Here is a 60,948-nt window from a genome sequence, read left to right as displayed (position 1 = left end):
CATTTAGGGAGATGAAAGAAAGCAGGATTTGGTGAGAACAAAGAGAAACTTTGTATGGATGGAAGTTTACAGAATCAATTTGAATAGCATCAGTGATCTCAATGATGTAAGAACTGAGGTCATCTGCTGATGTGCAAAATAAGAGTAAATAGGTTCACGGTTTCAATTCATGCATGTAATTAAACCAAATAGGAGTGACAATTCTCATTAATTTTGAGAACATGACTTAACCAGATTAACTCATGTTCTCATTAATTTTGAGAACATGAGTTAACCAGATTTAACTCATTAATCATGAGAACATGATTTAACCAGAATGAGCCAAAAATTTAATAATAGGGATTGGACTATAACAGTAACAGTAAACCTCAGCTTACAGATTTCTTCTTTCTTGGAAAGTTTGTTTCCCAGTTGATTTCCAGTTTGCACACTCTCCTCTAAGCTTTGGGGGAGCTGTACCATGACTGTTCAGTCAGGAAATGCTGAATTAAAATTGAATCTCTGGTCCCAACAGATTGTGTGACTCTGAAAGTCATTTAATTTCTTCATGGCTCTACTCCCTTATCAAATGAGGGAATTAAGTTAGATGATTAGCTCCCAGCTTTATGACTCTATTCATTTAGTGAATAAGCAGACTGGTGATTCAGTAGACTGGAAATTTTCAGACAGCAACAATAAAGAATTTACTAAGGGTAGACTAAGGAATTACTAAAGAGCAATGAAGCCGTGTTGAGGGTAGAGAACAGTTAACTCAGGATAGCCAGTGAAAGTGAGAAAGAGTAAACAGATTAGGGTGGAGATCCAGGAGGGCTACCTAGAGTTGGGGATTGACATGAGGCATATTACATAAGGTTACTGAAATCTAGGTGGTCAATTGGTTAAAATTTATCTTAAGTAAAAATAACTAAAAATAATTTAAAAGCCAGATCAGAGTCCAGGCTGGGGCAGGAGATAGATGAAACTCATACCTTTAACTGCCTATTTTTACATTAGGACCATAATGTTATTTATCTGAGTTCACCGGACAATGCACTGAAGAGCAAGGACCTTACCCGTAAGTCCCTTCAGTAAAGTTCCTGAAGGAGTCCTGGCCCTGGTCCCTTACATCATTTACAGGTCATGTTTAATTTCTTTGAACTGTCACATGATACTTCATCATAGGAGGCAATGTTCTGTTAATCAAGACATCTGTTTTTCCTTTTCATTTAATTTTTAAACTATTTTTATTCTCTTTCACTCAAATGAAATATTCTTATTTTTTAAAAAGCTAAATATTTAGATACATAATGAAGATAGTTACAGTCCCTAAAATTCTTCCTGTTAAGTTTGGTGATGATTCATTCCTCCAAGTTACTTTTCTTTGCTTACTAACATATTACTTACAAAAATTAAATCATAAACACTGTTTTTCAAACTGCTTTCCCTCCCCCACCAACAAACCAGCATAGATCTGCTTTATTCATTTTGACAACCACAGAGGATTCCATTGTATCATGATATATCATATTTATACAGCTTCTATTGATAGACATTTGCCTTGCTTCCAATTTTTTTTCTATTTTTTATTGTAAATAATGCTGTAGTGAAAATTCTTGTACATATCTTGCGTATTTGGATAAATGGTTTGTAAGTAACACATCTTTTCTTATATTTTTCCTTTTCCCTTCTTCCTTCTGTGAAAATAATATATTCCTAAAACTCTACTTGCTTTCAATAAAAAAGTAAACAAGTGTGAATTTTAAAAGTGAAACTGTTGAGTCAGAGTCTTTTAGCAGATATTCCTAAATTATCCTCCGAAAACATTGAACTAATTTATAATCCCATCATTGTATGAGGGTAGCTGTTTCCTCACTCTCTTGCTATCACTGTCTTTTTTTGTTTTGCTTTGCTTTTTTTAAATCTAAAATTTAAAAAGTAGAGTTAGCAAATAAAAGTATAGTATGTTTAGTTAAATTCGAATTTCAGATAAAAAATGATACTCTATCTCAAGCTAGGCATGGTGGCTCATGCCTGTAATTGCAGCATTTTGGGAGGCCAAGGTGGGCCGATTGCTTGAGCCCAGGAGTTCAAGACTAGCCTGGGCAATAATATGGCGAAATTCTACAAAATATACAAAAATTAGCTGGGCATGGTGGTGAAGGCCTATAGTTTGAGGAGCTTGAGTTGGGAGGATCACCTGAGCCAGAAAGGTCAAGGCTGCAGTGTTCCAGCTTGGGCAACAGAGTGAGACTCTACCACAAACAAACAAACAAACAAACAAACACACTATCTCCATCTTCCAGATGGCCTGTTTCTGGTCTCTCTGTTGGTATCATCAGTGATGTCTTCTCTGTTATCAATTTATCTGTACCATTTATCTCATCCTACATGGATAAGAAATATTTGCTATTTAAATATGCATATTCTTAAGATTTAGTGAGACGAAGCATAAAATTGGTTATTTTTATGTCCTCTTCAGTGAACTGCCTATTCAAGTCTTTTGCTCCTTTTGCCAGTGGTTCATTTGTTTTCCTTTATGATTCATAATAATTCTTTTAATCTTAAAGCTTTAGACACATACATGTCCCACTTTTCCTTTAGGCTATTTTTATTTTTTGTCTCCATTTAGAAGGGTTGCATTTTATGTAATACAATTTGTGCAGTTGTGCCATTATGCCATTTCTCAAATCACCTGGATGCCTTGTGCAAATGCAAATTCCTGGGCTCCATTCTAGACCTAATCAAACGTCTTTACTATTGTACTCTGAACTATTAAGAAGCTCCCTAAGGCGTTTTCTTTCTCCTTTCCTAACTGTCCCCTTTGTTTTTTCCTCCCTCCCATCCATTCTTCCAAACTTCTATTACATTCAATGATCAGTACTGAAGAATTTGCTAGAATTATTAAAATAAAACATACAAGTAAACATGCTAACCATGCAATTGGAAGCTACTGTCATCTTGTGAGACAGTGTGCTGATCCAGTAAGATCAAGATAAGATTGACTTATTCTTCATCAGTTGACTTCAGGGAGAAAAAATGATTTTCTCGACATTATTAAAAACCTTTTTATGAAAAATCTCAAGCACACACGAGAGTTCAGAAAACAATAAATTCCCATGTACCTATTATCAAGCTTTAATAATTAGCAACAGCCAATCTTGTTTCATCTGTATTTCTACTCCCCCTACCATCCCCTTTCCCCAGATTTAGCAACTCTCAAGAGATTCCTAAACTCATTCAAATTTGAGATCCAAAACTTTATGATTTCTGGGTTTTGCATTGTACTTTCCAACTCCAAGAAAATAATATTTACTTTTTTTTTTCTTTTCTTTATCAACTGTTGGCAGGGGCTGGGTTGAGGGGAAGCAATTTACTCTTTTTTTTTTCCTAGCTGGTACTTGTATGATCTCATTTTCTTTCTTTTTTTAAAAGAGACAAGGTCTTGCTCTGTCACCAGGCTGCAATGCAGTGGCCCACACACAGCTCACTGTAGTCTCAAACTCTTGGGCTCAAGCAATCCTCCTGCCTCAGCCTCCTGAGCAGCTAGGACTACAGGTGGATGCCACCACCCCTGGCCAATTTTTCTGTTGTTTGTGTTTTTTGTTTGTTTGGTTTTTTTTGTAGAGACCAGGTCTCACTATGTGACCTAGGCTAGTTTCAAACTCCTGCCCTCAAGAGATCCTCAGCCCCACAAAGTGTTGGGACTACAGGTGTGAGCCACCATGCCCAGTCATTTTCTTTGGTTTTGATCTCAAGAGTTTGAAATCTATTATTAAAAAACAAAACAAAACAAAACTGAAGACATTAGGGGTAATGCTAAGTAACAGGTACCTGAAATGTTTTCTAAAGAGATTTCAAATATCTATGCTTTAGTATTCCATCCAACAAAATTAATACTAGAATTTTCTTACACGTTATTAATGGCTAGCAAGATTTTTATCTACAGTGTTTTGCATTTATGCTACCTGATGTTCATATTTGATATAGTATTAAGTTACTACAATTAGTTAAAGGAAGGAGGTTTGAGAAGTATTTAGGCATGAGCAACAGACAATTAAAAATGCTAACACTTTGAACATGAGAATTAAGTATTAATGAGACAGAAAAGCCCATAGCAGATTACTCATCTGAGTCACTGCTGGTTGACTCAACACCAAGCTATAGTTCCTTAATCTCCTATCTGTAAAATATGAATAACAGCACCAACCACCTACATTGGTTAGAAAAAATGAAACTAATACTTTGATCTTCTTTCAAGAAGTGAGCTGCCTAATTAGCTGAGTTTCTTTAATTCTTCTTATTGTCTAGATGAAGAAATTATCCCTTGGGAAATATTCTCTTTCCACTTATAAAAGAATGGGAAAATCTATCATATGGAGATACCACATTTAAAAAATGCATTCATTAGTTGATGGACATTTTGAATTGTTTCCTTTTTGGCAGTCATGCATGATGCTATGAACATTGATGTACAAGTTTTTGTGTGAACATGTTTTCATTTCTCTTGGGTATATATCTAGGAGTGGAATTGTTGTGTCATTGGATAACTATGCTTAACTTTTTGAAGAATTGCCAAGCTGTTTTCCAAAGTGGCTGAACCATTTTACATTCCTACCAGCAATATATGAGGGTTCCAATTTTTCTATAGCCTCATCAACTTTTTTGGGTATTTTGTTTAAAATTATAGCCACAATGGTGGATGTGAAGTGAAATGCGATACACTTCACATTTTCCTAATGATGAATGATGCTGAGCATCTCCTCATATGCTTATTGACCATTTTGATACCTTCCTTGGAGAAATCTCTGTTCAAATCCTTTGCCCATTAAAAAAATTTTTATTGAGTTACAGGAGTTCTTTGCAATGTCACAGTGAAATCCTACCAAGATTAAAGCCAACAAAGAAATAAGAGCCAATAGAGAGTAAGAATTGAGCCATGACCACATATTTTGAACCCTTGTATGCATGCATGAAGTCAGACCTACCTACATGGACTTTAGTTTTATGAACCAATACATTTGAACCAATACATTCGTGGGGAACTGACTAGAATAATGATTGCCTGTGCCAACTCCTCAAGTAGAATGGGGCTTTTCCCTCATGTTATTTTCCTGATCTATCCCCAGGCCCTACGCTATACTTGGGAAATCTTATCATGATAAGCCTGGCAGGTAGGCATGGGGATAAAAGGTGCGGAGAAAATGAATGATGCCTGGCACAATTGAAAGTACCACCATCAAGCCCCAGAGGGCTCTGGCCGAAATTTCAGACCACAGAAGCCTTTGTACATCCTCCATAATAATTGCAAAAGTCACAACTTTAAAAAATAAAGCCACAAAGTAAAAAGTAACCAATCCATCAGGGCAGACAGATAAAAAAGTATTTTTGTTCCTAGGTTGCCAAGATGGTTCAGCCAACATACCTTTAAAGATTAGGTATTAATGAATGTTAAAAGTAGATGAGTCTAAAAGTAGAGGACTTGCTGTGTGGATTTGAACAGAAGAGGCTAAAGAGGAGAGGGTAGGAGTAGTGCATGAAGCTAATGCACAGCTGCAGCTGCTTCCCATATGTCTCTATGAAAGATTTAATTTTTTTTTTTTTTGAGATGAAGTCTCATTCTGCCGCCCAGGCTGGAGTGCAGTGGCGTGATCTCAGCTCATTGCAACCTCTGCCTCCTGGGTTCAAGCAATTCTCCTGCCTCAGCTTCCCAAGTAGCTGGGATTACAGGCATGTGCCACCATGCCTGGCTAATTTTTGTATTTTTAGTAGAGATGGGGTTTTACCATGTTGGCCAGGCCAGTCTTGAACTCCTGACTTCAGGTGATCCACCTGCCTTGGACTCCCAAAGTGCTGGTATTACAGGCGTAAGCCGCCGTGCCCGGCCCCTAAGAATTAATATATTTGTATGTGAAGAATAATGACACTATGATATAGGCAAAACAAAACTTAAGATATAATCTTTACCATCAAAGAGCTTCTATATGCGACAATGAGTGCCAATAAGAGATGTGACGTCACAATACTATAAAGATACTTTAACTGTATTGAGGGAGTTCCAGAAAGTCTTCAAAGAGGAAGAAACACATCAGGAGGGAGAAATAGGACCTGTAAACTACATTTATTGAATACTTACTGGACACATCATATACAAAAAAGGATGGGGGCAGGTAAGAACTTGAAGAAATTAAATATACACATTAAGTTTCTTCACTAATTCTAGCCACTAAAGAAGTACAAAATTTGTACAAGTAATACTTTATAATGAAATTTTGATGCCTGTCAAAAGGGTAATAAGCTATACATATACTACAATAAACATTTTTAAAAACTGTGCTTAATATCATAGAATTTTCTTAAAATGGGTTGGTAAAATACCTATATAGCATCCATTCTTACACACATATTTTCCATTAAAGATTGCTTAAATAGTACAAATTCCTATTGCTAAGAAATTCATGGTCAACAGCTGTATATGAAGTTCCTCTAAGAAACATCACAGCATTTGCAGTAAGTCCATTTCTCCAGTGAAGCCCACCTTATTTTCAGTTTAGCTTACTACCCAAGTTCTCATGAGAACTGTTTATATGTCTTTTGCTTGGTCATCTTCTTCAAGTTTTCTGATTTCATTTTTTAAACAATTTATAGTTTCACGACTTGCTTTTAATCTCTCCTTAAGCTCTGCAATCTCAAAGCTTGTTTTTTTCTTAGCAGCTTCTAATTTTTCTCTGGTTTTCACTTCAAGCTCTGCAACTAAAGAAAACAAATACTTTTACTAAAGTATTTTTCTCACATGTTTAAGATATATGACAGGGTAATAAATATGGCATTTCCTGACGACAATGTTTCCATGATGAAATGTGGATAACTTAAGAATTACAACATTAAACATGGGTGCAGGTTGGGGGAGGGGAAGAATGTCTGAATTCCCAAGAGAGGATCTAAGATGTTTCCTACAACTAAAAATAAAGTTCTGGTCACCAACTCACAGTTAAAATTTTAAGACATAATGTCCTTTTTTCCATACACATATTAAGATTGAAATAAGGGGGCACACAAACCCAAGATACATCAGCTAATGAGAGGTGACTGGGCGCAGTGGCTTATGTCTGTAATCCCAGCACTTTGGGAGGCTAAGGCAGGTGGATCACTTGAGGTTAGGAGTTCGAGACCAACCTGGCCAACATAGCAAAACCTCGTCTCTATCAAAAATACAAAATTAGCAGGGCGTGGTGGTGCACACCTGTAATCCCAGCTACTCTGGTGGCTGAGGCATGAGAATCACTTGAACTTGGGAGGCAGAGGTTGCAGTGAGCTGAGATGATGCTAGTGCACTCCAGCCTGGTCGACAGAGTGAGACTCTGTCTTAATGGGTGGGGGTGGGGGGGAAGCGTTAACTACAAGTATTCTTAAATTTTTATACAGGTGAAACTTTTTTTTTTTTTTGAGATGGAGTCTCGCTCTTGTCGCCCAGGCTGGAGAGCAGTGGCATGATCTCAGCTCGCTGCAACCTATGCCTCCCAGGTTCAAGCAATTCTCCTGCCTCAACCTCCTGAGTAGTTGGGACTACAGGTGCATGCTGCCATGCCCAGCTAATTTTTTGTATTTTAGTAGAGACGGGGTTTCACCATGTTGCCCAGGCTGACTGCGAACTCCTGAGCTCAGGCAATCCACCCTCCTTAGCCTCCCAAAGTGCGGGGATTACAGGCATAAGCCACCAGGCCCGGCCCAGGTGAAACTTAAAGACAAAATCACACTATCAATACAAGCCAATATCTTTTTTTCAAATAGGTAGCAATAACTGCTAAAATTTGAATCCCAGCTCTGCCACTTACTAGCTGTGACACTGTAAGCTATTTCACCTATGTTCCTCACTTATGAAACAGAAATGATAATGGCAAATACTTCATAATATTATTTGTTGAGAAAACTTTTGAGACAGGATCTTACTCTGTCACCCAGGCTGGAGTGCAGTGGTGTGATCTTGGCTCACTGCAAACTCTGACTCCCGGGTTCAAGTGATTATCCCACCTCAGCTTCCCAAGCAGCTGGGATTACAGGTGTGAGCCACCACACCCAGCCTGTTGAGAAGACTTAATGAATTAATTTATGTAAAGTACCCAGAATACTGCCTGGTACAGAAAAAGCCCTATCAACTATTGTTATGAGAAAAGAGAAACATTAAGTGATATCTGAAACTATCTATCTATAACAAAGTACTAAAGAAATGTTACTGCAAAACAGGACACATCTATTTAAATATGCCACTTGGATATGTAGCATGATGTTTTACAAAGAAAAATATCTGCTTGTGTCTAACATTTCCATCTTGTGGACATTTTTGGTAACTGCTGCTCACTATTAAAGTACACTTATACTTACTTTCACTAATAAAAGATGGTCACTAATTGGAAGCCAGATGGTTTGGTGGGAAAAAACCCAACTATGGAAACAGAAAAGATCTGATTTCAAATAAACCCTTGCTTCCTTATTAGCCGAATGCTGACATTTCTAAGGCTCCATCAATCTCTTTGTACGATACAGCTAAAACTAGGTATTTCTCAGAGGATTTAAGAAGATTACATGAAGTAATTATATGTAAAGCATCTAGCACATAAAAAACATGCAATACACGGTGAAACCCTGTCTCTACTAAAAATACAAAAAATTAGCTGGGCATGGTGGCGAGCGCCTGTAGTCCCAGCTACGCGTGAGGCTGAGGCAGGAGAATGGCGTGAACGCAGGAGGCGGAGCTTGCAGTGAGCCGAGATCGCGCCCTGCACTCCATCCAGCCTGGGCGACAGCGCGAGACTCTGCCTCAAAAAAAAAATAAAAATAAAAAAAATAAAAAAATTCAATGAATATTAGTGAGTTCTTTCCTTATTTTGCTCATTGCTGGTGACTTGCTTTTTGTGATTGTCAAAACAATTCATATTTTACTTTGTAATTCTTTTCATTCTTTTACAAGTTATTTTTATACATAGGTAGTACACACAAGATTACAAATTAAAAGATTAAAGAGTAGACAGTAAAAAAATATGCCCTTCTACTACACTTGTTCCCCAGCCTGCCATGACCAATCAGTGCTTCTTCCCAGAGATAATCACTGTTGTGTTCTCTGATATCTTCCCAGAAATAGTCTGCTGATATACAAAGCATATACCCAAGTGCAGTTTCTTCTTCTTCCCAACACAAGTGGTATCATTCTATACACATTGTTTTGCACCTTGCTGTTTCACTTAACATTATATCTGGAAGCTCACCCTATAACACAGAGCTGTCTCATTCTTTTTAATGACTACAGAGGACCTAATTGAATGGATAAATAAAATTCATTTAGTCTGCCCCCTATTGATGTACACTCAGAGTATCTCCATTTTTTCTTTTACAAACAATGCAATAATGTGTATGCTGTAAATAATCATTTTAGTATATTTGTAGGATAAATTCCTGGAAATGGTACTGTTACAGAATATATATGTACTTGTAATTCTGGAAGAACGTCAAGCAACTCAAAAGGATCTACCAATTTATAATCCCATTAGCATTGTGTCTGTTTCCCTACTGCATCAACTTTTTGGTCTTACCTAACCTGAAAGGTTAAAAACAGTATTTCTGTAATTCGCATTCATCTTATTACTACTGGGGCTGACTCATCTTTTTTATAATGTTTGAGACATTTCTCCCTTTCTACAAATGATCTGTTTTCCTTTTGCTCATTTTCCTATTGGGTTATTGGCCTTTCTTATTGATTTGTAAGAGCTATATACAGCTTTATACAGTAGTCCCCCCTCATCCATGGTTTCATTTTCCATGCTTACAGTTAGCCACTGTCAATAGCGGTCTGAAAATAGGTGAGTAAAAAGTAGAATAAGATTTTTTTGGGGGGTGGGGTGGGGAAAGAGCACACATTTACATAACTTTTATTAGAGTTCACTGTTATAATGTTCTATTTTATTAATTATTGTTGTTAATCTTTTATTGTGCCTAATTTATAAATTAAACTTTATCATAGGTATATATGTATAGGAAAAAACAGTATATAGGGCTTGGTACTATCTGTAGTTTTAGGCATCCACTGGGGTTCTTGGAATGTGTCCTCTCCAGATAAAGGGGGACTACTGTATGTTAAGAAACTAGTCATTTGTGACATGAGTACATTTTTCTATGGCTTGTCAGTCTTTAGACTTTGTTCCCAGTGCTTTTTACTATGCAGAAATTTTTATTCCCCTATACCCTCTCTCCCCACATCAATTTAAAAAACACACTGAATGATATGCGCTTTGTTAGATGCTGGGGTACAGAGGCAGGAAACAGGTTAAGAAAAAAATGCACTAATGTTATGAGGTAATCATAGGGAACGACAAGAGTAGACTGGATTCAAATCAAGTAGAAAGGGTGAGTTTTATGAAGGAGGGCTTCTTGGTAGTAGTAACATCTAAACTGAATTTTAAACAATGAGAAAGGAGTTAGGTAAATGAAGTGGGCATACAGGCCCAGGAAGCAGCATAAAGACAAGGAGTCCTGTATAGCTGTAAGCGGTAGTTTTAAAACTAGCCAGGGAGACCTGATTAACTCAATTGTCAGAAGGACAGCATTCACTGTAGATATGACATAGATTTGTTGTTTGATTCATGATACTTTTATTTTTGACAACTTGTAAGACTGCGAAGGGCACTAGATGTTTGGAAGAAGACATGAGTTAATTAGCAATGAGATCCTGGGGGAAAACATTTTAAAACTTATTTTAGCTTGTTCCAGTGTTCTGCTTCCTATGTGTTAAATGCTTATACAAAAAAAGAAAAGTTTCTGTTTTTAATTTCCCAATGAAGCTCAATTTCGAGAAAACAAATCCAAAGAATTACTACTTTTATAAAGTCAGTTCAGCGTACTGGTTAGGAGACAGACTATCAGGCTTTTTACAACTTATTAGTTAAGTGGACAGATTTTGGGTTTAAAATGCAGGCTCTACTGGGTAATTCTGGGCAAGTTATCAAATCTTTCTAGAGTTTTTACCTACAAAATGGTGCTAATCATAGTATCTTCCTCCTAGGGTTATTTTAGAGTATTAAATAAGTTAAGAAATGGAAAGTGCTTGTCAGGTACATAGTAAGCTTTCAGTAAGTGTTCACTATCATTTTTACTATTTCTTGAAGAAGCAACTAAAAACCTAGATCATTAGTGCTTAAACTTCCAATATACTCCATAATAAATATTCTCTCTATAAAAATACTATTAAATTTTTGGAGCCTAAGTTCTGAGGACTGCCAGGGATCAAGTTCTGATTCTACTACTAACTAGCTGTGTGACCCTGGGCAAGTTTCTTAACCTCCTTATACCTCGGTTTCCTTTTCTAAATATTACCTAATAAAGCTGTTATAGAATTAAGTGAGTTTATACATGTACAGACTCAGAAGAGTACAAATAGTAAGCACTGAATAAGTCTGGCATTTTATTATTACTAAATATTGACTATCATATGCCCTCAAATTATTAAAACTATACATATTTTTTAGACCTTTGATTAATATTCCCAGATAGCTTCCCTAAAGAGCTAAATTTATACTCACGAAACAATTCATGAGAGTGCAAAGTTTACTCTACTCTTAATCGGTACAACTATTTAAAATTCCTGGCTGGCATGGTGATTCATGCCTGTAATACCAGTACTTTAGGAGTCTGAGGTGGAGAAACCTGCCCCTACAAAAAAAAAAAAAAAATTAGCCAGACATGGTGGCACATACCTGTCGTCCTAGCTACTGTTAGGGGGCCAAGGCAGGAGGATCATGTGAGCCCACAAGTTTGAGGCTACAGTGAGCTATGATCATGACACTGCAACCCAGCCTGAGTGACAGAGTGAGAACCTGTCTCTAGGGGAAAAAAATTGCTTTTGCTAATTTAATAGGACAAATATAGTCATTCACTACTGTTTGGTTTGCATTTTTAAAATTATTAGCGGGGCCAGATATTTTATCATTTTATTTACTGGTGATCTCTTATTCTATCTGTCTGTCCATATCTTCTGCCTGTTTATCTACTGAGGTTTAACAGGTTTTTCTATTTATCAATTTTAGCATTTAAAAAATTAATTCTTTGCCATATTTTCTGCAAACTTTTCTTCTTTGCCTTTTGGAAATGCAGAAATTAAATATACTTAATAAAGTCTATCCTTATTTTAATGTGATTTTTCCTAACACTTTAAATTTGGAAAGTCCTTCCTAGCCAGGATAGCCAGTAATCTAATTTTTCAAAAAACAGGCTGACTGATTTTCAAAAAAACATTTAAATATCTTTAACTAAACTGGAATTTGTTTTGGTAAGTACTATGAAGTGATGATCAAAATTAAGTTTTCTTCCCAAAAGCTTACCAATTATGCCAACACCATTTATGGAATTAGACTTTTCTTCCTTATTGATTTGGTACTGTTAAGAAAATGAACTAAAGATCACACAGAAAACTTAATTTATTGATAAAAACTTCCCAAGGTTATACAGCTCCATACATAAGATTTAACACATTGAAACAGATTTATAGCCTTTTCACAAAACATATTATTTATACCTACTTGTTATACATAAATAAATGATGATAGTTTTGTCAAAAACAGAAAAATGTGAGCACTTGAATTTTAAAAGAGAATTTTCTGCCATGAATGGGCACATTTCATGGTATGAGAGAAAGAAGAGAGTGATCAATAATGAAGCACAGTAGTGCTTTTCACCTTTTCAAAGTGATCATATACTTAACTGTTTTATGTTCATAACATTTTTGCAGATAAAGAAACTAAAGCATACAAATTTTCAATGACTACCTAAGTCACAAAATTATAATTAGTACCCAGATCTTTTAAGTCCTAATCAAGTGTTTTATGAAAATATAAACAAAACACTTCTATAACCACTAATTGTTAAACAGCAATTCCCTCCCCACTTCATTACCATCCCTCTACCTCTTCTTTTATTGCATCACTCCCTTTCAGCCTACAAATATACTAGTTTATTTCCCCCTGAAAACAATACCCTCTTGACCCCGTATCTTGCTTCTGTTACTGCTTCAAAGACTACTGCTCCTCTTTACAGCCAGGCTTCAAGACAGAGTTGTCCACAGTGTCTGTCTCCAATTTATCTTATCTGATGTTCTCTTATCCACTTCAAGTCATCTTCTGACCTTACTGTTCTCCTTACACTGCTCCTGTTAAAGTCATCAAGGAGCTCCATCTTACTCTATCCAATTACTGGGCCCTCATCTTACTTGACCTATCAGCAGTATGAGACACTCTCTAGTTCGTGATACACTTTTTTCACTTGGCTGTGAGGACACTACATGCACCTAGTTTTTCTCCCTCCATATTTGCTGTTTGTTCTTCATTCCCTTTGCTGGTTATCTCCTCAATCTTTAAATTTTGGAGTGCCCAGGTCTCTCAGTCTTTGGACCTCTTTTCTATCTTCACTTACTCCTTTGATGATACCGTTTGGTCTCATAATTTATAATTGTATTAACTTTCAAATTTATGTCTCCAGGCTAGACTTCTCCTCTCTTTGAATGCCAGGGTGCAACATCCTTCTCAACATCTCAACTTACATGTCTTACAGACATCCCACACCCATCATGTCCAAACTTGCACTTTTTTTTTTTTGAGACAGAATCTTGTTGTATTGTTCAGTCTGGCGTGCAGTCACATGACAACAGCTCATTAAAGCCTTGCCCTCCTGGGCTCAAGTAATCCCCCAACCTCAGCCTCCTGAGTAGCTGGTACTACAGGAATGTGCCACCACACCCAGAAAATTAAAAAAAATTTTTTTGTAGAGATGGGGTCTCACTACATTGCTCAGGCTAGTCTTGAAGTCCTGGGCTCAGGCAATCCTCCCATGCTAGCCCCCCTAATGTGCTGTGATTATAGGCATGAGCCATCACACCTGGCCAGCCAAAGCTGTACTCTGAATTGCAAAAACCTGTTCCTCCAAGACCTCCCACCTGTGTAAAAAGCAATGACTTTTTTGGAGTTCCTCAGGCCCAAAACCATGTAAGTCATCCTTTGCTTTTCTTTCTCCAATACCTCATTATTCAAAACATCAGCAAATCCTCCTGTACCTATTTTCAAATCAGGTCCAAAATCTAATGTCTTCTCCCATTGCTATCACTCTGGTCCAAGCCACCATTCTACCAAATCTGAATTACTGGGACAGCCTCCACACACAGGAAAGAGTAAAGGGGACTTTGTCTTAAGCTTTGGTGCCAACTCCCCAATTCCATGCCTTGGCCCTTGGATGGCATCTCTGGACCTACCTAGGCCAAGAGGAGCCCACTGCCCTGAAGGGAAAGTCCCAGGCCTGGCAGTATTCAACACAAGCTGACTGAAGAGCCCTTGGGCCTTAAGTAAATATTTGTGGTACCCTGACAGAACTCCTTGTGGGCCTGTGGTAGTGGTGGACACGGGGAAAGAATCATCTGCCTGGAAAAAGGGGAGGGAAGAATGGGAAGGATGCTGTCTTGTAGCTTGGGTGCCAGCTCAGCCACAGTAAAACAGAGCACCAGGATTATTCCTAAGGTTTCCAACTCCAGGCCCTGGCTCCTGGACAGAATCTCTGGACCTACCCGCAGCCCAGGGAAACTCAGTGCCCTTAAGGGATGGACACAAGCTAATCAAATTAATGATTTAAGACAGTCTGTTATTTGGCTTGGAGATTGGGTGGTGAGTCTTGAACATCGCATGCAAATGCAGTGCAACTGGAATACTTTGGATTTCTGTATCATCCCCTATTCCTATAATGAGACTGATCATTTCATGGGAAATGGTCAAAGGACGCCTTCTGGGTAGGGAAGATAATTTATCATTGGACATAACGAAATTAAAGAAACATATTTTTGAAGCCTCTCAAGCTCACTTATCCATTGTGCCTGGAGCTGAGGCGTTAGATCAGGTGGCAGAAAATCTTTATGGATTAAACCCCACGACTTGGATTAAGTCTATTGGGGGCTCCACTGTAGTAAATTGTGGAATTACATTTCTCTGTTTAATCAGCTTGTTTTTAGTGTGCCGGACCAGTCAAAGAATCCTGGGTAAAAATCAAGAGAATGAACAAGCCTTCATCACCATGGCACATTTATATAAAAAGAAAGGGAGAGATGTTGCGGGAAGTCAGGAACCCCGAACAGAGGGAACGGCTGAAGCCATGGCAGAAGAACATAAATTGTGAAGATTTCATGGACATTTATTAGTTCCCCAAATTAATACTTTTATAATTTCTTACGCCTGTCTTTACTACAATCTCTGAACATAAATTGTGAAGATTTCATGGACACTTATCACTTCCCCAATCAATACCCTTGTGATTTCCTATGCCTGTCTTTACTTTAATCTCTTAATCCCGTCATCTTTGTAAGCTGAGGAGGATGTATGTCACCTCAGGACCCTGTGATGATTGCGTTAACTGCACAAATTGTTTGTAGAGCATGTGTGTTTGAACAATATGAAATCTGGGCACCTTGAAAAAAGAACAGGATAACAGCAATGTTCAAGGAACAAGAGAGATAACCTTAAACTCTGACTGCTGGTGAGCCGGGCAGAACAGAGCCATATTTCTCTTCTTTCAAAAGCAAATGGCAGAAATATCGCTGAATTCTTTTTCTCAGCAAGGAACATCCCTGAGAAAGAGAATGTGTCCCTGAGGGTAAGCCTCTGAAATGGCTGCTTCAGGGGCGGCTGTCTTTTACGGTCGCAGCTGTAGGGATGAAATAAGCCCCAGTCTCCCGTAGCACTCCCAGGCTTATTAGGACTAGGAAATTCCTGCCTAATAAATTTTGGTCAGACCGGTTGCCTGCTCTCAAACCCTGTCTCCTGATGAGATGTTATCAATGACAATATGTGCCCAAAACTTCACTAGCAATTTTAGTTTTGCCCCGGTCCTGTGATCTCGCCCTGCCTCCATTTGCCTTGTGATATCTTATTACCTTGTGAAGCATGTGATCTCTGTGACCCAGACCCTATTCATACACTCCCTCCCCTTTTGAAAATCACTAATAAAAACTTGCTGGTTTTGCGGCTTGTGGGGCATCATGGAACCTGCCAACATGTGATGTCTCCCCTGGACACCCAGCTTTAAAATTTCTCTCTTTCGTACTCTGTCCCTTTATTTCTCAGACTGGCCGACACTTAGGGAAAATAGGAAAGAACCTATGTGAAATATTGGGGGTGAATTTCACCTGATATCTGGCTGAATTTCCCCTGATACTGGCTGACTTCATCACCTGCTGATTATAGAGCCTTAGGGCCTCACACAAACATAGGTGGCAGCCAGGCAGCGGTTACAGTGGGCCTTGGGCAAGACCCAGTAATGTGCTGGCTTCAAGTCTGACCTAAGGCAGTCCCAGTGGTGGTGGCTAAAGGGGTGCTTGTGTCATCCCTCCTCAGGTCCAGGCAGTTCAGCACAGAAACAGAAACTCCGTTTGTTTGGGAGAAAGTAAGGGACGAGAACAAGAGTCTCTGCCTGCTAATCCAGAGGATTCTTCTGGATCTTATCCAAGACCACCAAAGTGGTACCCTACAAATCTGCAAGAACCACAGCATTACTGGGCCTTGGGGTATCCCCTAATGCAGATATGGCTGCAGTGACCAAAAATTTAGATCACAACACCTAAGTTCCTTCAAATACCTGGAAAGCCTGCCCAAGGACAAGTACAACAAGCCTAGATTACAAAGACTATAATAAAAACCTAACTCTGCAATGCCCAGACGTTGATGAATATCAACAAGTATCAAGACCATCCAGGAAAACATGACCTCACCAAACGAGCTAAATAAGGCATCAGTGACCAATCTCTAACAGAGATATGTGACCTTTCAGAAAGATAACTCAAAATAGCTGTTTTGAGGAAACTCAAAAGAAATTCAAGATAACACAGATAAAGAATTTAGAATCCTATCACATAAATTTAATAAATAAATGGAAATTAAAAGAATTGAGCAGAAATGCTGGAGTTGAAAACACCACTGACATATGGAAGAATGCATCAGTCACTTAATAGCAGAACTGATCAAGCAGAACAAAGAATTAGTGGGCTTGAAGAGAGGCTATTTGCAAATTCACAGTGAGAGGAGACAAGAGAAAATGAAGCACATCTACAAGTTCTAGAAAATAACCTAGAAAAGGGGAAATCCAGGCCAGGTGCAGCAGCTCACACCTATGATCCCAGCACTTTGGGAGGCCAAGGAGGGAGGACTGCTTGAGCCCAGGAGTTCGAGACTAGCCTGGGCAACATGGCAAAACCCCATCTCCACCAAAAAAAAAAAAAAAATTATCTGGGCATAGTGGTGGCATGTGCCTGTGGGTCCCAGCTACTCAGGAGGCTGAGGTGAGAGGATTGCTTGAACCCGGAAGGTGGAGGTTGCAGTGAGCCAAGATCATGCCACTGCACTCCAGCCTGGGTGACAAAGTCAGGACCTGTCTCAAAATAAAAAGGCAGGGTGGGGGTAGAATCTAAGAGTTATTGACCTTAATTAAAGAGGAGATAGAGAGAGGAGTAGAAAGTTTATTCAAAGGGATAATAATAAAGAACTTCCCAAATTCAGGGAAAAATATCAATATTCAAGTACAAGAAGGTTATAGAACACCAAGGAGATTTAACACACAGAAGACACCTCAAGGCAGTTTATAATCAAACTCATAAATCTCAAGGATAAAGAAAGGATCCTAAAAACAACAAGAGGAAATAAACACAAAAACAAGTAACATACAATGGAGCTCTAATACATCTGGTAGTGGACTTTTCAGTGGAAACTTTACAGGCCAGTAGAAAGTGGCATGACATTTAAAGTGCTGAAGGAAAAAAAGCCTTTTGTCCTAGAATAGTACATCTGGTGAAAATAGCCTTCGAACATGGAGAAATGCTTTCCCAAACAAAAGCTGAGAGATTTCATCAACACCAGAGCTGCCCTACAAGAAATGCTGAAGAGTTCTTCAATCTGAAAGAAAAGCATGTTAATAAGTAATGTGAAATCACCTGAAGATACAAAACTCACTGGCAAGTAAACAGAAAAACAAAGAATATTATTACATTGTAATTGCAGTTTGTAAACTACACAAGTCTTAGGTAGAAATATGAAAAGATGAACCGATCAAAAATAATAACTACAATTTTTCAAGACATAGATAGCAATAAGATATAAATAGAAACAACAAAAAGTTAAAAGTGGGGAGATGAAGTTAAAATATAAAGTGTTTATTGCTTTCTTTTTGCTTGCTTGTTTATGCAATCAGTGTTAAGCTGTCATCAGTTTAAAACAACGGGTTATAGGATATTATTTGCAAGCTTCATGGTAAGCTCAAACCTAGAAACATAAAAGAGAAACACAAAAATAAAAAGAAATTAAAATATACCACCAGAGAAAATCACCTTCACTAAAAGGAAAACAGGAAGGAAGGAAAGAAGAAAGAGAAGACCATCAAACAATCAGAAAAATAAAATGGTGGAAGTCCTTACTTATCAATACTAATGAATGTAAATATAATATCAATGAATGTAAATGGACTAAAGTCTCCAATCAAAAGACACAGAGTGGCTGAATGGATGAAAAAACAAGACCCAATGATGTACTGCCTCCAGGAAACACACTTCACCCATAAAGACACACGTAGACTGAAAATAAAGGGATGGAAAAAGATATTGCGTGCAAATGAAAAAAAAAGATATTGCATGCAAAATCAAAAAAGAGCAGGAGTAGCAATACTGACATCAGACAAACAGATTGCACAACAAAAACTATAAAAAGAGACAGGGTTGTTATATAATAATAAAGGAGTCAATTCAGCAAGAGGATATAACAATTGTAAACATATATGCACCCAACAGTGGAGCAGTCAGATACATAAAGCAAATATTATTAGAGTTTAAGAGAGATAGACCCCAATACAACAATACCTGGCATCGTCAACATCCAACTTTCAGCACTGAACAGATCATCCAGACAGAAAATCAACAAAAAAATACCACTGGACTTAATCTGCAAAATAGGCCAAATGGACCTAATAGGTATTTACAGAACATTTCATCAAATGGCTACAGAATACACATTCTTCTCCTGACCTCATGGATCATTCTCAAGGATAAAGACCATATGTTAGGCCACAAAACAAGTCATAAAACATTTTTTTAAAAAAAGCAAGTAATGTGAAGTATCTTCTCTGACTACAATGGAATAAAATTAGAAATCAATAACAAGAGGAATTCTGGAAACTATACAAACACATGGAATTTAAACAATATGCTTCTGAATGACCAGTGGGTCAATGAAGAGATTAAGAATTGAAAAACTGGGTCAGGTGCGGAGGCTCACACCTATAATCCCAGCACTTTGGGAGGCTGAGGTGGGAGGATCGCTTGAAGGCAAGCGTTCAAGACCAGCCTGGTAAACACAGCGAGATCCCCAGCTCCAAAAAAGTTAGAAAGAAAGAAAGGAGGGAAGGAGGAAAGGAAGGAAGGAAGGAAGGACAGATGGAAACTGAAAAATTTATTGAAACAGATAATGGAAACAACACAGCAAAAGCAGTACTCAGAGGGAAATGTGTAGCTTTAAATGTCTCTAGCAAAATAGAGGAAAAACTTCAAATAAAATATCTAACGATGTATTGTAAAAAATGAGAAAAGCAAGAGCAAACCAAACCCAAAGTTAGTAGAGGAAAAAAGATCAGAGTAAAAATAAATAAAATTGAAATGAAGAAAAAATACAAGCCCAATGAAACAAGAAGTTGGTTTTCTGAAAAGATAAACAAAACTGACAAATTTTTAGCCAGATTAAGAAAAAAGAGAAAACTCAAAGGATGAAAAAGGAGACATTAAAACTGACAGTGCAGAAATTCAAAGGATCATTAGTGGCCACTATGAGCAATTATATGCCAATAAATTAGAAAATCTAGAAGAAATGGATAAATTCCTAGACACATACAACCTACCAAGATTGAATCATGAAGAAATCCAAAACCTGAACAGACCAGTAACAAGCAACAAGATTGAAGCTGTAGTAAAAAGTCTCCCAGCAAAGAAAAGCCCAGGACCCAATGGCTTCACTGTTGAATTTTACCAAACATTTGAAGAAGAACTAATACCAACCCTACTCAAACTATTCCAAAAAATTGAGAAAATAATACTTCCAAACTCATTCTATGAGGCCACTATTACCTAGACACCAAAACCAAAGGTACATCAAAAAAAGAAAACCACAGGCCAATATCCCTGATGAACACTGATGCAAAAATCCATAACAAAACACTAGCAAAAAGAATTCAACAACACCTTAAAAAGATCATTCATCGTGACCAAGCGGGATTTATCCTAGGGATGTAAGAATCGCTCAACATGAGCAAATCAATGTGATACCTCATATTGACAGAATGATGGACAAAAACCATATGATCATTTCAATTGATGCTGAAAAAGGATCTGATAAAATTCAGCAGAAGTCAAATTAGCCTTGTTTGTAGATGATATTATCATTATTTATTTATTTATTTATTTTGAGAGAGAGTCTCACTCTGTTGCCTAGGCTGGAGTGCAGTGACACAATCTCGGCTCATTGCAACCTCCGCCTCCCAGGTTCAAGCAATTCTCCTGCCTCTGCCACACGAGTAGCTGGGATTACAGGCACATGCCACCATGCTCGGTTAATTTTTATAGTTTTAGCAGAGACAGGGTTTCGCCACGTTGGCCAGCCTGGTCTTGAACTCCTGACCTCAGGTGATCCATCTGCCTTGGCCTCCCAAAGTGCTGGGATTACAGGCGTGAGCCACCACACCCAGCCTGTAGATGATATTATATTTGGAAAAACCTAAAGACTCCACCAAAAAAGCTATTGAGTTGATAAACAAATTCAGTAAAATTGCAGGATACAAAATCAACATACAAAAAAATCAGTAGCATCTCTGTATGCCAACAGTGAACAATCTGAAAATGAAATCAAGAAAGAAGTCTCCCCCTCCCCCTCCCTCTCTGCGCGGTCTCCCTCTGATGCCGAGCCCAGGCTGGACTGTACTGCCGCCATCTCGGCTCACTGCAACCTCCCTGCCTGATTCTCCTGCCTCAGCCTGCTGAGTGCCTGGGATTGCAGGCGCGCACCACCACGCCTGACCGGTTTTTGTATTTTTTGGTGGAGACTGGGTTTCGCCGTGTTGGCCGGGCTGGTCTCCAGCTCCTGACCGCGAGTGATCTGCCAGCCTTGGCCTCCCGAGGTGCCGGGATTGCAGACGGAGTCTCGCTCACTCAGTGCTCAATGTTGCCCAGGCTGGAGCGCAGTGGCGTGATCTCTGCTCGCTACAACCTCCATCTCCCAGCCGCCTGCCTTGGCCTCCCAAAGGGCCGAGATTACAGCCTCTGCCCGGCCGCCACCCCGTCTAGGAAGTGAGGAGCGTCTCTGCCTGGCCGCCCATCGTCTGGGATGTGAGGAGCCCCTCTGCCCAGCCGCCCAGTCTGGGAAGTGAGGAGCGCCTCTTCCCGGCCGTCATCCCGTCTAGGAAGTGAGGAGCGTCTCTGCCTGGCAGCCCATCCTCTGGGATGTGGGGAGCGCCTCTGCCCCGCCGCCCCGTCTGAGATGTGAAGAGCGCCTCTGCCCGGCCGCGACCCCGTCTGGAAACTGAGGAGTGTCTCTGCCCCACCGCCACCCCGTCTGGGAGGTGAGGAGCGTCTCTGACCGGCTGCCCCGTCTGAGAAGTGAGGAGCCCCTACGCCCGGCAGCTGCCCCGTCTGGGAAGTAAGGAGCCCCTCCGCCCAGCAGCCACCCTGTCAGGGAAGTGAGGAGCGTCTCCGCCCGACAGCTGCCCCGTCTGGGAGGTGGGGGGCAGCCCCCGCCCGGCTAGCTGCCCCGTCCGGGAGGTGGGGGGGCAGCCCCCACCCGGCCGCCGCCCTGTCTGGGAGGTGGGGGGCGCCCCTGCCCGGCCACCCTGTCTGGGAAGTGAGGAGCCCCTCTGCCCGGCCGCCACCCCGTCTGGAAGGTGTACCCAACAGCTCATTGAGAACAGGCCATGATGACGATGGCGGTTTTGTCCAATAGAAAAGGGGGAAATGTGGGGAAAAGAGAGAGATCAGATTGTTACTGTGTCTGTGTAGAAAGAAGTAGATGTAGGAGACTCCATTTTGTTGTGTACTAAGAATAATTCTTCTGCCTTGGGATGCTGTTAATCCATAACCTTACCCCCAACCCCGTGTTCTCTGAAACATGTGCTGTGTCCACTAAGGGTTAAATGGATTAAGGGCGGTGCAAGATGTGCTTTGTTAAACAGATGCTTGAAGGCAGCATACTCATTAAGAGTCATCACCACTCCCTAATCTCAAGTACCCAGGGACACAAACACTGCGGAAGGCAGCAGGGCCCTCTGCCTAGGAAAACCAGAGACCTTTGTTCACATGTTTATCTGCTGACCTTCCCTCCACTATTGTCCTATGACCCTGCCAAATCCCCCTCTCCGAGAAACACCCAAGAATGATCAATAAATACTAAAAAATTAAATAAAAAAAAGAAAGTAATCTCATTTACCACAGCTACAAATTAAATAACTAGGAATTAACCAAAGAAGTGAAAGATATGTACAATGAGAAATATAAAACAGTAATGAAAGAAACGGAAGAGAACACACAGAAAAGGAAAGATATTCCATGTTCATGAACTGGAAAATCAATATTGTTAAAATGCCCATACTTTCCAAAGCAATCTAAAGATTCACTGCAATCCCTATCAAAATACAAATGACATTCTTCACAGAAATAGAAAAAAAAAACAAAACCTAAAATTTATGTGGAACCACAAAAGATCCAGAATAGCCTAAGTTATCCTCCGCAAAAAGAACAAAACTGGAGGAATCACCTGACTTCAAATTATACTACAGAGCTATAGTAACCACAACAGCATGGTACTTGCAGAAAAAGAGACACATAAACCAACGGAACAGACTAGAGAACCCAGAAACAAATCCACACACTTACAGGGAACTCATTTTTGACAAAGGTGCCAAGAATATATACTTGAGGAAAAAAACGGTCTCTTCAATAAATAGTGCCAGGAAATCTGGATATCTATATGCAGAAGAATGAAACTAGACTCCTATCTCTCGCCATATACAAAAATCAAATTAAAATGGATTAAAGACTTAAATCTAAGATCTCAAACTATTAAACTACTAAAAGAAAACATTGGGGAAACTCTCTAGGACACTGGACTGGACAAAGATTTCTTGTGTAATACCCTATAAACACAGGCAACCAAGGCAAAAATGGATTAACGGGATCACATCAAGTTAAAAAACTTCTGTACCACAAAGGAAACAACAAAGTGAAGAGACAACACACAGAATGGAAGAAAATATCTGCAAACTACCCATCTGTCAAAGAATTAATAATCAGAATATATAAGGAGCTCGAACAACTCCTTAAGAATCTGATTTTAAAACGGGCAAAAGATCTGAATAGACATTTATCAAAAGATGACATACAAATGGCAAACAGGTATACGAAAAGGTGCTCAACATCACTGATCATCAGAAAAATGCAAATTAAAACTACAATGAGATGTCATCTCATGCCTGTTAAAATGGCTGTTATCGAAAAGACAGGCAATAACAAATGCAGGCGAGGATGGAGAGAAAAGGGAACCCTTATATACTGTTGGTGGGAATGTAAATTAGTAAAACCACTATGGCCAACACTTTGGAGATTCCTCAAAAAACAAAAAATAGAGCTATATGATCCAGCAATCCCACTGCTAGGTATATATCCAAAAGAAAATAAGTCAGTATATCAAAAAGATATCTGCACTTCCATGTTTATGTTATTGCAGTACTATTCACAATAGCCAAGATTTGAAAGCAACCCAAGTGTCCATCAACAGATGAATGGATAAAGAAAATATGGTACATATACACAACAGAGTACTATTCAGCCATAAAAAAGGAATGAAATCCTGTCATTCCAAACAACATGGATGGAACTTAAGGTCATTATATTAAGTGAAGTAAGCCAGGCACAGAAAGATAAACATTATATATTCTCACTTATTTGTGGGAGCTAAAAATTAAAACAACTAGGCTGGGTGTGGTGGCTCATGCCTGTAATCCTAGCACTTTGGGAGGCCAAGGTGGGTGGATTACCTGAGGTCAGGAGTTCGAGACCAGCTTGGCCAACATGGTGAAACCCTGTCTCTACTAAAAATATTAAAAAAATTAGCCAGGTATGGTGGTACACACCTGTAATCCCAGCTACTCGGGAGGCTGAGGGAGGAGAATCACTTGAGCCTGGGAGACAGAGGTTGCAGTGAGCCGAGATCATGCCACTGCCCTCCAGCCAGGCCAACAGAGCGAGGCTCTGTCTCAAAAAAAAAAAAACAAAAAACAAAAAAAACAACTCATGAGATACAGAAAACAGAGTAGAATGACGGTTACCAGAGGGTAGGAAGGGTAGTGGGTAGGTGGGTAAAGGATGGTTATTGGTACAAAAAATAGAAAGAATGAATAAATTAAGCATTTGATAGCACAACAGGGTGACTATAGTCAATAATAATGTAATTGTACATTTAAAAATAACTAAAAGAGTATATTTGGATTATTTGTAACAAAAAGGGTAAATGCTTGAGGTGATCGATATCTCATTTCCTGGATGTAATTTTTAGACATTGTATGCCTGTATCAAAATATCCCATGTACCCAGTAAATATATATACCTACAATATACCCACAAAATTAAACATTTTAAAGAAGTTAAATCTGATGTCATTCCTTTGCTCAAAACTCACAAATGACTTCACATCTCAGTTTAATAATCTGAAGCCCTCATAGTTACCCACAAGTCCCTATATGACCTAGTCCCCTATTAACTTCTCTGATCTCATCTCCCACTCCTCGTCCTCTTGTTCACTCTACTCTAGTCACACTGGACTTCTTGCTGTTTTTCAGCCATGCACTTACTTGAGGGCCTTTGTCCTCACTGCTCCCTCTACATATAATATCCTTCCCTTAGATCACTCCTTTACCCCTTTAGGTCTCCAAATGCTCAGAAAGCATTTCCTGACTGACATTTTGATATCAGTATCTAAAACTCCAACCATCTCGTCCCACCAAAGATGCTCCCTGCCCCACTTTGTTTGTCTCTATAGCACTTAATCACTACCTTATACTTCTTTGTTCTGTTTATTTAATACCTGTTTTCCTCCCACTAGAATGTAGGGCCCATGAGGATAGGGCTTTTTGTCTGATTCAGGCACTGCTCTAACCTCAGCAGCTAGCACCTAGAACAATGGTTGGCATTAACTGGTACTCACTATATATTGTAATGAATGAATAATCAAAGAAATGACTGAACAGTAACATCAGTGTTAACACAGGGATGTCAAATAGATTTCATATTAAATGCCAATTGCAAATGACTGAGAATAGATGCACAGATTAATGCGTACAGGATTCTGAGACCATGTCAGCTTAGAGAGAAAATACACATGACCGATTATCAATGTGGCATTCAGGTAGTCAACACTTGAGCATTAATCTGAAACTATGTAAAATGACATCAGCAAAAATATAAGATAAACTAGTTCACAGTATATAAAAGTATAATTATGGTTTGCAAGGTTCTTCACACAGATTTTGTTAGCAAAGACTAGTAAACAGAAAATGATAGGCTAAGCAAGACTAATAAAAAACTATACTTAAATGTAATTAGGGAATAAAACAGACATACTACTTCAGCGAATGTAAGAGGCTGTCTTTCACCCTTCTTGAAAGCAGGCCTACTTGGGAACAATTTAAAACATCCTTTTTACATGTTCCACTGTAATACAAACTGTGTTTTTTAACACCTAAAAACCTTACCTATATCATTTTTTTAAAGTGTAAAAGGCACGAACCATACAACCTTTTCACTATTACAGAATACGTTATTTTTCAGAATTATGAATGCATGGCACTTACATTCTGTTTCATGCTTATAGGCTCCTAATGTTAGCTGACGAGATGTTGTCAATAGTTGTTGCATCATTGCTGTTGGGTCTTGAAATATCTAATGGGATAAAATGAACAAAAACCCAATAACTTCAAAGTTCTCCAACTTCAAATGCTTTTAAACTATCATTATAAAATCTTCTTACCATTTCATCATAGAACTCTGAAACCACTGTCTTTTTCCCCAGCATTGCATTGGTGTCTGATTGAAACAGCTTTAGCAAATGATACAGGGTTACCTGTGAAATAGAAACAGATGTCAAATCTGTGCAATGGTTTTTATCATCATAAGACACTGGCATTTTTTTAACTGAAATAGAGACTGGAATAAGTATATACATGTCAAATTCATGATCTTGTTTCAACTGCAACTTATTGCAGCAAATCACCCAAATTTTCTGTACCTTTATTTTCCTATTAGATCCATTCATATCTACCTAACATGAATACTCTTTAGAGGGTAATTAAGAATCTGTTCAAGAATCTCTAGAGAGGAAACTAAAAATAACACAAGATAAAGCTATAGAAATTAAACTGAGAAATCACTAAAACATGAATTCTTTTACTTACACAAGTGGATTAATTGTGACTGCTTTGAAGATTAGAGTTTACAAATTTACTGTGGGGAATGAAAAAGTTCAGTGAGGGCAAGATAATTTCTTTGGGGATCTATAAGATTATTACATAGATGACATAATAAATAAATAAGTTGGTCAGTAATAATTCACTTTGGGAAGAGCAACATGTCTTCAAATACCTAAAAACAGGTATAGTAAGACATTAAAGGAAAAGCTTTGTAGCACAATGTGTGATTATTTTAGCAAAATAAAATCTAGTTCGGAAAACATCAGACTTCATGTTGAAGTTCTGAAAACCAGACCCCAAATAATTTTCTAAAAAGTTAGCTAGCATAATTGTAAGAGAATGGTACTCTTCAAAAAAGTCATGAAATAGGGAGCAAGGAAGGGTACACTGAAAAAGTCAGAAAATATAAAATTCCTTGCAACTGAATTTAAACAAGCACCATCAACTCCCCCTAAAGACAATCTAGCTCAATTAACAGAATGTCAGATTTCCCTGGACATGGCTCAGCAAGTGGAAATATCCTACTTAAAGGACATCTTCCAGGCTCAAGATGATGCACCAAGAATGTAGAAAGGGGAGGAGGGAAATGCACAGAATTCTACTAAAATAACAGCAAAATAAGAGAGCATGAATTACATATCAAATTATTTAAAGCAAATAATTTAACAAATTTCTGGAACAGACAGAAAGCAGATGAGTCTACCAAGAAGGATAATAAACAATGACAGAGAAAAACCACAACCTGAAAACTTAAGAAAACTGCCTAAGAGGTGTGAGCCAGAGCTCCCAGGAGCCCTACAGTGCTCCAAGCTCAGAACTGGCAAGTATCAAAGTCAAGAATGCTATGGGGTAGCTAGGCCTCTTGACTTTCCCTTCTCTCTCCACTCATAGACAAGAAAGCATATCTACCTTTAGTGCCTAGAATTTTTCTCCCCAACAATGAACTATGAAGAAAAAATAAGGACATTTCAGATGGGCAATATCTCTGAAAGTTTATTTCTCAGGCATCCTTTCTGAAAAAATTCCTTTGGCAAAATGAAAAAAGGAAACTTGGAAAGAGGACGAAAAAGGATCACCTATAATCAATCATTAGGCACTGAAAGATACTATCTGAAGCTGAGAAATCCAATATTAGGGATTTAAATATATGAGATGCACGGGAGTGAGTAATTTCTAGAGGAATTGAAAACAGGTAACTGTTAAAAAGCAGTTTTCTTGGAAAAGAGGTCAAAGATGGGATAAAGATGTTATGGGCTGAATTGTGACCTCCCTGCAAAAGGTATATTTTGTTTGAGATGGGGTTTTACTATGTTGCCCAGGCTGGTCTTGAATTCCTGATCTCAAATGATACTCCTGCCTCAGCCTCCCAAGTAACTGGGACTATAAATGCAGGCAAAAGATACGAAGCCCTAATTCTCAGTACCTGTGGATGTGACATTATTTGGAAACAGGGTCTTTGCAGGTGTAATTACAATGAAGTCATTAGGGTGGACCACAATCCAATATGACTGGTGTCCTTCGAAGAGAAGAAGACACAGAGACCAGGGAGAAAGATAAGGCCATGTGACAATGGAGGAAGATATTAGAGATATGTTGCCAAAAGCCAAGGAACATCTGGGGCTGGAAGAGGCAAGGAAAGATGCTCCCCTAAAGGCTTTGGAAAAAACATGGCCAACACCTTGATTTCAGACTTCTAGCCTTCAGATCTGTGGGAATAAATTTCTGTTGTTTTAATCCACCCAGTTTATGGTACCAGAAAACTAATACAGAAGACTTACACTTATTTCAAAAATCTTCTCTTAAAACCATGTGCACAACTGACTTTTACAATTAAAAAATTCTTACAATTACATTGTAAAACTGTCCTTCCCTAAATTTATTATTCAGACTTCCAGAGGCATTCATGCGGATATAGGCAATAAAAACATTTCAAGACAGATGTCTGTAATTTTGAGTGGTGTTTGAAAATTCTTAGAACAATGAAACTGCCTATACTTGCCTAGAAATCCCTATTTCTAGGAATGAAAACTCAATTTGACATTTTGCTTTTAGAAACAACCATTCTTTTCATAGTGGCTTGATCTGTATAATAGGTTACTGGGTAGCAGAAGTAAATCACAAGTTACCTTCCAACCAAGTTGTCTTTCTTAGATATTTTAAATAAACCTTCACTGGACATTTTCTGTAAGAGCTAACTATTGAAAAAGTACAATAGTTTAATAATACTAAAAAACCCTATAATATTTTTTAGAGAATAAAATTCAGGCCTATGTAAATCTATATGGGAATCTATTCAACAGATTAATCACCATAGCAGTGCAATAGGTTATACCTTTCTAAGAGTGACTTCAAGAGCTGTCTCATAATGAGGTTACAGGATACAATGATTTCTTTCATAGATTTATTTTCCAACTGGGGATAAGGGGTAACAGATGAGGAGACAGGGAGGTAAGGCAGCATATTCTCAAAATAAAAATGAAAACCCAGCAATCTTACAAAGTTAAAAAGAGCTTCTACTCTAGTAACATATGGGCTGCTTCTCTCTCCCTCTCAACATCTGCTAAATTCTATGCTCTCTTTTCCCTAATAAACTATTCTCATTAAGGTCAGTGTCTCATTTTTGTATCCTTCTCAATCCCTTAAACAATATCTTGCAAATAGCAGATATAATATTTAATAATTTCTTGGCCGGTCATGGTGGCTCATGCCTGTAATCCCAGCACCTTGGGAGGGCAAGGCGAGAGGAATGCTTGAGCCCAGGAGTTTGAGATCAGCCTGGGCAACATGGCAAGCCCCTATCTCTACAGAAAATAAAAAATTAACTCAGCATGGTGGCATGCATCTGTGGTCCCATCAACTGGGGAGGCTGAGGCAGAGGACTGTTTGAGGCCAGGAGGTAGAGGCTGCAGTGAGTTGTGTTTATGCCACTGTACTCCAGCCTGGGCAGCAGAGTGTAACTCTGTCTCAAAAGAAAAAAAAAATTATTGCCAAACAAAATATAACATGAGTGTGTTTTCCTGAAGGGCAACACAGATGGTAGGAGATCTAAAAACTTCATCACATGAAAACACAAAAAATGTTTAAATGAGCTATGGATGCTTACTCATGAGAAAAGAAAACTAAGGTAGGAATAGTAATCAGTAAAAAGTTCAGGAAAGCATAACAAAGTACAGCTTTCTTAAAACTAAAACTACCCCAACCTTGAATAGGATGTTTTACTTAGTGACATAAGTTAATTCTCCATATTGGAGATATGCAAGCCCAAACTAGATTCTCATTTGAGATATTGCCTAAATAAATTCCTACGTAGGAAGAAAAGAGTAAGTCTACGTCATTGGGTCCCAATTCTCATTGTGCATCAAAATCACCTGGGGTGCTGGCCCCATTCCAAACCTACTGAATCAGACTCTCCAAAAGGTGAGGCCTAGGAGCTTGAATTTTTAAAAAGCACCTCACAAAAATTAATAAATAAATAAGCAAGCACCTCAGGTGTTTCTGATGCAGCCAGTTAGGAACCGGTTTGCTGAAATACTGGTCCAGGTGATACTCAGCTCCTTTAAAAATACATACACAGTTTAAAAAATATAATCTGATAATTAAAATGTAAATGTTTGGTGCTAAAAGACTGATGTGATTCTAACAAGATAAAATGGTGATGAATGTGAAAGCCTTGAAACTGGAGTTAAACCCCAGCCACATATGTGGAATGTGAGAGCCATTACTGAGTTTTGACCCTACAGGCTTAAGAAAAAAAAGGCCTAGTGGTTTTACTCAAAAGAAAAAATACTAGAAAAAGGTATGAATGCAAATATCTGGGTTCAAAAACTAGCTCTACCATAATTAACTGAGTGTTTTTGAGCAGCGACTTGACCTCTGAGCCTTGGTATCCTGATCTCTAAAATGAGGGTATCACAACCTAACAAAGTTGCTGAAGAATCAAAGCAAAAGCCTGGAGGGATTTTTTTTTTACATTATCAAGCAACAATCTGATAAGAAGAGATCAAAAGATGAAAAAGCCAGTGGCTATAAAAATAAAGACTCATAAATAAGATATAAAATGAAGCGCTAGTACTGATGACAGCTTAAAAAAGCAAAAACACTGTTTCTTAGGGTTTAACTACCAAAAACTATAAAAATCATTTTACACCGCATATGGGCTCAACTTATTACTAATAACCGAATGATAATAATAGTTTTAAGTTTTTTTGCTGCAGTAGTCATCTGATTTCCATGGTTTCTTTCCAATACATGTTCATATTATATGTTTTTTTCCATACTTGAAAAAAAAAGGATTTTGAAAGGCGCTACATTTAAAAATGAAAAACTTAACTCATGGCAAGATACACTGTGCCATAAATTTACATAAAACACATCTGAATGAACACTATTCATTAAGTATTATTACATGTTCACATTTACTAAGAAATTTATTTTATATTTACAAAGATTAATGCTACTCACAGGTCTTTCATTAGGGTCAATGAAAAATATTTTGATGATTATTTCGAATTCACCCCATCCTGTTTCAGTAATTTCATATGGAGGTTTAGTAACAACTAAAGACAGAAAAAAATAGTAAATTATTGGTTTAGTTTCCTAGCCATTTTTAACTTTGGATATTGTGAATCAAAAGACTATATTGTACCTCTTAAAGGATTGCCATAGCTTTCATGTAATTTAAACTGGATTTTCTTCACATATGCTGACATATCCTAAAATATAAGGAATTAGTTAGTTTTATGATCTACAAATGAAAACTAGGAAAAAAAATACACTGAGCGTATATACTTAATTTTCTAAAAAACATACTTCCCTTCAAATTTTATGGAATCTAATTTTCTAAAAAACATGAACTACACCTGGGAAGTTATTTTGCTTTTTTTTTTTTTTTCCTGAGATGGAGTCTCGCTTTGTTGCCCAGGCTGGAGTGCAGTGGCATGATCTTGGCTCACTGCAACTTCCCTGACCCAGGTTCAAGCAATTCTCCTGCCTCAGCCTCCTGAGTAGCTGGGATTACAGGCGGCTGCCACCATGCCTGGCTAATTTTTTGTATTTTTAGTAGAGACGGGGTTTCACCATGTTGGCCAGGCTGGTCTCGAACTCTTGGCCTCAGGTGATCCACCTGCCTCGGCCTACCAGTGTGCTGGAATTACAGGCGTGAGCCACCGCACCTGGCCTATTTTGCTTTTTTTAAAAAAACAAAAAGGAAGCCTGTGTTGAATTCTTTTATGATTTGTAATATATAGAAATACACATCCCAAATTCACTTTTTTTTTTTGGCAAATCTTGTTTTAATACACCTCTATAGATAATATTCTAAATCAATTTTGATTTTTTTCCATTAAAACAACAGTACATATCTGGTACTATTACAGAAATATAAGGCAAATCTATAGTCAATTTCAAAGAACAAAATTATATCACATACGCCGGGCACGGTGGCTCACGCCTGTAATCCCAGCACTTTGGGAGGCCAAGGCAGGTGGATCACCTGAGGTCAGGAGTTCGAGACCAGCCTGGCCAACATGGTGAAACTCCATCTCTACTAAAAATACAAAAAATTAGCCAAGCATGGTGGCGGCGCCTGTAATCCCAGCTACTCAGGAGGCTGAGGCAGGAGAATTGCTTAAACCCAGGAGGCGGAGGTTGCAATAAGCTGAGATCGCACCATTGCATTCCAGCCAGGGCAGTAAGAGAGAAACTCCATCTCAAACAAACAAAAAATTATATTACATAAAGCTAAGGACAACTAATTTAAAGCAATCTAAGATTGTTGAATACAAAAACTCCTCATTTTCTTTATTTTAAAAGTACAGAAGCATATTCATTAGTTATGGCAAATAAAAGGGTTTCTGTTGGCAAAAGTGGCTTTTAAAATATATAATTCATTATAGAAGAATAAAAAAATGCAAAGCAATAAGTCACATTCAATAGTAATGTTTATTAACTTTTTAATTTACTTTTAGGAATTTTTAAATTACTTATATCTACATTCATATCTAACTTTATTATTTAAAAAATAAACTGGAATCTTACTATAATGATACCTTTTTTTTCTGTAGAGATGGAGTCTTACTATGTTGCCAGTCTGGTCTCAAACTCCTGGGCTCAAGCGATCCTCCCGCTTGGGCCTCCCAAAGTGCTGAGATTACAGGAATGAGCCATTTTGCCTAGCCAATGGTTTTTAGTTATATTTACAGAGTCTCATAAGAATCACTACAATTAACATTTTTATCACACAAAAGAAAGCCATATCCATTAGCACTTACCTCAATACCCTTTCTCCCACACACTAGCAACCACTTATCTATTTTGTCTATGGATTTGCCCCTTCTGGACATTTCATATAAATAAAAGCATATAATATGTGGCCTTTTTTATATTTGGCTTCTTTTACTTAGCATAATGCTTTCAAGTTTCATCCATGTAGTAGCATCTTTACTTTATCAGTACTTTACTTTTTATTGCTTGATAATATTCAATTGTATGGATATATCACATTTTATTTATCCATTCATCAGTTGATAGACAAATGAATTGTTTCCACTTTTTGGCTATTATGAATAACACTGGTATCAATATTCACATGCAAGTTTTTGGGTAGACTCTGAAGGGTTTTAAATAGAGGAATAATTTACTCACTCAATAAATATCTGTTAAATGCCTACTATGTACCGGCTATGTTCCAGGCATTGAAGATTCAGCAGTGAAACAAAATTACTAGCAATCAGATGACACAGCAGAGCTGTCTTTCACATTCTTATTACCACATTATTACTTTAAGGATTAGCTGCTTATTCCTGAAACTCCTGATTAAATACTATGTTAACTTAGATATGATGTTAGGAAGATGTACTTGTACTGTATTTATAGCATAAATAGTTCTTGTTATCTTAATTTTAATTAGGAAACATTTTTGGAAAATTGATTTGTAGTATCATATGAAGATGACAGTTCTCTATTTTTTCAAAAACTTTTTGACAACATTCCTACAACGGACCAATTTTATAATCAGAAAGTTACTATAAAAAATTACAGGTTGTCGGCCGGGCGCGGTGGCTCACGCCTGTAATCCCAGCACTTTGGGAGGCCGAGGCGGGTGGATCACAAGGTCAGGAGATTGAGACCATCCTGGCTAACATGGTGAAACCCCGTCTCTACCAAAAAACACAAAAAATTAGCCGGGCATGGTGGCGAGCGCCTGTAGTCCCAGCTACTCGGGAGGCTGAGGCAGGAGAATGGCGTGAACCCGGGAGGTGGAGCTTGCAGTGAGCTGAGATCACGCCACTGCACTCCAGCCTGGGCAACAGAGCAAGACTCCATCTCAAAAAAAAAAAAAAAAAAAAAAATTACAGGTTGTCTTTAAGCAAAACAAATTACAGACAACTTTAAGTAAAACAGTTACAGAAAAAATGAGTGCCTACCTCATTTCTATATGGTTTCACATATACTGTCCACTGATGAGTGTGCCCATCTTCTTCTCTTTTCTTTCCAAAATACCGAGCAACATTACCGTAAACTATTGGTTTAACGATAGTAACACCCTAAAAGAAAAATAATTTTAAAATAAATGAATATTGTACCATTAGCTAAATATGCAGAATAAGAGCTCTGAAAACTTGCTTTAAAGAATGGCAGTCTAACAATCTATAGTTTGCTTATAATATGGATTTCTCTCAAATCAATTTCAGACACATCCTTTCATATTAACACAAAAAACACCAGAATAATTACAATGTTCCCTCTTTGAAAATGCTTTTATTTAAATTACCATGCAAAGCGCTTTTAGAGTGTTGTTAAAAGAAATGCAAAAGGCCTTTACTTAAACACCTGAAAGCTAGGCATTGAAATAAAAATGGCCAATTCTGACTGGCATCACCTGTGGCAATGTCCTTATCACCTAGCCTGTGGCAGTGTTTCCCAAAGTATAGTATAAATATTAGGAGTAATTTGTGAGAGGTAGAATAAAGGTCAAACATTTTTCATTTTTTTACTTACGTGTTTAATCAGTATTAAAAAATAGTAATAACTGTAACTAGAAATTAAAACCTACAATTTCACCAAGGTGGGTGGATCACCTGAGGTCAGAGGTTCAAGACCAGCCTGGCCAAGATGGTGAAACCCCATCTCTACTAAAAATACAAAAATTAGCTGGGCTTGGTGGTGTGCATCTGTAATCCCAGCTACTTGGGAGGCTGAAGCAGGAGAATTGCTTGAACCTGGGAGGCAGAGGTTGCAGTGAGCCGAGATCATACCATTGCACTCCAGCCTGGGCAACAGAGCGAGACTCTGTCTCCAAAAAAAAAAAAAAAACAAAAACAACCAAACACCCTACAATTTAAAAAACATTAACGCTTAGAAAGGGGCTTTTAAAAAATAAACTGATTTAAATGTAAATGTTACAATAAATATTACAGTTGAATTCAGACATGGCAAAAATGGCCAAGTGTCACTTGGATGACTGAAGCTTGGTAAATAGTGGCTGATGACATGTTTGCTACATTTGTCCTTAGTTTAACATACATATTTCTTATATCTGATAAGTGCAAAGGCAGTGCGTATTGACAGATTATGTTGGAAAGATAAAAAATTTCAATTGAAGTGAAACTATTGAATGTTGCACATGAATCTGAAACCAATGGCTCAGTTACAGAAATGTATCTGAAGAACAATGAGCAAGATTTACCACATGTGAAAAGTGCTGAGTGAATGTAACCAACAACAATAAAAATGAAGAAAAGCGGCCAGGCACGGTGGCTCACGCCTGTAATCCCAGCACTTTGGGAGGCCGAGGCGGGCAGATCACCTGAGGTCGGGAGTTCGAGACCAGCCTGACCAACACGGAGAAGCCCCCGTCTCTACTAAAAATACAAAATTAGCTGGGCATGGCGGCGCATGCCTGTAATTCCAGCTATTCGGGAGGCTGAGGCAGGAGAATCGCTTGAATCCAGGAGGTGGAGGTTGCGGTGAGCCGAGATTGCGCTAGTGCACTCCAGCCTGGGCAACAAGAGCAAAACTCCGTCTCAAAAAAAAAACAAAACAAAACACACACACACACACACACACACACACAGATAAGTATTTTTAAAACCTACTAATTATTGCTATTTTTTTTTAAAGAAACATTGTCTTGCTCTGTCGCCCAGGCTAGAGTGCAGTGGCACGATCTCAGCTCACTGCAACTTCCGCCTCCCAGGTTCAAGCGACTCTCCTGCCTCAGCCTCCCGAGTAGCTGGGATTACAGGCGCCCGCCACTACGCCCGGCTAATTTTTGTATCTTTAGTACAGACGGGGTTTCACCCATCTTGACCAGGCTGGTCTCAAACTCCTGACCTCAGGTGATCCACCCATCTCGGCCTCCCAAAGTGCTGGGATTACAGGCGTGAGCCACCGCGCCCAGCCGTGGTTGATTCTTTTTAAAGAAAAATTTCCTTTCCTTTATAAATAAAAATCAGAAGGGGTACAAATAGTTGTTTTTATCTGGAGCCAGTGGGTCCTGCCTCAAAAATTAACGTGCAGGGCCGGGCAAGGTGGCTCACGCCTGTAATCCCAGCACTTTGGAAGGCCGAGGAGGGTGGATCACCTGAGGTCAGAAGTTCAAGACCAGGCTGGTTAACATGGTGAAACCCCGTCTCTACTAAATATACAAAAATTAGGCGGGCGTGGTGGCGGGCACCTGTAATCCCAGCTACTAGAGGGGCTGAGGCAGGAAAATCGCTTGAACCCGAGAGGCGGAGGTTGCAGTGAGCCGAGATCGTGCCATTGCGCTCCAGCCTGGGCAACAAGACAGACACTTCGTCTCAAAAAACAAAAAAAATGAACGTGCCAGGGTATGTGTGAGGGAAATAAATATTACAATGTCAAACATTACGCTAGGGTCTATGGTAATTTCATCAAAAACAAAAGAAGTTGACATTTACTGAATGTTCCCCATGTGCCAGGCACAGTGTTATGCTCTTGCTTTGAGGCTTTGTGAACACCATGAACTCCAGCAAATTTTCTTAGCTTTCGTATGCCTCGGTGTCTCAGTTACCGCACTTGGAAATACTGCGGGTAAGCGCTCAGCGACTGTTTGCTACAGTTATTGTTGTCCTCACACCAGGAGGGTGGCGTCACCGCTTCACCAATAACCTAGATTGGCAGCGAATGTGCACCAAGCTGAGCTTTCCCAGCCCTCGGAGTCGCCCGTTTCCTTGGCAGCCACGTCCGGGTTTCCCCAAGCCACCATTTATCTGTTTGTTTTTTGGCGGGGATGGGAGGTGGCAGTGACGCGAGGAAGTTGGGGCCCAATGAACGCCGGTTTTTCGCTCAATGGCTCTGACTCGCTCTCCAACCTGAAACCACGGTTCAAACCCGAGGAGAAAAGGCGCGAAAGGAAACCCAGTGGGCCCTCCCCGCGCCGCGCAGGGAGGAACCGGGGCGGGAGAGCCACCCCGGAAGAGGGGCGGTCCGGGCACTGACCTTTACTCTCCCGCCGGAGTCAGGCCCAAATTCGGCCATTCTCTTGAACATATTGTCCCACGGAAGAAGCCGCCGCCGCCAGGGAAAGAGACAGGGGCTGGCGGGGTCGCCGCTCCCCTCAGAGGCCGCGCTCCTCTCGCGCGGGCCCAGGCGGAGGGTTTCTGGCCGAAGGAGGGCGAGTTACTTGGGCTCACGGCGGTAACCATCAACTCCTCAGGCCGACTGCGCTCCTGAAGGCCATTCAGGCCCGCGCAGGTGGAGAGCGCCGCGAAAAGAGGGGCGACGGCGGCACCGCGCGCAGGCGCAACGGGCTCGCGTATGCGCACGCAGTGTACACTGCGCACGCGCCTGGCGGCTGCAGTCACATCACAGGACCAGTCCAGGAGTTCCAAACCAAAAAAAAATGAAAGGAAGGAAATAATAAATGACTTCAGAAAGTTGTCCAGATGTTAAGGAGATGAGTTTCCACACTGAAAGATCCTACTAAGCGCCCAGCACAAATATTAAAGTATCCACGTCAAGGCATATCATTGTGAATTTTCTGAACATCGAGGAAAAAGAGATCCCACACCCTTCCAGGTTATACAGACTATAGAATCAGAGTGGCTTCAGATTGCTCAGTTAGAATCTAGGAAGCCATACGGCACTCTCTTCAAAACTCTGAGGGAAAATTACTTCCGATTTAGTCTTCAATACTCATCCAACTACCAATCTAGTGTGTGAATAGAATAGAGTTTCAGATGTGCTAAATCACTACACACAAAAAATAGTACCTATCTTACCTTTCTCAGTACCTCCAGGAAGATCCTGTAGGTCTGATCCACCAAAATGAGGGAATAAGCCAAGAAGAAGGAAATTATGAAATGCAGGAAATACAATAAATAACAAACACAGAAAATAGTAAGATCCCAAGATGATACTGAAAGAGCTCCGGAAACAATAGCTGTGTATAGGCATAGACAGCAACGCATCCAGATTAGATTCGGTCAGAAATCTTTGGGAGACTGCTTCAGAAAGATGGAATTGACAAAATTCCAGCTGGCGTTGAATCCTCAAGAGGAGATTTGACCGAGAGTTTGGAGTTTAACTCATGACAGGTACACAGAAAACTAAGCGGCTGTAAGAATTATGCAGCTATTAATTCTAGGGAAAACAAAATCTTGTGCAAGAAAGGAAAGTAATTGTATTTATTGTTACATAAATACTGAGTATTGGCCGGGCGCGGTGGCTCACACCTGTAATCCCAGCACTTTAGGAGGCTGAGGTGGGCGGATCACGAGGTCAGGAGATCGAGACCATCCTGGCTAACACGGTGAAAACCCGTCTGTACTAAAAATACAAAAAAATTAGCCGAGCGTGGTGGCGGGCGCCTGTAGTCCCAGCTGCTTGGGAGGCTGAGGCAGGAGAATGGCGTGAACCCGGGAGGCGGAGCTTGCCGTGAGCCGAGATCGCACCCTGCACTCCAGGCTGGGTGACAGAGCGAGACTCCGTCTCAAAAAAAAAAAAAAAAAAAACCACAAACAAAAAAACTGAGTACTGATCCCCCCTCCCCCTCAAAAAAAGAATTACATTTGGAAGGATGGGCTTTGGAGAAGGGTACTATGCTTGATGGGGATGGAGGAGGAGGAAATAGAGCTTCATCTTTAACTTCCATAGTAGGAAGTCAGTATCTTAAAATGGAAAAATCAAGAAGAAGCAATATAGGTGTAATATTGAAAAGCATGGAGATAAATATTTTTAAAAATAAGCTAAAAGAGTAGAAAATACTGCTGATTGTAATTTTTAGTAATTCCACTTAACAACTTTAAAGAAAATATTTTTTAAAAGACTTCACTAAATAGAAGTGCAAGGGATGTGCTCAGGGCTTAGTTATATTAGTGCCACATGAAGAGCTCAATTGTCATATGGATGTCACTGCATTTCAACCAAGATAGGAACTGAGTTTCTTTGAAAATGATCAAACATTGATATTGATTTTTATTCTGTTGCCAGAATAAGAGTAGAAATTTGGTTTGGGGGCGTAATTATATTTAAAACAATTGGTATGACTAAGAAATATTTATCAAAAACTAAAGCAAAATCTCCAACAAACATTGCTTTCCCTCTTCAGTCTACTTTGTCTAATCTCTGGCAGTTTCCTCAATCAGCCTGTGTTGTTGGGTTATCCTGGCACTTCTTGGACATGTCCTATCTCTGTTTCTCAGCTGTCACTCTTCAACTCTCTCTCCCCTACCTTGACTCATCCTTTGTACACCTCAGGGTATCTCGATATGCATGAACTCATTCGTTTTTAGTTTAATCACGTCAGAATGGTCCAAGAATTTTGAAGCCTAAGGTTGCACCTATATAGTGGCCCTCTGCTGCCCTCCCATGGCTAGTCTATGTGCTGCATTTACATAGCCAAGACGTGGCTTGGAACCCCGCAAGCGGTTGTACTGGAATCATGTGGCCTTGAAGAGTTAATTAAAAAATAATAATAATAATAATAATAATAATAAAGGCTGGGCGCCGTGGCTCGCGCCTGTAATCCCAGCACTTTGGGAGGCCAAGGCGGGCGGATCACGAGGTCAGGAGATCGATCTCCTGACGTGGTGAAACCCCCTCTCTACTAAAAATACAAAAATGAGCCAGGCGTGGTGGCGAGTACCTGTAGTCCCAACTACTCGGGAGTCTGAGGCAGGAGAATCGCTTGAACCCAGGAGGCGGACGTTGCAGTGAGCCGAGATCGCGCCACTGCACTCCAGCCTGGGTGACAGAGCGAGACTCCGTCTCAAAAACAAAAAGCTTAGAATGTTCAGCTTGGAGGGAACATACTAAATAATCAGCAAGAGATTTATTCGATCAACTGATATTGATTGAGCATGTACCATGTTCCAGTCACTCTTCCAGGTGTTTAGAATACAGAAGTGGAATGAGTGAAAAATTTCTATTCTTCCTATCAGGACAGTGGTTCAGCATATTATAAAATCAGAGATGTATCATGGTAAGGAGGGTGTCCAGGTGTTGGGGAAGGAAGCAACCCACTGAGGGATGTCAGAGCCTGAGTGGAGAGCACTTGGGCAGAGTTGGGGAATTGGTTACATACAGGCAAACCCATCAAATATGTAAATGTACTAAGGATACATTTTAAGGATAATGAGTATAATGGATGCTAAGTTTCTTACTGTCAGAGAAGAGAGTTAAAACATGTGAAAGAAGAAAACTAGAGTGAATCCTGTGGTGTGAGATTAGAATTGGAGATATTGGTGTGGATTCATGATTTTCAATATAAATAGATAGATATACAGATAAATATAGTGTAAATACATATATCTTCCAGCTCTGTTCACTGATAGGGCCTGGGAACAGTGATACCCTAGTGCCCAGATCCTGTTTTTTTAATACTATTATGCACTTTGAGGAATCAGGGCTCCTTGGAGAAATGCCTATTCCATTTTCGGAAGCAAGGAAGGAACAAGGTGAGCCTTAGAATATCTTGTGCCAGAAAACAAGAAAGTGCTTGAAGAATGATGGAAATATGTCAAAATGGCACAGAAGACAACTTGCAGGGGCTCACTGGCCAAATCGAGGACAGTGTGAACATCAAAATAAATAATAGTAATGGACTATAACTCCTTATGATTTGAATAAAATAGAAGCCATGGGTCCATACTGATATAATAAATAAATGCATGACAAGGCACGGTGGTTCACACCTGTAATCCAGCACTTGGGAGGCCAAGGCAGGCAGATTGCTTGAGCTCAGGAGTTCCAGACAAGCCTGGGCAACATGGCAAAACCCCATCTCTACTAAAAATACAAAAATTAGCCAGGCATGGTGACGCGTGCCAGTAGTCCCAGCTACTCAGGAGGCTGACGCGGGAGGATTGCATGAGCCTGGGAGGCAGAGGTTGCAGTGAGCTGAGATCGCGCCACTGCACTCCAGCCTAGGCGACAGAGTGAAATCCTGCCTCTAAATAAATAAACAAACAAACTGAAAATTTGATGAGCAGTAGTCTCAAGGCACCTCCTCCCCAAATACTTTACAGTGAAGATGGCTTGCAGGCCTCACCTTAATCAAGTGATCCAAGTGAACATCATCAATAATGGGGCAAATCAAAACTGCAAAAACTGAATGCCACCTGAAAGGATGCAGTGAGAGCATCACTTCTGTGGTATTCCTACCAAAGATGCATAACTTAATGGAATCGAGAGAACACCAGAAAAACCTTAGGAACTTTCTATAACATAACTAGTCTGTGGTCTTCAAAAGTGGCAAGGTCATAAAAAGTCCAGAAAGAAACAACTGAGGAAATAATCCAGATTCAAAGAGACTTAAAAAACATGACAACCAAATACAATATGATTCTGAATTAGATGCTTTTGTTATGAAGGTCTTATTGGGACAATCGATGAAATTGAGTGGAATCTGATGATTAGGTGGTAGTAATGTATCAGTATTAATTTCCTAATTTGGATAATTGTTTTGAGGTTTTATGCAGGAGAATGTCTTTATAGGAATTACACACTGATATAATCAGGGCCATTGGGTATCATGTTGGCTATTTACTCTCAAAACAGTTCTGAAAAATAAAAGATCTTTGTACAGTACTTTTATATTTTTTAAAAGATTGAGTTTATTTCAATGTTTTTTTAAAAAGTGGAAAAACCTCTGTCATTTTGGAAGTTATATTTTGGTGAGAAGAGACAAATAAGTAAAATATGTAGTATATAAAATTATTATAGACTTGAGCCCTGAGGCACTCTCACATTTAGAAATTAAATAGCAGAGAAAGAGTGAGCAAGAAGGACTGAGAAAGAACAGTCAGTGAGGTAGGATGTAAATAAGGAAAAGCCAAGGGATTAAAAAACTGCTAAAAGTATGAAGCGGTTCACTTTGTCAAATGCTGCTGAGATGAACAAGATGATCACTGGAATTAGCACTGAGGAATCATGGGAGAAATCCTGGAGGAGCAGTTTCAGCTGGGTGAGGATAGAAGCCAGATTAGAGAGGGTTGAAAAGACACTGGGAGGTGAGGTCATGGAGTTGGTAAGTACAGACATACTTCCCCAGAAGTCTTGCTGTAAAGGGAGCAGAGAATGGAGTTGCAGTTGGAGGATTATGTAGGGTCAGTGGAGTATTTGTTGTAAGATGGAAGGTTACTAGGGCAGACTGTAGAATGATGGAGGTGATCCAGCTAAAAGGGACAAACTAGGGATGCAGGAAACAGCCTAACTTGGAGTAGTGAGAGGGATGGGAGGGAAACTGCATGTGGAGTCAGTGCTGTTGGCAGGAGCAGAGGCTCTTCATCCTGATAATAGGAGGGAAGGAAGGAAGGATGGGCCTGTGGGAAGGTATGACTGCTGCTTTGGGATGTAGAGGGGAAAGCTTGGTATGAAGTTGCTTTTGTTTTAGAAGTGTAATATGAGGCCAGGTTATCTGCTGAGAGCAGAGGAGGGTGGAGGATAAGGGGGCAGAGGAGGAGGCTGAATGTGTGTCTTGAGGCTTTGAAGAGAGAAGAGGAAAAGTAAAATAGTAACAGTCATTTTGGAGACTAGGGACATAAAAATGGAAGGATTGTAGAGAAGTAACTAAAATGGTCAGGCAGACTTGAGGGCTCATTTGAGATTTATGGTTATGAATTTAAAGTGAGACCTGTCAGCATGCTTGTGAATTTTTCTCCAGCAATATCTGACTATTTAAGTGAGGTAAGTGACGATATAAGAGATATTAAGAGCACCAAATCATATTTTTTCAAATATCTGTATTCTTTTCTTCAGAGACACTATAGGAGTCTAAATAAAAACAGACAAGGCATGTGTTGCAAAGCCTTTAATTAGAATGTTTGTATTTTTTACATCATGCATAACTTCACATTTGTGATTAATTAGTAATTATTTCAATACTTGTAAGCTCATCTGCCTCAGATTTAATCATAATACATGAATTAAATTAATCAAATTAAGGAACAGCAATTTAGAAAGAAACACACTTTAAGAAATCAGAATTCTCAATTCAGGCAGTCTGTTTCTATCATTTGGTATTCTACTCCTTTAAAAATTTCATATTGCCCAACAAAAAGTGGTTATTTTTACTGTTTTTGGAGATGACTGAACAGATGAAGGCATCAGATGCCTTCATCAGCTGGTATTTTGCCTAAGATCTATTTAAGATAACCTTTTCTTATATTTTTTACTTAATATTGGGCATAATCGTATCATTCAAGATTAAGTCTGGGTTATTTCTTTGATAAGAACTGAATGTGGCCGGGCGCAGTGGCTCACGCCTGTAATCCCAGCACTTTGGGAGGCCGAGGTGGGTGGATCACAAGGTCAGGAGATCGAGACCATCCTGGCTAACACGGTGAAACCCTGTCTCTACTAAAAATACAAAAAATTAGCCGGGCGTGGTGGCGGGCGCCCGTAATCCCAGCTACTCGGGAGGCTGAGGCAGGAGAATGGCGTGAACCTGGGAGGTGGAGGTTGCAGTGAGCCGAGATTGCGCCACTGCACTCCAGCCTGGGTGACAGAGCGAGACTCTGTCTCAAAAAAAAAAAAAAAAAAAAAAAAAGAATGGAATGTACTGGAGATGTATTTGATAACCAAGGTTTTAGGTAAATTTTCACCAGTATTAGTTCTATTTGCAAACTGAAAAATGTTGTAGGCTTAATATAAAATAACCACATTAGTGAACATTATATCTCTTAGAAGAAAGGCCATATTTTGCTCCTGCTTCTGTAAAAATATTATTTGTTTGAAGGGGAAATAATGGTAGTGTGACCTTTCACTTAATTACTACTCCCTTAATGTGAGAGAGACAAAATGAGCTGAAGAAGGAAAATTCTGGAGTTATACTCCACAACCTTGAACATACTGACGGACATCTCTGTTTTGACAACGATTTCTCCATGCCACCCTGTAGAAAAAGATGAAGCAAATGGTGAAAGGTTAAAACATATCTTCATTGTAATATACATACTTCACACTCCTTGGGGAAACAAAATATTTTATCAATAGATAAAATAGTAAGATAGACCCAGCTATTGCTATTTATTAAATGAAGATATGTATACAAAATACTTCACTCCTACCCAAATTTCTCAGTAGAGCATAGAATGCTGAACATAAAGATTGAGTAATGTGCGTTGTACAGCAGCAACTGCAAAGTGAATTCCACATTTATTTTTTATGTATTTATTTGAGACAGAGTCTCACTCTGTCGCCCAGGCTGAAGTACAATGGCGCAATCCTCTGCAACCTCCACCTCCCGGGTTCAAGCAAGTCTCCTGCCTCAGCCTCCCGAGTGGCTGGGATTGCAGGCACCTGCCACCACACCCAGCTAATTTTTTGTATTTTTAGTGGAGATGGGGTTTTGCCATGTTAGGCAGGCTGGTCTCGAACTCCTGACCTCAGGTGATCCATCTGCCTCGGTCTCCCAAAGTGCTGGGATTACAGGCGTGAGCCACCGTGCCCGGCCCACACTTACTTATTCTAAAAAGAATTTCAAGATATGACAAGGAACTGATAGAGTGTGAAGCATCTTAAAACTCTAGAAATCCCCTAAAATAAATTGAGGAGTAAAAGAGTAAGATTCTGGATCAGTTAAAGTAGATTGTTTCTTCAAGGATGTAGGTAATACATCATTTAGCATAAGCCAAAAGCTGCAATTTTGAGGTGTCATTAGCATACTTTGGTCTTTAAAAGTCTGCTCTCATTGTATATATCAACAGTAGAGTAAAATAGTTTTCCCTTTTAACACTTAAAACATACCATGCTCTAATGCCTTGTGGATCACGGACAACCCTCTTTGCACAAGCTACAGCATCAGCGATGTTATCTTGCAGCAAAGCTGAAAGACAGGTGGTAAGGAATAAAAACTTTAATAGATATTTTATTTTAAATTTAGGTTTAGCCAGCTTTTTTCTGTTAGGCTGTGGAAAGAATGGTAAGATATTATTTTCTATGAGTCCATATATGTGTGATTGTTGGGGAAAACTCTCTTCATTCTCTCCCATTCAGCATGAAATGAAGCATTTTTTTCTTCATTTACCAAAGTCATTGGAAGCTCTGGAAGTATTAACAAAATGATTAAAGGTCTTCTTTGTACTAGACACTGTAAAAAAACACCTAGTGATATTTTACTCAGCAGTTCTATTATTGAAAATTTATCCAAAAGAAATAAGAAATGCACCCAAAGATGTATACAAAAAGCTATTCATAGCAATTTATGAGGGAAAAATGGAAACAACCTAAGTGCTCAATAGTAACAATTGGATCAGTAAATTATAGAATATTCATATATTAAAATTCTAGTCATTCTTTTAAAATGATGATACAGATTTGTATTTTTTTCTCATCTGGAAAATGGAGCAAAAGATCATGAAAAACCGATTTGTATTTGCTGACATGCAAATAATTTTGTGTGATAAGAAGCAAATTGTAAAGCCGTGTGTATAATACAATTTAATTTTTGCAAAAGCACACAGTATTTACATGTTTGTATGTGGGTATATATGTGTATGATATAATTTAACATTCATACACATGATTGATATACATTTTGGAAGAATATATACCAGAATTTACCCACGGTTATAAACCTCTGGGTAGTAAGATTATGGGTGTTATTTTTCTTATTTGTATTTTCTAATTTTTATTTAATGACCAAAGATTATTATATAATATAAATTTTTTTAATTAACTGGATTTTAAAAATAAGATTAATGTTCTTTATTGGGAATTTTAATATTTAACAATTTAATAATAGCAACTTTGCAAGATTTCTGCAATATTTTTGACACTGAGGATTCCACATGGTATTTCTATTTTTATGAGTTCAGTAAAATATTTGTTTCACCCCAAATAAATAAATCCTTAAGTTAATTTGTTATTTACAATAATAATTCTACAGGAACTGTATTTTTTGAAGATGTAAACTAAAGAATTTAGAAATGGAATATCATCATGTTCCTAATTCACTTAAAAGTCTCTCAGCAGTAGCCAGGTACAGTGGCTCACGCCTGTAATTCCAGCACTTAAGGAGGCTGAGGTGGGAAGATTGCTTGAACTCTGGAGTTCAAGACCAGCCTGGGTAACACAGAATTTGCCTGTACTAAAAATTTCAAAAATTTGCCAGGCATGGTGGTGCACACCTGTAGTCCCAGCTACTTGGGAGGCTGTGGTGGGATGATCACTTGAGGCTGCAGTGAGCTGTGATGGTGCCACTGCACTACAGCCTGGGGGACAGTGAGACCCTGTCTCAAAACAAAACAAAACAAAACAAAACAAAAAACTCTCAGCAAAAAAAAAAAAAAAAGACATAGAAGAAGCAACTATGGCAAAATGTTAACAACTTTTAAAGTGCATAATGGGCATATGGCTGTTTATTATACTGATGTCTCTAATTTTCTATACATTTAGAACATTTCATAAAAAAAAAAGTAAAACAATTGAAAAAGGACCATACAACTAAATTATCCCAAAACCTCCCCAAAGTAAGCAGGAGCAATGGCATTGTTCTGGACAAAGCATCAGTAAGGCCATTGACAGTAAATTAATAGGTCATTCCAGAAACTTCTGTATATTAAAAAACATCAACCTTTTATGATACCACTTCTTTAATTTCTTACTCAGGGAATTATGAGGAAAATAATAATGACTTTCTGGAAGTTGAGATGTAGTTTTTCTAGGTCCCTCATGAACCTTTCAAGGCTTTTTCATTTGTATTGAATCTCAATTCTTGTAAGTATAACCAGATTGGTCAAATATTAGCTTGTCTTACCACTGCAGGATAAATGACAGGCATTAACTGCTCCTGGGGTTTTGCCATCATTACACCAGTAGCGGCTATTGATCTGAAATATCCCATAATCAGTGCTTCTGTCTCCAGCATTGTAGTTTGTAGCTCGTGTGTTATAACCACTCTCCCATTTGGCCAAACACATCCCTGAAAAGAACTTATTTTTAGTAATAAACAGCAACACTAAGTGACTTATACTCTATAGCAAAATCAGTTCTACTTAGCTACTTCTATTTTACTGATTTGTTTTATAAGTATAAAGATTTACTTATAAAATATCTTAGCACTTTAGTGTTAAGATAAGGGACTTGTAAGAGAATCCTTTTGTAATGCAAATCATCTTGTAACACCAACGAACAATATAACATACTTTTAAAAATATTAAAATACATGTTTCTTCCATTACTTTTACCCTTCCCGTGCTCCCATCCCTCAGGCAACATTCAGCCAAGAACAGAAAAATCAACAGAGCTGTTGAGTAGATTTTGTAAATTCATAGCAGATACATAGGCTGATGGAAAAATGCTTTTTTTAAATCAGAAAAACATAAGGATTTTCTGATAGAAATTTTCTTATAATATCTAAAGGTGAATTTGGATATCAAGTTAGAATCTTGAAAACAAGACTATTCTGTGATTTCATCCCTTCACTCATTCATTCAAAAATAGCTATTGAGGGGAAATGTCTGAATTAAATCTGAAAACTACAGAGATTATTACATCGACAACTATGTACTAAACTGTAAAATAACTTTTCCTCATGGCACGTCTTGAATTGTGTGGGAGAAAATGAAAGATAGTTAATCAAGTAGAGTAGATAAAAATAATAAAACATTTCATGCTGAGTTTCTGGGATCCTATACAAAGAGTGACTGAAGGGAACTAGGTTCCTACTGCCCTTGTGTAGGGAATTCAATATATTCTTTAAAAACATCACTGTTAAAAATCCCATGTCGGCCGGGTGCAGTGGTTCACACCTGTAATCCTACCACTTTGGGAGGCTGAGGTGGGCAGATCATTTGAGGCCAGGAGTTCAAGACCAGCCTGGCCAACATGGTGAAACCCCATCTCTACTGAAAATACAAAAAATTAGCTGGGTGTGGTGGTACACACCTGTAGTCACAGCTGCTCAGAAGGCTGAAGCACAAGAATCACTTGAGCCCAGAAGGCAGAGGTTGCAGTGAGCTGAGATCATGCCACTGCACTCCAGCCTGGGCCACACAGTGAGACTGTCTTTAAAAATAAAATAAAATAAAATAAAAATAAAATAAAAATCCCACGTCACGGCAGGGGACTTGAAGACAAGAAAAATACTGCATCACTCTAGGCTCTCAGAGCCCAAGTTCGAAGTGGGAAATAACTGGAGTCACATACCAAGGACTTGAGAGAGCTCTGCCAGGTCCTCAAATGTATCTTTCAGTCAGCTTACATGTGCCATTGAATCTCAGGCACCCAGCAAACTTCCTAGCACTAGAACAGTACAACAGGTCCTGTTTTACTTAGAATGGAATTTTCCCCTGCCATGCCCATATTCCTTTATCGGGTATCTCTGGTTATAAAGAACCAAACTGATGTTTTTAGCCATTGTAAGTATACAAACCCACAAAGAAATAAAACATCTATTCACTCAAAGCCCCTTCTTCTTCTTCCTTCTCTCCTAGTGTCTGTTCCATACGTAGCTAATTCTCTGGAAGTATGGAGAGTAGACTTACAGTTTGCTAGGCTGATTCCCCTGTAGCCATCCATTCCCAATCTTTTCAGAGTTCTGGCCAACTCACACCTTTCAAAGACCTTGCCCTGGACGGTAACAGAAAGGAGGACAAGCCCCAGAACAATGAGAGCCTTCATGTTGACTGCTAGGTCAGAGTGCTAGGCTGACCAGGGTGAGCTGGCCCCAGTATTTAACATCTTTTAACTTCCTTCTTCCCCTTGTGGTTTGGGGGCTCCACCCTTTCAGTTGTGTGGAAAACAGGAACTGTCTATTGATCCACTGACTCTAAAGAGATTTTTTAATGCTTGAAGAGAGATACGCTGATGTCCTAAGAATTTGTCTACAGGAAAATAATGAAATGGAATTGTTTAAAGTACTGGCTCTGGAAGAATTGGGGCATAGCACTATTTCCAAGACAGGAACTTTCTTCTGTTTGATTATGAATTTGAGCAATTATAAAGAAAAAAATGACTATTTTGTGCAGCTTAAAATGAGCTGTGATTTTTGAGTAACATTCAATTTTGTGAAATTGTTTTGTATGCATTCACTTTTTTATATTTATCTTTTTTACTTAAAATTATTTTACATATCTTTTCCACAAAATGGACATGACACATGTGCCTGTTGTCTTAATGGGTGTATAGTGTGACACCATGTTGCTCAGCTAGTTTCTTACTCTAGACTCTTTTTGTTACTATAGCAAATTTTTTATTATTATCAATCAGTGTTTTACTATTATAAATAAGGTTCATGTGAACAACTTTACCAACTACCTTTTTTTTTTTTTTGAGATGGAGTCTTACTCTGTCACCAGGCTGGAGTGCAGTGGCGCAATCTCAGTTCATTGCAACCTCTGCCTCCCGGGTTCAAGCAATTCTCCTGCCTCAGCCTCCCAGGTAGCTGGGACTACAGGCATGTGCCACCATGCCCAGCTAATTTTTGTATTTTTAGTAGAGACAGGGTTTCACCATGTGGCCAGGATGGTCTGGATCTCTTGACCTCGTGATCTGCCTGCCTCGGCCTTCCAAAGTGCTGGGATTACAGGTGTGAGCCACCATATCCGGCCTACTTTACCAACTACTTTTCACAATACTTTGCCTCCCATTTCCGTATTAGAACATAAGGGGTCATTAGAAAGCAACAGCATTTTAAAAATAAAACCTACCCAAACATATATCCAACTAAATGCTACCTTTGAAAATAGCAATCTCAGGAGGCTGTGCACAGCTTTTAAAACAATGCTACCAGAACTCAAAAAGAACTGCGCTTCTGTATCTGCCTAAGAGGACAGATTCTGAGCCACACAAAGTGTCATCACTTTGTAGTTACCCTTATTTTTCATCAATGGCCTCTAAAGATTACCAGATTTCGTTTTAAATGACAGTTCAAGGACCCTGTTCAAAAATCAAGAATAATCTCATTTTTCAGGCTAGGCCTAATTTTGATTCTTCAGTAATAAATAGGTCCAGGTGCAGTGGCTCATGCCTGTAATCCCAGCACTTTGGGGGGCCGAGGTGGGTGGATCACCTGAGGTCAGGCGTTCAAGACCAGCCTGACCAACATGGTGAAACTCCATCTCTACTAAAAATATAAAATTAGCTGGGCGTGGTGGTGCGCCTATAATTCCAGCTACTTGGGAGGCTGAGGCAGGAGAATTACTTGAACCTGGGAGGCGGAGGTTGTGGTGAACTGAGATCACACCACTGCACTCCAGCCTGGACAACAGAGTGAGACTCTGTCTCAAAAAAAAAAAAAAGAAAGAAAAAAAAAAGGCCAGCTGCGGTGGCTCATGCCTGTAATCCCAGCACTTTGAAAGGCCAAGGCAGGCTGATCACCTGAGGTCAGGAGTTCGAGACCAGCCTGGCCAGCATGGTGAAACCCCGTCTCTACTAAAAATAGAAAAATTAGTTGGGTGTGGTGGTGGGTGCCTATAATCCCAGCTACCTGGGACGCTGAGGCAGGAGAATCGCTTGAACCGAGGAGGCGGAGGCTGCAGTGAGCCGAGATTGTGCCATTGCACTCCAGCCTGGGCAAGAGAGTGAGACTCTGTCTCAAATAATAATAATAATAAATAGTGAGACAGATTTTCAGGACCCAAAGAGACAGAAACCAATTAAAAGAGTTAGTCTTGGCTGGGCGCAGTGGCTCATGCCTGTATTTCCAGCACTATGGGAGGCCGAGGCAGGAGGACTGCTTGAGACCAGGAGTTGGAGACCAGCCTGGGCAACATGGCAAAACCCTATCTTTACTAAAAATAAAAAAAAAATTAAAAAATGTGCTTGTAGTCCCAGCTACTCGGGAGGTTGAGGGTCAGAGGATCACCTGAACCCAGGAGGTTGAGGCTGCAGTTAGCTGAGATCGTGCCACTGCACTCCAGCCTGGGCAACTAGAGTGAGACTGTGTCTCAAAAATAAAAAAAAGAAAGAAAGAAGAAAAAAAAGAGTTAGTCTTTGATCCCCTTTATGCCATTCCCAACTCAATACTAAAGAACAGCCAGTTATTACATATGCTGGTTTCAGCCTTATGCTGATAAGATTAATTTTTGTTTTCAAATGTTTAAATAGTTATGACCTTATACTTTCTTGGAAGTGGAACAAGCAAATATTTGCTTGCCAACCTGAACCAAAGTGATAGCATGTTATCATGTGACTACTGCAAAGGGAAGAAGTGTTTTTGATCCCCTTAATTATCTCCTCTGGGGAAGAAGTTAAGGGCAGTTATAACATCCATTTATGATCCTGTCATTCCATTTGAGGTAGGTTTAATGAGCAATCTATTTAAAAATAAGATAGCAAGTAAGCATGATTTGAGGGCAGAGATAATTTTTCTTCCTCAGAAATTTTGTATGTACTGCATGTTCTTTTTGATGCAATGTATGCATTTTATCTTTTTAGGAAAGTTGCTTACAGACCCTAGATTACTTTGTTGTATTACAATGGGCAATAGTCATGATTTACTCAACTTATTTGTTTCTCAAGATAGAGAAAAATAATTATTTATGGTGAGTGTTGGGGGCTTCAGGCCTAGGAAAGGGAATTTGACCAAGGGTTTCTCACACTTTTGACTATTCCCCAAAACTAAAACCATCCTGAAAAGATGGAGATTTGCCATAATTTAAGATATTCTAAAGAATGTGCTATAGCCCTCTGTTTTGTTTTGTTTTGTTTTTAGATAGGGTGTTAGGCCAGTTTTGTTTTGTTTTGTTGTATTGGAGACAGGGTCTTGCTCTGTTGCCCAGGCTAGAGTGCAAGGGCACAATCTTGGCTCACTGCAGCGTGAACTCCTGGGCTCAAGCAATCCTCCTGCCTCAGCCTTCCAAGTAGCTGGGACCACAGGCGAGTAGCTGGGACCACAGGTGTGTGCCACTACTCCTGGCCAACTTTTTAAATTTTTAGTAGAAACACAGTCTTGCTGTGTTGCCCAGGCTGGTCTTGAACTCTTGGACTTAAGCAATCCTCCTGTCTCAGCCTCCCAAAATGCTTGGATTACAAGCAGGAGCCATTGCACGCAGCTCTGTTAGGCCATTCTTATGTTGTTATAAAGAAATACCTGACAATGGGTAATTTATAAGAGAAGAGATTTAATTGGCTCATGGTTCTGCAGGCTGTTCAGGAAGCATGGCATCAGCATCTGCTTCTGGAGAGGCCTCAGGGAGCTTACAATTATGGAGGAAGGTGAAGGAGGAACAGGTATTTCACGTGGTGGAGCAGGAGCAAGAGAGTTGCCGGGGGTTGGCGGGGGCCACACTTTACAACAACCAGATCTCGTGAGAACTCACTCACTATCACCAGGATAGCACCAAGCCACGAGGGGTCTGCGCCCATGACCCAAACACCTCCCACCAGGCCCCACCTCCAACACTGGGGATTATAACTCAACAGGAGATTTGGATGGGCACAAATAACCAAACTATATAACCAACACTGTCTCACTCTGTTGTCCAGACTGGAGTGAAGCAGTGCAATTATGTTTTTTCAGCTTTGATTTCCCAGGCTCAGGTGATCCTCCCACCTACAGGCATGTACCACCACACACAGCTAATTTTTCATAACACAGCTAATTTAACATAACAGAGTCTCGTTATGTTGCCAAGGCTGGTCTTGAACTCCTGGGCTCAAGCAATCCTCCTGTCTTGGCCTCCCAAAGTGCTGTGATTACAATCATAAGCCACTAGGCCTTCTGTTGAAAGTGGTGGGTTGGGCACACAGGTTTCTCTCTGTTCACTTTCCAAATTCCATTAAAGTATCAACAAAAGGAGTTTGAAAAGGTATAAACCAATAAGGGCAAAGGAAAAGCAGAAGAGATGATAATAGATGAGAAATGTCAATAAAAGTTTATAATACAGAGTGGTTGAGTAGTAACTAACTTAGGATAATGGAGAAAGCTGACACCTGAGTGCCTGGAAAAAGGGAAATCAATACAAAGCAAACTAGTTTGTGCCCTAGATCCTGGAAAAAAACTCAGTAATTCTGAAGGCAGGACTGCACGGCAGTGCTATAAACAGGAAGACAGGTTGGAAATCTGTATATGGAACAGTTAAGCCCCAGATTTTCTCCCCCAGACCAGGAAACCAGGTTGCTGCCTTTTCCCAACCCTAGAAGAAGGATGAGAAGATCACTCTTTGGAGAGGATGAACCAGAGACTCTGGACTTAGGACTCAAGGCATGACTAAAGACAGGGGATAATGCCATAATGAAAATAGGGGCATTAAATACAAATCTGCATTCTGAGCAGTAAGCCAGTCACCCAGCTCTCAACCTGCCTGAACTGAGCTCCTTGATGTCTGGCTGCCAAAACCACCTCCCAGGCAGGAGCCAATAGGATCCTCTCTGGAGTAAATGTCTGAACCAGGAGAAAAGACCTATAGATATTAATATTTGGGGCCCACAGTGAAATGGCCAGTCTTGATCAATTGCCTGTGGTGAGACGTACCCAGGCTTACAGATTTTCTGCTCAGCTCCTTGGCGCTTTGTATTACTCTTACACAATCAGTGGAGGATACTTGATGAAAGACACTATTGTGAAAGACAGAGTGACATTATTATCAAAAGAAACATTTCGAGAAGAGGAACTCAAAGGAAACAGAGGCAAAACAAAATAAGACATAAGCTATAACGAATATCTCAGGGAGATAAGAGAAAATAAGAGAAAGAAAGGGAGGGAGAAAGAGAGGAGTGTGTTTTAGGCCTTGAAGGGGACTCTAAGAGAGAAGTTCCAAAAATATTTTAATCGATAGTGGAATTACTAAAGTAAGGGTGATTATTTTGAAGGCTTCCTCATTCATCTGCATATATGAACTCTGTCATATTTGTTGAGGCAGTCGTGTTACTTTATAATCATCTTTCTTCTGCAGCTCATCTGTACCCAGATCTGTGTTCTCTTAAATTTCAATGGAAATAAGCGAAATATTTTCACAGAGCTTCATGAGCAGCATTCAGATAACATATAAGCCATGTAAAAATTAACTAGAAAGAATATCTCAGTACAGTGTTCTTTTGGTAGGGTCACTTTTATTACACAGTTTTAAAAAAAAAGATTTAAAACTCTTGCAAGAATAGCATTTATATTTCCTGGAAGAAACACAAGTTGCCATGCTTCCAGAATGCTACCTCCTATCCAGGCTGTTGTTTGGAAAACAAATTCCACTGAGAGAGGATAAGCTGGGGAGGGACATTCTGAGGCCGCTGGGTATTAACGAGGCAAATTTGGTCACATCTAGGGTGATAATGGTAGCAGATTCCAAGACTGGTAGCACTCTGCATCTCACTCCCATGTGGGGTCCAGGGCAATGGCAAGAAGTCTCTTGGATGGCATGTAGTTGTTGGAGAAATTGAACACAAATTGCCCTGCCTTGGGCATCAACAAAGCTTGGAAAAGGAGCCTCCTGCCTTTGAATGACCACGTCAGCTTGGGCAATAACCACTGTCTGAATAGCTCAGGCATGACCATGACAGGCTGAAGCTCTAAGGTCTTCCCCAGGTTTTCTGAACTTTGTAGTTTTTTGAGACTCCTAGAAGCTCCTGGACAGGAGATCAGCTTAAAAAGTTTAACAAAACTAACAATGCCTCACCACACGGGGGAAGAGGTGCTTAGAGACATATTTTGTTAGATTTGGGAAGAAAGCAAAGTGATGTTTCTTACGTCCATTTATGGTATATCAGATCTATACTAACCACACTATTTGATCTAGACTTGCTTGCTCTGATTAGAATGTGATTAGAAAGCAGAAAATGAGATGATTCCTGGGGGCTCTAGGGATTAAACTATTTTCCTGAAACTAGCTCGTTGGTGTCACGATTCAGGTCACCATTAGCTCCAGAGGTAACCCTAGGTCGTTTTTTTTTCTTTCTTTTTTTCTTTTTTCTTTTTTTTTTAGAGACAGATTCTCACTCTGTCACCCAGGCTGGAGTGCAGTGGCACAACATAACTCACTACGTCCTTGAATTCCTGGGCTCAAGCCACCCTCCTGCCTCAGCCTCCAGAGTAGCTGGGACTACAGGCACGTACCACACACCTGGCTAATTATTTTAATTTTTGTATAGATGGGGTCTCACTTTGTTGCTTAGGCTGGTCTCGAACTCCTGGGCTCAAGTGAGCTTCCCACCTCGGCCTCCCAAAGTGCTGAGCTTGTAGGTGTGAACCACTATGCCCAGCCAGTGTTTGGATTTGCAATAGCTCACACTAGTGAGACAGACCTCTCTGTCTTTATAATCTTGTTTCACTATAATTTATGTCATTACTATAGATTTTTTGTTCCTGCAATCTTGTTTTTGCTATTAGTATTAAGTAATTAAAATATTACCTGTGTCAGTATATGAGAAAAATGAATTAAAAAAACCTCAGAATGTCACTGATGCAGGTAAATCTAAATTGTATTAATGGAGAGAAGCATTGGCATGGCTTTTGTCAGGGTGTGCAAATAACCACTTGGTAGTGAAGCAGTGCTGCTTCCTCGAAGTTATTGAGGACGTTGGGATACTGTGGTTAGGACAGCGGCATTTCACTCATGACTCAGCTGAGGCTGCCCTGTGGGGTTTGGCTTAGGGGTGCAGAGGACCTAGTCTCATTTCTGTTGTGGCAGCATGGCTGCTAGCAGAATATGCAGGGAGTGAGAGAGTTGGGGTGTAGGGAGCAATACCCTCTGACTCTCTGGGGGACACTAGATGCTGAAAGGTTAAAGTGAAGTAATTACTCTCTCAACTAATGGAGGTGCTGTGTACCAGTCTCGTGAAACAGGACGAGCACCCCTCCAGCTGCCCCCTGCAAGTCCAGGAGCCTGGCCACGGGTCAGAATGGCTTCCTTGTGGGAGCAGTCCCTATGAGGAGTAGGACTTGACCCCAATCCAAAGGTGGCATTTCGTTGGCTCCTGAGGCACATGGGTTGCTAGGAAATGGTAACTAATTTAGGCTTGGCTAATTCAGATTAGTGTATTTTTTCCCAAGGATTAGTGATCCCAGCATGTTCTTTTTTGTTTTCTTTCTTCCCGTTGTGACTGGCGTGCAATCTGTTCTTTTAGCACTCAATATCCCTGTAATTTGAGGTCCTGCTCATTGCAAAATAGATCAAACAAGCTAGATAATTTCCTTCCCAGGTTTTCTGACACCATCCAAACTGCAGAAATCATCAAACTTTAATTTATGCTATGGTCTTGCTGCTGCATTTTGGGTCAGGTAACTGGTTAATTCTGAAAGGAAATAATACTATTCACCATACATCCGAGGACTGGGTAATAGGGAATTATTTCTACTATATTGCCAATACTGTGCTACAATAGTCTCTAGCAAAAGCCACATGTTACTGTATTTAAAATCTGTCACTTGATCACTTGGCCTAATAAGTAGCACTAGCCTAGTAAGGGTATTGCTAGGCTCTGCCATGCATTTTACCTCCACCCACAGAGGAGAATTCACCATTTCTGGTATTTGCTGTGCATTTACTCTGTTCTTTGCCTTCTCTCTTGCTATTTCTTCAATCTGCTATGCCCTTCCCCACCTACTCTGCCTATGGAAAGCCTCCTAATTCCGCAAAGTCTTCAAGAAGTACAAGCCAGCCAGGGGACTGGAGGAATTGAGGTTAGGTGGGCAGTGTTCTAAATAGAGAAAGTCATGTAAGCAAAGGCAGAGAGCAAAGAGAGTAGGCCATATCTGAAAGAATCACTGAAAATCGTTTTTAAAAAGTAACAACATTTCTGTTAAAGGGATATTTAGAGTTAAGACTCTTTCAGAGTTATGTTTAAAGTTCAAAAACACTTTTGTAAAGGCATCCTGGCTTTTAAGCTCTTAAATGGCTTTTAATATGCTTCTTACAGTTGTTGCCTTTGCCATGTGCCATACTCTCATGCACTTATTGGGAAATAATTTGTTTGACAATGTTTATCTAGCAGCTACTAACTGCTAGGCAGCACCGTGCAAGGAGCTCAGGTTCTGGTAGGAACTAGGCAGGTAACATCCTTGCCCTAATAGAGTTTATAGAATAGTAAGTCATGCTGATTGAAAACAATTTTAAGTGTGGTGAGTACTTCAGAATAGAAACAATGTATTTATAGAAGAAATTAACAAAAGTGATAAACTTGTCTAGGAGGTTCTAATTGAGACCTGAATGATGAGTTGTAGTTAGCCAAATGAGAGAGGTAGGGAAATTGTGGAGAGAGAGTGGGGCTGAAACAGCATGTTCTAAAACCCAGAGGCAAGAGGCAAGAACAGGTTGATGAAGACCCTGAAAGAAGTGCTAGAATGTCTGGTAAAGACATTTAGACTTGGCTGGGCACGGTGGCTCACGCCTGTAATCCCAGCACTCTGGGAGGCCGAGGCGGGCAGATCATGAGGTCAGGAGATGGAGACCATCCTGGCTAACACGATGAAACCCCGTCTCTACTAAAAAATACAAAAAATTAGCCAGGCATGGTGGCGGGCGCCACAGAGTGAGACTCCGTCTCAAAAATAAAATAAAATAAAGTAAAATAAAATAAAAAGATATTTGGACTTTAAATCTGTAAGTGCTAGAATGTCTGGTGAAAGACATTTGCCACTGGATAAAGTGGCAAAGAGAAATGAGATTGAGGTCAGGGTGGGAGGGGCAGGACCACATCTAGGCACTTAATCCCAGAGAGAGTGGGATTTAGGATTTAATCCCAAAGACAATGAAAAACTATTCATGAGTATTAAAGTGGAGAGTAACAGCCTGAAAATTTTTAAAGAAATCACTCTATATTGGCTTGAGAGAGAATTGCTAGAGAACTGACAAATAATCCAGATGGCAGGTGATGATTGCCTGTGGAGAGAACTGAGAGAGCTCAAGAGATATTTAGGAGGTTGAATAGTCAGCCTCCTAAACTGGTGATTACTCAGACTGTTTGGAGATTAAGAAAAAAGGGAAAGGAAACAATACTAGCTTTTGTTTATCACATACTTACAAAGTGCTAGTCCATTAATAAACATTACCTATAATTCTTACAGGGATTTTATAAGTATTATTTCAATTTTACAAATAAATAAAGAAATATAGCTAATAAATGTGAGAGCAGGGATTTGGATTCAGGTTCAGTTATATCTTTTTTTCAGTCTACCATACTACCTTGTAAAAATTGAAGTGAAAAAGGAATAAATTCTGTTAAGACCCAATTCTCACGCTTTGACAAGCTATAACGTTGATTTCAGTTCCTGATATAGTTGTGCCAACCCATTACATTCTTTTTAATTTTAATTTTATTTTATTTTGTTATATTTTGTAGATGGGTCTTGCTATGTGGCCCAGGCTGGAGTGCAGTGGTTATTCACAGGCATGGGTATAGTACACTATAGCCTTGAACTCCTGGGCTCAAGTGATCCTTCCACCTCAGCCTCCAGAGCAGTTGGGGCTATAGGCCAGACACCACCACACCTGGTTTATATATTTATGTTAAAGGTGTGAGTTTTCTCTAAGAGGTTGGTCTAACAGCAGGCAATGCCATGAACGCTTAGAGGCTGTCAGTGTTGAACAACTGATAAAATCATTCTGAAGGGCTTTTGATTTCTTTCTCAATGCTCTATTATTTCCATTATCTTTAAGCTTCCAAGGCCAAAGTAATTAGAACTTTGGCTAGATCTCACTTCCCCCTTTCCCATTATAAACAAACACTTTTCTTCCCACTTTGGTCAAGTTACAAAGATCATTCCTCAATTTACACAATAACTGGGCATTCAACATTGAGAAATTATAATGAAATCATCAACTGATTTTTCAGATGTGATGAAATGCAGTCTTGTTTGCAAGGAAACAGAAGTGTTCCCATTTTAACTTCCTCTTTCTAGAAGGGCATTCTGATTTCATTTCTGTATTAAATAAGATCTTTGGATATAAGTTCTGTATAATCTTTTCATTTTGTATTTTTAAAATTTTGTTTTTATTTTTACCATTTTGTTTTTGTAAGCTAGGTTCTGTATAATCTTTTCATTTGCGCCTATCTAATTGTATATTTATTAAATTCCCTCTCACTGAACTAGTGATTTCAACCTGTAAATGAGCTTTGGTAACATCACAAAATGTTGATGAAAGAGGGAAGAAATTGTTGTAAATAGGATAATGGGGTCATATATGTGGGTTGCATTTTACTCCCTCTTGACAAACATTTTACTGCAACCCTTAGAAAGCAAATAAGTTAAAATGCTTAACTTCCTATTAACGATGATTTGCATATACACATTTACTTGAAGATGATGCTGGTCTCCCTTTTGGCATCACTCTAAGTTGTTTTGGGTGCAGCTACACTATCTTATTCTTTCCTCCCTCACTCCCCCAACTCTAGTACACAATACCTCTGTGAGGTAGCTGTTTGCCAGCATGGAAATACTCTATTTCCAACTCCAGTACACAATACCTCTGTGAGGTAGCTGGTTGCCAGCATGGAAATACTCTATTTCCACCTCAGTCAAGTAGAAACTGAACCCACAAATGTAGTGCCATTTACACCCAGGCCTTGCAAACAAGTCAGCCTGACCCAAAGAGGATAAGGGCTGGTATCAGTGTCTCACACATCTATTTTGTGTGGGTTTTTTTAGTTCCAGAAACACTGTGTTGAGATCACACATTTATTTTAGAAAATAATTTCCTTGACTGCTGTTTCAAACTGACATGTAATTGAAGACTAACAGTAAATTAGAAACGTTATTTTAAAAATAGGATGCTAAACCCTAATCTGCTACTACTTGACTACTAATTTTTGTGAAAACAAAGGGAGTAAAATAAACCTAAACACATAAAAACTACACTTAGAATTATCATATCTATGTAAGGAATTCAATCACACTGCAAGTTAAATCTCCTCTGTGGAGTGTAGAATCTATTTTAGACCTGAATTTCATGTATGGACTTCATGATAACTTCATGTTAGTACATGGCTTTCTTACTAATCCCCTTAACTCCAGGTTTTCTCTCTTCTGACCCACTCCACACCCAGAACGTGCCATTCTTGAACTCAGGGGACTTAGTGTTAAAAACACACATATGTCATTACATATCATCTATGACTTCATTTTCTATTATTGTTTGCTGTTGTATTGTCTTTATAACTGCTATCATGAGCTTTTCGAGGGCTTATGCTCCTTTAAACCTTTGCTTCTGCCTTCCCAGTAAGAAGCCTTCACTTGTACAATGTAGACACTCAACAAATTTGGTAAAGTCACTGTATAAAAAATACATCCCACCTACAATTAAATTGTTGCTCTTCTCTTCTGAACATGTGTTTTAAAACAGGATTCTGACATTACATATGATGCAACGAAGTAACACAAAGTTCTAAATAAAAGCCAACCACAAACTACAGAGGAATGTGTTTTTTTATTATTAGAAAATAATTACAAAATATAGCTTAGAGTTAAAAAAAAGAGAGAGAATAGTTTTTATTTATTTATTTATTTAATTTTTTTTTTTTTGAGATGGAGTCTCGCTCTGTCACCCAGGCTGGAATACAGTGGCACAATCTCAGCTCACTGCAACTTCCGCCTCCTGGATTCAAGCAATTCTCCTGCCTCAACTTCCCTGAGTAGCTGGGATTACAGGCGCCCACCACCATGCCCAGCTAATTTTTGTACTTTTTAGTAGGGACAGGTTTCACCAGGCCAGGATGGTCTCAAACTCCTGACCTCAAGTGATCCGCCCACCTTAGCCTCCCAAAGTGCTGGGATTATAGGTATGATCCACCATGTGAGCTACTGTGCCTGGCCGAGAGAATAATTTTTAAAAATACACAGTTAACTTAGCCCTCTGGAATACATTAGAAATAAGACCATATGTTTGAGGCACAGGATTTCTCATACCAATCTGGGTAGAAACTATTTGAAGGTATGATTCCATACTTCATTTAAAGTTAATAAGGGATTGGGTGCCATGGCTCACACCTGTAATCCCAGCTCTTTGGGAGGCCGAGGTGGGCAAATCGTGTAAGCCCAGGAGTTCAAGACCAGCCTGGGCAACATGGCAAAACCCCATC

The 60,948-nt window shown here is 39.4% G+C and overlaps 2 protein-coding genes across 3 annotated transcripts; both read right to left on the bottom strand.

Annotated features, from left to right (window-relative positions):
- Positions 1–6,078: 6,078 nt before the first annotated feature.
- On the bottom strand, positions 6,079–37,326 carry YEATS4 (YEATS domain containing 4). 2 transcript variants are annotated; one of them, XM_003808721.4, is made up of 7 exons: positions 36,994–37,326; positions 33,957–34,076; positions 31,178–31,244; positions 30,994–31,088; positions 26,094–26,186; positions 25,918–26,005; positions 6,079–6,729 (listed from the first exon to the last, which is right to left on the bottom strand). In XM_003808721.4, exons 1-7 carry the CDS (start codon positions 37,042–37,044, stop codon positions 6,560–6,562), a joined length of 684 nt encoding a protein of 227 aa, XP_003808769.1. In that variant the 5' UTR covers positions 37,045–37,326; the 3' UTR covers positions 6,079–6,559. The 2 variants fall into 2 exon arrangements, with proteins under 2 accessions (XP_003808769.1, XP_008959020.1); XM_008960772.4 differs by lacking the exons at positions 30,994–31,088; positions 31,178–31,244 and having other exon boundaries at positions 36,994–37,314.
- Positions 37,327–42,790: 5,464 nt separating this feature from the next.
- LYZ (lysozyme) lies at positions 42,791–48,670 on the bottom strand. Its single transcript, XM_003808722.6, has 4 exons — positions 48,483–48,670; positions 46,754–46,918; positions 44,743–44,821; positions 42,791–43,888 (listed from the first exon to the last, which is right to left on the bottom strand). Exons 1-4 carry the CDS (start codon positions 48,616–48,618, stop codon positions 43,822–43,824), a joined length of 447 nt encoding a protein of 148 aa, XP_003808770.1. The 5' UTR covers positions 48,619–48,670; the 3' UTR covers positions 42,791–43,821.
- Positions 48,671–60,948: the final 12,278 nt, after the last annotated feature.

Source organism: Pan paniscus, chromosome 10 (genome assembly GCF_029289425.2).
Source record: "Pan paniscus chromosome 10, NHGRI_mPanPan1-v2.0_pri, whole genome shotgun sequence".
Taxonomy (NCBI): domain Eukaryota; kingdom Metazoa; phylum Chordata; class Mammalia; order Primates; family Hominidae; genus Pan; species Pan paniscus.
Note: the sequence above shows the minus strand (reverse complement) of the source record. Positions and strands in the feature narration are given on the sequence as shown.

Bases quoted from the DNA above. Each gene is read 5' to 3' on its own strand.
- YEATS4 (XM_003808721.4), bottom strand. From the start codon at position 37,044: ATGTTCAAGAGAATGGCCGAATTTGGGCCTGACTCCGGCGGGAGAGTA. The intron at 26,187-30,993 runs GTGAGTAGCATT...TCTATTTCACAG, and splicing joins TTGACCCTAATGAAAGACCT to GTAACCCTGTATCATTTGCT. The intron at 6,730-25,917 runs GTAAGTGCCATG...TGTTTTCTTTAG, and splicing joins CTATAAGCATGAAACAGAAT to TTGCAGAGCTTGAAGTGAAA.
- LYZ (XM_003808722.6), bottom strand. From the start codon at position 48,618: ATGAAGGCTCTCATTGTTCTGGGGCTTGTCCTCCTTTCTGTTACCGTC. The intron at 46,919-48,482 runs GTAAGTCTACTC...AGTTCTTTTCAG, and splicing joins GGGAATCAGCCTAGCAAACT to GGATGTGTTTGGCCAAATGG. The intron at 44,822-46,753 runs GTAAGACAAGCT...CCTGTCTTTCAG, and splicing joins CTGTCATTTATCCTGCAGTG to CTTTGCTGCAAGATAACATC.